Source organism: Phaenicophaeus curvirostris, chromosome 1 (genome assembly GCF_032191515.1).
Source record: "Phaenicophaeus curvirostris isolate KB17595 chromosome 1, BPBGC_Pcur_1.0, whole genome shotgun sequence".
NCBI classification, from domain to species: Eukaryota; Metazoa; Chordata; class Aves; order Cuculiformes; family Cuculidae; genus Phaenicophaeus; species Phaenicophaeus curvirostris.
In genome coordinates this window covers 201531501-201592448 of record NC_091392.1, presented here as the reverse complement: position 1 = coordinate 201592448, position 60948 = coordinate 201531501, and the positions used below count along the sequence as shown (strand labels likewise).

The 60948-nt window shown below is 43.9% G+C and overlaps 1 protein-coding gene across 1 annotated transcript; it reads right to left on the bottom strand.

Annotated features, from left to right (window-relative positions):
• Positions 1–2565: 2565 nt before the first annotated feature.
• Positions 2566–52745, bottom strand: LATS2 (large tumor suppressor kinase 2). The gene is made up of 8 exons (XM_069883469.1): positions 52589–52745; positions 47543–48118; positions 15252–15384; positions 11320–12851; positions 8100–8682; positions 7296–7478; positions 5938–6044; positions 2566–5205 (listed from the first exon to the last, which is right to left on the bottom strand). The coding sequence occupies exons 2-8, from the start codon at positions 47879–47881 to the stop codon at positions 4711–4713; spliced, it is 3372 nt and encodes a 1123-aa protein (XP_069739570.1). The 5' UTR covers positions 47882–48118; positions 52589–52745; the 3' UTR covers positions 2566–4710.
• Positions 52746–60948: the final 8203 nt, after the last annotated feature.

Genomic DNA, 60948 nt, shown 5'->3' with positions numbered 1-60948 from the left:
TTTAAAAGTCAAACACTTTTCTCCCTCATTTAGCTTTCATGATATTCAAGCTAGGGACCCAGTTATAACATCTACTGGTAGCTCTTTTGCATCCCGCTAGGAATAATTTTCTTACCAAGTGTCGTTTCTGCTTCTTGGCAAATCTGACTGCAACTGAAGAGTTCAGGTATGAAAGGTTGCAGCGAGATTCCTGTTCGTGTGCCGCTGGCGCTGTTGTTTCCATTCTGGAAACAGGAATTTTCAGGGCCAGGATAAGGCTTTGAGCAACCTGATCTAGGAGAAGGTGTCCCTGTCCACGGCAGGGAGGTTGGAAGTGGATGACCTTTAAGGTCCCTTCTGACTGACGCCATTCTATGATTCTGTGGATTAACTACAGTTTTTTGAGGCAGTTACTTAGGCTTTTGTACACGCAGTAAGTGGTGTTACTGTGACTATGTGCTTCTGCTGAAACCCAGGAAGGAAACTCCTGTCATGCTGAGCTCAGCAGCAGGTTCAACCTTGGATTATGTCTCTGTCACCTGTGGCCTTAACTAAGAATACTACTTCAGAATTAATAAATTCCTTACTTTCAGCCAGGAATCAATACATCTAGAGGATTTTTTTTTCATTGCTTGTGGTTGTTTTTTTTAAAGGAAGAGATTTTTTAAACGAACATTGAATTGATATAACGTTAAAAGAAGATACTAGATGCTTCTTGCAGGAAGCCCAGCAGACCCGACAATGCTTGCAGCCAGTGCCAATATAGAATCATAGAATCATAGAATCATAGAATAGTTTGGGATGGAAGGGACCTTAAAGGTCATCCAGTTCCAGCCCCCCTGCGATGGGCAGGGACACCTCCCACTAGCTCAGGCTGCCCAAGGCCCCATCCAACCTGGCCTTGAACACCTCCAGGGATGGGGCAGCCACAGCTTCCCTGGGCAACCTGTGCCAGTGCCTCACCACCCTCATGGTGAAGAAATTCTTCCTAATGTCTAGCCTAAATTTGCCCCTCTCTGGTTTCTCTCAGCCTGTCCTCGTATGGAGGTGCTCCAGCCCTCTGATCATCTCCTCTGGACCCGTTCCAACAGCTCCATGTCCTTCTTAGGTTGAGGATTCCAGAACTGGACACAATGCTCCAGATGAGGTCTCGCAGGAGAGGAATAGAGGGGCTGATTATTTCTTTGTGCAAATTTCATAAAATTTACTCCAAGCTTCTCTTTACCTCTGAAATGTCTGCAAAGGACACCAGCCTTCTAGAGACAGTGCCTGATACACCGGAAAGATTGGTTTTTCAAAGGAGTTCCTCTTTAGGTGAACTGGGAGTTGGCTTCTGTTCCCTGCAGCTTAGATTTGAAATGAGTAATAAATTCATTGTGGAAGCACCTGCTTCCTTCTGCGCTAGGTTCTCTTGTTTGGCTTAGTTGCAAAGATGCTGTATTTGCCGATGAATCATAGAATTAGACTGGTTTGGGTTGGAAGGGACCTTAAAGCCCATCCAGTTCCAACCCCCCTGCCATGGGCAGGGACACCTCCCCCCAGCCCAGGCTGCCCAAGGCCCCATCCAACCTGGCCTTGAGCACCTCCAGGGATGGGGCATTTTATTTAGGGTTTTGGAATACGTGAGGGGAAACAGTCAGAGGGGGAAAGTGCACTGGTTGTGGTTGCCGTGGCAGAGCCAGCACTACAAAGAAAGTGACTGTGTGGAATTTTATTCCACCGACTGACCTGGTCACACCAAAGCAGGTTTTGCCCAGGGAATCTTGCCCCTTGTTCTCAGGGGCCACAGGGACAGAAGGCAGCGTGCACGCCAGCATGTGCCCAGGTGGCCAAAAAAGGTCAACAGCATCTGGCTTGTAGTAGTGTGGCCGGCAGGAGCAGGGGGGTGATAGTGCCCCTCTACTCAGCCCTTGTGAGGCGGCACCTCGCATGCTGTGCTCAGCTTTGGGCCTCTCGCTGCACGAAAGGCATAAAGGTGCTGGAGCGCGCCCAGAGAAGGGCAACAAAACTGTTGAACAAGTCTTCCGAGGAGCGGCTGAGGGAACTGGAGCTGTTTAACCTACAGAAGAGGAGGCTGAGGGGAGGCCTTATCGCTTTCTACAACAACCTGAAAGGAGGTTGTAGCGAGGCGGGTGTTGGTCTTATCTCCCAAGTAGAAGTGACAGGATGAGAGGAAATGGCCTCAAGTTGCACCACGGGAGGTTCACATGGGATATTAGAAAAAAGTTCTTTACCAAAAGAGTGGTGAAGCATTGGAACAGGCTGCCCAGGGAAGTGATGGAGTCTCCATCCCTGGAGGTGTTAAAAAAAGGTGTAGGTGTGGTACTTCAGGACATGTTTTGGTAGGCACGGTGGTGTTGGGCAAGATGATCTCAGAAGTCTTTTCCAAACTTAAATGATTCTATGACTCTAGTTGTCTTACAGCACCCAGAGATGCCACATCAAAAGCTGCAGGAGAGAGGTGAGACTTGGATCTCCTGTTGGTAACTCAAACCCATCACTAGCATTACAAACCCAATCCAATTAAAAATTCTGCCTTGAAGTAGGCAGGAATTACCCTTTTCAAGAACACGTAACACACTGTAGATTTTGATTCAGATTTTTAATAAATTGTGCCAGTAGAAGCTTTCAAAGGCAATGATATATCAATAAATAACAGTTAAATTGAGTTCCTGAGAAAGAACCTACCACATGAAAGAATGTCAGATAGATGTAAATAACAAAAAAATGGCATTACTATATAAAAAAGCAGTAATACTGAATCTTACATGAACTGTCACAACACAAGCACTGCATACCTCAGAACATTCCTTTCATACAAATGTAAACAAATACACAATCATTTTTGTTTAGTTTAGGCTGATGAATTTATATGTTGTTGCTTAGATATCTAAACAATGGATAGGATAGGATATGCTAAAACATTAAGGAATAATATGTGGAATAATATATGGAAAAAATAATGAAGCTCCAGATTTTAAAATAAAATAAAGCAAAAAAACATCAAAGGAGCATTTTCCTCAAGTGTTATTATGTCAATCACTTTAAATAGGACTGTTACACTAATCTGAATTAAGGATTTTTGTGTGTGTTTACTTATTTAGTTATATATAATAGATATGCAAATATGTATGGCTTAATTACCTTTAGTATTCTGATATCACCTTGAATAAGTCTCACATATATATAAGAAAATGCATATTTTAACATAGTTAACAATCGATATTTCAAAGTATGCCTATAATTTGACAGAAACCCAGGGCTACTGTGCTCCATCACAGCAACATTTTTATCTATAAATAACAGGACAGGGTGGCCTATGAACAATGTCAACATTTTCAGATGTCAGTGCCTAAAACATCAAGATCCTAAACGAGTACACAGCCAGTCACGTGTAGGGAACTGATTTCTGGAAAAGCCACGTACCTCCAGGTTCCGTCGATGGCCGTGGAGCTGCACACACTCGACATCAGCCTCATCGCACTTAGGATCTCGATGTGTTAGGGAAGCACAGTGCTAGACATTCTGTTTTGAAGACGTTGAGCTACGTGAATTAGCCCTGGTGCTCTGCATTCCTGCAAGTTTTACACAACGGACACTGTGCTGCATGCTATGTGAATAAGCCCGATCTAGACTGTTACCACAAATCAGCTCTGTAATAACGGTCTTGCTATTTATCCTTTGTGGGGAAATGTGTGTGCCGATGATACGTGTTTACTAAAATGATCTATTACGTCAGACCACAAAATCACTATTCAGTTACAACCTTTGCAATCTGTTTTACAAAATTAATATTGGATACAATCATAAGAGGAAACCACCCACACAATACATTATCAACACACGGTTTAAAATGGTCTAATTTTAGACCCTTAGTAAAAATGGATCCACAGGACCTGCCTGTGAATGGCAAGAAAAGGCCATTTCAAATAGAAAAACACTGCTCATGCAACACTTTTCACACACTAGACAATGAAATCACACCCAAATTGTCACTTGCTCACACTTTCTATTACACTCCAATAAGCAGAAGGAAATAAAGCAGCTTTAAGGTTATGTCACAAGTTTGAAATGTGGAAAATACATACAATAAAAAAAAATAATCACGGTGCGAATACAATGGCATCAGTAAATTTAGAAAATTAGAGAGCAGAGTTTTTTTTTTCTTCTTCTATTTTCTTTCTTACATTATTGCACAGAGACCTTTCATCACATATTCTTCAGCTTTATGCATCTTCCTTAATGTGAAGTAAGTGCTATGGAGAAAATAAACATGTAGAAAAGAAGAACAGCAGCATGATTTGTCAAAGTTAATCCCTATAATTTAGTAGGAAAAAAAACCCCTGCTATAAACAAAATATAAGTGCTCTTTATTCATTTAAAAAATAACGCTGACAGTTGCAGAAGTCTGTAAATGTTAATCTGAGTAGGGGGTGCTGACCTCAAATAAAAGTAGGCCTAGAAATGATAAGACTGCTGGCCTCGCAGATTTTGATGAAGACCAGGATTTCAAGTGTCATTATCAACAAAGTTATTTACAGTAAAACTGACCTGAACTTTCGAGAGTGCCATTTTCAGGACCTGGCCCTGCAAGCTTCTGACTCCCCAGGATGACTCCAGCCTCAGCTGGTTACACCTCAACAAGCACTGCAGGATCAGCTCCTAAAGGATCAGTTAAAGGCCCTACTGGATTAGAAATCAGTCTATATCTGGAGTACTCTATACAATACTTTACACATATACAGGCTGACAAGCTCCAGTCTGATCCACCCCACCTTTGTCTTCTACATCAGAATTCTCAGACTGGCCAACTTCCATTCCAGAAGGTTTGGGATACCTGAACGGATAGCCATTGTCATCGAAGAACCTTCGGAAAGTAAACTCATAAAAAGCATGTTCTGTGTGTTTACTATTGGAAGAGGCTAGTGGGTCCCATGTCCTGGTGCTGTCACCGCTAGTGTCGTTCCAAGGACTTTCTTCTTCAACTGGATCAAAATTTGAAGTGTCCATTGGATGGCTGATCTTTGGAACATACGGAGCTGGCTGCCTACGGATGTCGGTAGAGAAGTCCATAGAGTGAAAGAAAGAATGGGCCTTAATATCATCTGCTCCATTTCTTCCAAGCCTGTCCTCAGCAGCACAGCAGAGCTTTGTGATGAGATCAGTTGCCTCAGGGCTTAGCTTGATCTGTGAGGGGATGTGCAGTGTGCTTTCCCAATTTATCACCTGGAGGTAAGAAAGGTATTAAACAGCTTCTAATCCTGGAAGCAAAACCCTCACAACTGTCAACCGTACAGGAGTACACACGCAACTAGTCAGTTTACAGGCCGCGTAGTTATCTTAGAGGTTCAAGAATGCAATGATTAGATTGCATCGGCTGTTAATAATTACTTTAATGAGTCAAGAAGCATTGTTGGACAGCAGTTAAAAGGTGCAATTTCATTTAAAGAAAAGGCAAATTCCTTTGTGAAGGCTCTCATAGTGCGATTTGAGAACATACTCTGTTTACACACGACTTCATCGAATGACTTCCAGGAATTACTTAATTTTGTCTCCAAAATATAAACTAGGAAAAGTGGACATAAGGTACATCCTTTCTAGTAAAAAACTACTCACGGCTTGACTCTGAAACATTTACATTGCCAACTGTAACTACCACTGGTCTATCAGTTTACTCTGATCCGACAGGCACTTTAAGGAATTTAAATGGATGAACTTGTGCTGAGAAGGATCATAAAACTAGTATCTATGCAGCTGGACAAGTCAGTTCTAGCCCTATACTCACTGTCTTCATTGACTGGGAAAGGATTTCTACCTGCATAGAACTATTTGAAATTCAGACTTTTGTAATCACTGCTCCCCTCTCTAGTAAAATAAGAGAGGATCAGTCTGTGCATGGAGCGGAAGGGAAAAGGTTAAAGTTTTACTACCACAAACTGGAATATTGTTTCAACTTACCTTCAGTTGTGTTTCTGTGGGTGTAGGAGCCAAAAAAGGAGGCTGTCCCACTAACATCTCAAAGAGGATCACACCAACACTCCACCAGTCACAGAGCTGAGTGTATCCTGAAAGGCAAGACAAAATCTTGTCCTCTTGTATATAGAGCTACTTGCAATTAGATTTCAAAACATACAGAACAGATTTCTGTCTTTTCTCAGACAATTTGTGACCTAAAACCAAAGGACTCCTGGTCCACCTTCATCACGAAGGTGCTTCTGCTTGCTGCTGTGTTGAGTAAAGATTTAATCCTGTTGTCTGGGAATCTTTCTGGATAAATTTAATTCTCAACTAAAATGAGTGGTGAAACCATGTAACTAGAAAGAAAGAAGGTTTTTTTTGCATTCCCTATCCCATGACTACGTCCCTACACAGCACAAACTGGACCTCAAATAATAACAAAAAAAGTTTAGTGACTAATGTCCCCCCTAGGTTTAGTGGAGGTGGCAACCTGAGTTTGAAGAGTTGATGGAAGATACAACCTGGCTCTAGAGACAGAAGAAAGTCACAGATGACTTTTTGAGCAAGTTCCAAGCAGTAGAACAATTTCAATCACTTAATTGCTATGACAAGACAAATAAGGTATGTGTTTGAGATCTCTGAAAATAGAATGGAGAATTTAAACACTGATTTCAATGGAGTTGTGTGTCATCAAATGATGCAGGGTCCAATGTGAAATCTCTCACCTTGAAAAAGATCAGACTTAGGATCTGACTCGTAGGCAACTTTGAACATCTTACTACAGTGACCACATCTGTTCTGCACAGTTAGACACCAACAACTGTCTGAATTCCTCAAGCTGAGCTTTTGAGTGCAGGGTGTCCATTGTAAATTGTGGAAGACTTTTTGTTGGGTTTCCCCAAGATTCTGGCTGGGAATCTGGAGGACATGTTCCCACAAGTTCACATCATCCATATTTAAGTGGCCTGTCTGAATTAAGTGATTCAGAACCATTCAGAACGGCTACTCACTAGTCAATGTAAACTTGCTAGTGGTCATAGTTGCACTCCATGAGTACAGTCTATGTTATACTTGAAAAATATCACTGCCAACATCATCTGACACATTTATTAGCAGTCTCATCCACAGACCTCAGAGTGCAGCTATACACAGACACACAAAGTATGAACACCATCAGTGTTAGCAATGTGACGTTAATCAGCAGAGAACATAGAAAAATATGTTCTTAATCTGAGCTAAGTGTTCGTGGTCTTCAGAATGACAATATTCTAAAGCAGCAAGCTTCTTTAAGGCAAAAAAAAGAAGTATTTCAAGGCATCAGCGTTCACTTAAAGAGGAGAAAAATACAGGTTATCTACCTTTACGAAGCAGGACTTCAGGAGCAATATAATTTGGGGTTCCAACTAATGAGTGGGCTAGACATCTCTGATGCTGCTTCTTAGCTCTTTGTTCCAATGTCTTCAGCCTATCTCCACATCTACAATTGGACACATCATCCCAAAGATCACTGGGCTCCATGCTGTCTTGCCTGATATGGCTCCCTTTCAAATGGAAGAGAAAGTTTACAGTCATGGTCATAAAAAACAACACACAAAGAGAAAAGTATTTATCTAGGTGTAGTTGTGCCGTCCTCTACTCTCACTGAAGAACAGCATTTAAACTTTAAACCCAAGGCATTTCCTTCTGACCTCCCCTTCACAACTGCTTTTCCATAACCAGTGAAATGTCTTTCTCATGCTGCCACGTGGGAGATACAGAATGATAGAGAATATTTAGATTAGCTATACCAGTTGCTTATGACCTTTTTGCCAACAGGCATCAATACTCCTCCATAGCACACACAGGAGGTGCATGGACTGGTTTAAACCTGCGATCAAATTACGTCACCAACAGGACAGACCCTCCAAACAAGTATAAAATGAAAAACAACTGCTACTGCAGGGGTCAGTCAGATTATGGATAGGGACTTAAAACAGTATTCGAAACAAAAGAACTGGAAACAAATTAATTGACTGAATTAGTGAGAGACACATGCATCATTTTGTCCTCCACCCTTTGTCAGTGTACCTCTGTTTTCTAAGCTGGCACCTTTGCCAAGAGGTACCTGTTTGTTTCAAAATAAACAATGCAATGCCACCACAAATAAAGCTTAAAAACTTTACCTTTCTGATAGTATTTTGAATTATGAGTCCACCTGAATCCAGTACAGAGTCCAAAGTCAGTCAGTTTGATGTGCCCATCAAGGTCTATCAGAATGTTGTCAGGCTTGATGTCTCGATGAATAAATCCCATTTTGTGCACACTCTCTATAGCCAAAGTGAGCTCTGCAATATAAAATCTAGCCAGACGCTCTGGAAAAACCTCCATTCGAATCAGTAAACTCATCATATCCCCACCAGGGATGTAGTCCATCACAAAGTACAAGTTGTCTTTATCTTGGAAAGAATAATAGAGTTTAACCACCCACTCATTGTCTGCCTCAGCAAGTATGTCCCTCTCCGCTTTGACATGAGCCACCTGGTTCCTGTTCAGCACATCTTTCTTTCGCAGAGTCTTCATGGCATAGAGGGCATGTGTGTCCACTTTGCAGGCCAGGCATACTTCTCCAAATGCACCAATCCCCAGAGTCTTGATTTTCACAAACATAGATTTGTCCATCTTGGCCCTTTTAAGTCTGTTGTAGTTGGACTCCTTCTGGTAGAGAATCTTCCTCATTTGTTCCTGTTCTGCTTCACAAAGTCCAGCCTTTACAAGGGAAAGGAAATCACAAGAGCTAGTACTGTTACATTCATATCACGAGAACAATAAACTGATTCCTAAAATGCATTTCTCAGAAAAATTAAAAAAGAAACAGTAAAGACATATTTCAGAAATACACTCTCTTATCTGTCTGTTGAGATGACTCTGAAACACTGGCAAATTCACTGTGCCCTAACTTGTTACCCAGATTTGTATTTCAGCTTGCTCTGCCTTTCTCTCAGAGAGTCATGGAACAATACTGTCAGGGAGGGGAATACAGCATCACAAACCTGATCATGGGATTTGGTTTACACCTTTCAAATAGGCACTTTGCTACTGCACTCCACTACGTGTATGCGCACAGCAGTGCACCTGAACCAAAACTGCAATTTAAACCTAGATTGCAGCACTCCACTTCGTTCATGAGTGGTTCTTCAGGGCAGCTCACATTAACATTTCTAACCTTGAGTGCCATTTGACTGTTGGGTTTTGTGTTGCAATTAAGAAGCTGGCTTTCACCTATGCATTTGCAAGTGTCCTGGGAACCTTCTTTAGAAACCGTTTTTCTTCCTCGGCCATGCACATAGCCCTCAGCTCTGGCCTCTCCCCAGCCACTGAAGCACAGATCCTGGTGCTATTTCCCCTCTAAATGTATTATTTCCTTCTGGTACCAAAGCTGTAAAAAAGGTGGCTTGTCTACCTCCTGTTCCCAGAAAGCCTCCAAGTAACATGTCACACAGCTGGGAAGAGACTTCATCAGAAAGAAAGAAGCAGCAGTATCCAACCAGACATTCCTCACTCTCCAAGGCAGAGCCTGCACACTGCCAACTCTACCATTTCGATGCCTGTCCCTCTCCTGAGAGCCACTGGTGGCCTCCACCAGCAGAAACCCCTGGGCTGAAGCTCAGGATCCCCTGAGAGCTCATCCTCTGCAGCACACTTCTTCCTTTCTGCATACCCCATTTCCAGAATCCTGAATTAACTGGCATCAACTGAAGCACTTTGAAAGGAATTTTAGTGCCTGGTGGGAAGAGTGGAAGGAATTGAAACTGACTGATTAGCAGCAGAGACACCCAAGCATACGCCCACAGGGCTGCTGCTTAGGTTGATTTAATTTCACATCTGTAGTTTGTGTCTTTAAAGATGAGTGTGTGCAGACAGACTACACAGGGAGATCCTCATGGTATAAAAATGACATCTGTATGAATAAAGGATGGAGGAGGTCTGCAGAAACTTGCAGAACAGGTGGGATGAACTCTCAGACTGAAGGCAACAGCCAAATCAAAACAAGTAATACAGTTTTTAAACTGTAAGGCAAGTACAGAAATCTGCAACAAAGGAAGTGTTTATTGTTTTAAGGTAAAATAATTAGTGTTGTGTTCTGGGTTAATTCAAGAATAATGTGATATTGAGATAGCCAAAATGTACTGAGTTCATACTGTATTATTCCAGCCAGTGATGAGGTTGCTAGGGAAAGGAGTTGTTTTTGTTTATAGCTGAATTACCTCTGAGTTATGAAGTGAGGGAAAACTGAACAGTCACGAGTGAACTAACACAATTAGCTGCTCTCTTACTTCTCTAGAGATCATTGTCCACTTCAGTTTAAGGAAAATATTCGCTATATCCAAGCAATGCAACACAATCTGTACTTGCAGTGAGGACAAACTGTTAACTGTCAGTAAAATGCCAGGCTTTCAAGGGATTTAATTTTAACCTCAACAAATAAATCACTGAATTTTCTGGAGCAATGCGAGCAACAAATTCATTGACTCTGGAAATTGTGCTAGCAATGACCAAGAGTTAATTATTATCTGTTGTGGGTTAATAATAGCTTTCCTTAGATTTTATCCTTCAATGCAGAAGTAGGCAAGTCATATTCTAGTCACGCCTGGGGAAAAGAAAACCAACTCTTTCACATTTAAAAATTAAAAGCAAAACTGCCAGAGCTACTATCAGAACTTGGCAGCTTTGTTTTAAGCAGCCCTATCAGTGACTCAGCTTAGGTTTGAGAGCTGCAATTGGGCATGAGAGAAGCGCTCTCTCTCATGAATTGCACCTCCCCAAGACCCGCTGCTAAAACAAGTTCCAGCAAGGGTCCCAAGATCAGTTCAAGCTGGCCAAGATATAATTATTTGCATGATATTATCACTTACATGTGTTCAACATGCAACTTTCAGTCAAGCATTACAGATTCATCTGAAAATACGGCACAGTGAATACACTGCCAAGCTGAACCACGGTTTGGTGAGTGAGTGGCTACCATGGAAGTGGGAGGAGGAACTGGAGCAAAGAGAAAACCTTTTTCAGTTTTGCAAAAGCTGCCAAAATACTGTCAGAGTTATCTCAGCCTCAAAACTGGCTGCTGAGTTCTTGTCTAAGCAAACCTAGCACTTTCCTACTATGAAGGGTTTTGCTTCATTCAACTTTTCTGGTATGAAGATCTATTATTTCAGATCTCGGGTTTTTCAAACAGCCTCCCAGATCTGCATCCAGGCTTCTGAGTGAAAACAATATGGCATAGGGAGGTGTTGGGTACCTTCTACTTCCAGTGGAGTCTGCCTTTATAAACTTTTTGACTGATTAAAATAGTAATAATCACTTTGACCCCATTAGCTTTTGTTTTAAGGAAACAATGAGAATTACTTTAGCCATTTCTTGCTCCAATTGTAATCTTCTGTTAATTTTCTGCTGGTAGGTCTTTATGACATTTTCTACATGTTGCTCCATGTAGAACTTGAAGGCAAAAGGTGAGTAGCTCTTTATTCGGGATTCTCGCTTTTCCTCATCTTTGCCATTTTTTCGCACAGGCACCGGAGATGTCTGAATCTGCTTTTTATCCTTGCTTGGCTTTTCAGCTTTAGTGTTCTTGCTGGTTTTGTCATTTCGTTCACTGTTCTCCTCAGCCTTATTGCCCGCCGAATTGGGGACTACACGCAGGGTCTGCTCTACACCCATGCATAAGCAGTTGATATCAAACTGCTCAGAGCTACCAGGAAGCAACAAATGCTTGGGATACGGTGGTGGTGGACACCGGAGCTCCTGGTTACCATAATCCACATCTAGCTGATAGGCATTAGCTGCTCCAACGGGTGACACGTGCTGCTCAATCATCTCCAAGCCATCCACAGCTGGTGCCTGTGCAGGTAACCAACCAGGATGGGAAGGTCCCACTGCAGTCTGAGGCTCAGGTCTCATCACTCGCATGCTCTTCACTGGCTGGAGAATATGAGCAGATGTGACTGCTGTGATTGTATTTGGAGACGTAATTGAAGGATCGGGTTTTCCTGGAGGAACTTGTCTCATAGACACTGTCACTTGTTGCTGGTGGTTGTTAAAGGAGTTTGTTCTGCTCGGCACTGTGGCATCGGGTCTGAAGGATACGTGTTGCCGTGGAGATGTTTCTATTCCTGGATTTTGTAAAGAATCTCGGCGTGACGATGTTGCTCCCTGCCACTGCTGAACTTGAGGATTATTCATGTCATAAATGTCCATGTTTAAACTATTTCTAGATGGAGTTAATAGATTTTGTGGTGGACTGTCTGAAAAATCATTAGCAAAGGCTGGACCTCTAGATATCACATGCATTTGGTGAGAAGAAGGACTTGTCTGTTTGTGATGAGAATGTGATATATACAGGCTTGCTGGTGCCTGCTGAAATGCATGACCAGAATTATTCTGAACAACTGCTCCTTTATTTGGGAGACTGGTGTATCCTCCCTCCTGCTGCATCTTGTTTTGGAAGGACGGACTCCGCTGAACACCATACCCCATAGGTTCCCCCTGCATCATCATGTGCTGCCTACTGTAATGTTGGCTGTTGGAGCCATGGGACGCCTGCAGCTGCAAAGCTTGACTGCTGTGATTAGCCACCGGGTAATTAATCACAGAAGATTCCATATTTGCAGGGTATGTTTTCTGCTGATGGCCTGTTGCTGTGCTGTGAGTGCCTACTCCAGACGGTCTCTGTACAGGAGCATTCATAGCTGTAGACTGTGAAGTAGAAATTAAATAGTCCATGTATGGCCTCGGAACGTCAGTGAGCATGTTTGCACTCTCTGCTCCAAAGCCTGTCCCTTCATAGGCTGCGTTACCGATCTGATGGTAGGACGGAAAAGATTCATTTGATCCTTCGAAGCTTGGCCTGCGGGTTACATTATTTGGCACAATACCCTTTCCTTTATAAAAAGAACATAGAAGAATGTTAGGAAACAATTCAGGTGAACAAATTACTTTGCATTACTCATTAATCTACACATACAGACACACACACACGCACACATGCACACTGCGTAGGGAGTATGTGTTATAAAAACACCTTCCAAAATCTAAATTAAGCACCCTGAACATTTAAAGTTGTAGGTGCCAAGTATTACTACTGATAACGAGCTACCGGCCCACAACACCGCTCATGCCAAGAATCATCAGGGAGTTCTACCAAACCATGAAAATAAAAGCACAAATTCCTTAACTATGAAATCATTCGATTACTCTGCAGCCTGGTTTTTAAAGCTGGACCAGTATTACCAGTCATTACTCAGGGGTTAGGCAGGGGGTTAAGTACAGCACCAACAGGAGTAAAATAACTAGAAAGACTGTCAATACAACTTAAAGTCAACATTACTGTAAACCACTAGGTCACCACACAGTCCACATCTTCTGTACAGTGAGCTCACTACTCATACCGGGGATCTGTTTACATCTCTCTGTTCCATCGTTCTCCCCAAAAATCCTCGTTTCCCTCTCCTTCATTTGCAACAAAGGCATCATACAATTTGTCCTGTATTCTTTCCACTGTGTTGGACACAGAGCATCCCCTTGTATTACTTATCTTCCATCTGTTTGGAAGGGAAATCTTTTGGAGTGTCAACATGTTAATTTTATCTTGAAGAATGTGCAGTGACAAGATAGCACCGTTCCAGTACTGGAAGCATCAATGGCACTTTTCATCAGTTCTTTGATCTGAGGACAGATTATAGGTGTCTGAAGCACCAACTATGCTAAAAAGACAAGGGGAGACTGTGCTATTTTTTTGTTCCCCTCCTCTGCCGGTTCTTTAAGCTTTCACAAATCACAGGAGTTGGTCTGTATATTCCTGAAGAATTTCCTTTGAAAATCTTGACTTCACAGGTTGCACGAGAAGAGTTGTATTGCCCTAACAAGCTTCAACAGTGGATTACAAGCTTTTCCGATTATTTGTATTCTAAGAAGTCAATGGTTGGGCCAGATACAATGTACTTGAGCATAGCTGTTGGCTCCTCATCTGCATACACACAAGCCCTGCTATACACAGACGCATAATGATGTTCATGTTATTAAGGCAGGTCTGTGCACCATCTCTGTACACTGAAGAGGCTGCTCCCATACTAAACTACACATTCATTGACATCTGTAACAGGCAGCTCTTTTCCTATGATAACACAAGGCCACGCTCACCATGGTGGCTTTACTAAAGACCTCTTTCATGTCCATGGATTTCTCTCTGTAAACTGAATAGTCTTTCTCTTCCTCAGCTTTCCTCATTTCTGGACATGCCTCTCTCCCAGCGACCCCAAATTTAACAGCCTTCCTGACACAGATTTTCAATTTGGTCAAGAGGTAAGAAGGAAGGTACTACTGAGGTGGCTAAGAAGAGAAATTTGTCATGTGGAAATCACTTGCACTCTGTAAACTCAACACATGACCACACTCAGAGGTCTGTACTAATGTAGATTGATTGAACGGACTTGTTAGATTCAAGCAGTCCAACACAGACAAGACCGTTTTAAGTGTAAATGTTACCACTAACGTAAGAGAAATTCCTTGTCCAACAAAAGGCCCCTATCAACAGCTCTCCGATCCACTCAACCCCTCATCCTCCAGCCCCTCTGCTGCATGTAACACTGTTTGATTACACAGGTTCAGCCAGTCAGAGGAAGGTTACTTGCCTGCTTGGCCAATTTTTGAAACTGAAAGAAGATAGAAGTAACAAACTACCCAAACCAGAGTGCATTAAAAGCATTCTGCAGTGCTGTAAGTGCTGATACCTGCATGGAAACAACTCTTGCAAGGCCTTTTGTCAGCTGTCTCCAATGTTTGCTGATGAGGCATTTGCAGGACCCAAATCCTCTCATTTCTTAATTTATATGAAACAGAACTGAAGCAGACTAGCATGGATGAATGGAAAAGCACCTGCTACCTTTGTCCAAGTTATTTCTGCAGTGTGTTTTCAAGAATGTTCACATGAACAAACTCTGGGGAAGTGAACTAGCGCACAACTCCATAGCTATTATTCCTCTGCAAGCTTTTACTTTGCAGTAAACTTGAGATGGTTGAGGTGATTTGCATGGAAGAATAAACAGCCTTGTGTTTAAGAAGGTGGGCTACAATTGTGATCTTGCAAAGCAATTGAGTTGTGTTCAGCTTCCAGCCCAGCTCACCTTGCAGAGCCATTTTCACATCACTCTCTCCCACAAGAGTACCACTATATACTGCCAATCCACAACTTCTCATCAGCAATGACTCAACTTTTAAAAATATTTTATTACAAGAAAGAACACATTTTTTTTAAATTTTAAATTTTTAAAGTTCATGCTTACCTGGCGAGGTCTGCTTAATTACACGTACTATCTGTTCATTTCTAGGATCCAAGTAGCTCATCTTACTGATATATTCCAGAGCAGCTTCAATACTCCTGCTACCTGTCTGCTTCAGTGCTCGGACAGCCATCTCCTATGTAAAGCAAACAAGAATTGAATCACACCGAGACAAAACCCAAGCACTGTATGGCAGGCTAGAAGGCAGTAAGCACTCTTACATTAATAGAAACATTTTATAATTCACACCAGATCACAGCTGCCTGAAGCCAAATGGACTCATAATTTGAAAACACTTGCATCCCTTATACAACTCAAAAATTAAAAAGAAGGAAATAACAAAACCCATAACCTACCTACACTCTGGTGATTAAAAAAGCATCACATTGAAACACGTGCTTTAAGATTCTTTAAAATAACCTTCAGGCCCAGAAAAGGTAGCACAGTTTGATATAGGACGAAACAGAATTAAATATTTTGGGTTTGGTATTTGAGAGCATGTCCCTTAGTCGCAGCTGAACACAGTAAAAGCTTTACACTTTCACAGATGCCACAAGGAGCTGATTAGGCAGGGGCTGATTTCTGCTGAGCAAATCCTCACCCCACTAGAGTCAACAGAGAAGAAAGACAACTGGTTTTGGTACAGCTGGGTCATCATTCACTGGAAAGTGACTAGGCACTTCAAACTGCATGTCACGTTGTTAGTTGACTTTTTAGCTGTATTTTACTGGGCACACATCCATCACAGAGAAGTTAATGCGTGTGCCAAACACACAACCTGAAAACTAAAACTGGGGCAGATATGAATATTCTAAAATACTTCAACACAAGTGCGGTCAGTGTCCCCAGCTCTACAGCCAGCAAGTCACACTCCCCTGTTGTCTTTTTATACTTTTACTTAGGATAACAGAAACATAGAATGGTTTGGGTTGGAAGGGACCTCAAAGATCATCCAGTTCCAACGCCCCTGCCATGGGCAGGGACACCTCCCACCAGACCAGGTTGCTCAAGGCCCCATCCAACCTGGCCTTGAACACCTCCAGGAACGAGGCATCCACAGCTTTCCTGGGCAACCTGTGCCAGTGCCTCACCAGCTTCATCATGAAGAATTTCTTCCTAATGTCCAATCTAAATCTTACCCCTTCCAATTTAAAGCCATTGCCCCTAGTCATATCACTACAAGCCTTTGTAAAAAGTCCCTCCCCAGCTTTCTTGTAGGTTCCCTTCAGGTAGTGGAAGGCTGCTCTAAGGCTTCCTTGGAACCTTCGCCAGGCTGAACAACCCCAACTCTCTCAGCCTGACCTCATAGCAGAGGTGCTGCAGCCCTCTGATCATCTTTGTGTCCTCCTCTGGACCTATCCCAACAGTTTCATACCCTTCTTACGTTGGAGATTCCAGAACTGGACAAAATACTCCAGGTGGAGTATCACGAGAGTGGAGTTGAGGGGGAGAGTCACCTCCCTTGACCTCGACCCTACTTATAGCTCAGGTAAATGGAATACCTTTCAGGAATGACTCTAGCCTCTGGTTGCAAAGCAAAATTCACCAATCTTCACAAAGCTGCATGGCCTTTTCTGAAATGATGGAGAACCGGCACTCCAGAGCTTTAGCACTAAATTAAACTGAACTTCACTCATCAAAAAATTTTATGCTTAGTCAAAAGTAGTTGCTGACAACCTTTCTAGATTTACCTCCAAAAGACACTTGATAAAAAAGATATAACACGAAATCTACTGACCTTTGGTGACAGAAGATTAGAAGACTAATTTGAACTGGTCTCCTAACTCATAGAAGGCTGAAGTTGCATGAAATGAATGTCACCATCAAGGACATGCCTGTAAATCATTACCCTATTATCTTGTCATTTTACCACCACCAGTAAGTGGTGAATCAGAGGGGGTTTTGCCTTCTTGGCTTAACTTACTGACTGCAGCTGTGGTGACTGGGTTGGCAGAAGCGCACACATATCTGTCAGATGACATGGGAAAGGGGCATACGTGTGCACATGTTGCTCTTTGCTCCGCTGAACTGCAAGTACATAAGACACTCACTAATTGTTAACTGAGCAAGGGAGGATCATCACACATGACACTAATTCACCCATAGCACCGAGCCACACGCTGGCACTTGGCATTTTGCTTCGCTTACCTCAATCCTTTCCCACTCCCCCCCAAATGGCAGCATTTTCTCCATTACTCAGAGGTTCTGCTTGGGGAATAGCTATAGCAAGTTTGAATATTTTTCATTCAATTTATGACTCATAATTCATAGAAAGGCAGTAGTTGGTTTCACATTTCCTCTAGCTGAAATATTTCACTGGCATCAACAAATTACTAAGGGCAATTTTAAATCAAAAGAAAACTATTATGTATGAAGGAAAGAATTTCCCACAATGTTTTTTTTTCCCTTGCTTTCTTTTTTCTTCTTCTGGATACATTTCTAAAGTGTTAGCAAATTTGCATCCTAGAGCTCAGCATTCTCATCATCCAGGGACTTGTGGCTTTGCAGCCCTGGGCTGCTACCACATCTGCCCATTTACACCAGCTGGACTTAGCCTTACATCACAAGTCTTAAAAGTTTCCTAAATCAAATGTGCTCTATACCCACATTTGGGCTGGCTTGGATGTTGTTTTTATATTTGTTTTGTCTGCAACGGATTACCAAGAAAATAAATGCTTGGTAAACAATTATCTTAATGACTAATAAAACAGCCCCCATAATCCATCCCCCCCTCACAGCTGTGTTGGATGCACACAATTCAAAGGGGCTAAAATACATTAGGTTTTTTTATCACCAGCACAGTGATACGATCTCTGAAAACAATCCTTTCACCCACCTCCATGCTTTCTTCACTTTTACCATTGCCTATGCCAGAAAAGCAGAGCAAAAATGACACTGGGCTATTTGAAGCTGCATGTACTACCTTCAGCAGATATGTTACGGGATTCATATTTAAACTTCAGTGGCAATAATGGGAGCAGAAAAGCCCAATGCATTTCACTATGTACAATAACCTAAGAGGGCCAGAAAGAACTTGGGAGTGACGGATGTGTGGCTGCTAACTTCACCCCCACAAGCCCCCAGTGCAGCCGCAGCCCCGCGCTCCAGCTCACCGACTCTCATCTTTCATTAGGTCAGCTCCCACCCTCCAAAGGGTTTCCTCATTACATACCCTGTTTGCTTAGCATCTACATTACTGCTGGAAAGAGTGAAGTAAGTCTGTGGTTCAAAGGAACACCTGCAATTCTCCTGCACACCACCCCAGAGCTTTGGCCTTTTCCCACGCAGCTCTCATGAGACACAAACAGCCCCAGTTTCTGATGCTGGTTCATCTCCAAGCAAATGGAGAGCAACCAACACAACCTAAACGTTCCACATACAAAAGGAAAGGGTTTTTCTCATAGGCAGATCACATAATCGTAATTCTCCATCCAGGAGACAAGCCCCTCTGGTGGCAGGAGAAACTCCAGGAGAGCCAAGGGCAACAAGAAGCTCCAGCACTGTTATAGCTGGTCTTTGCCCTCCTTTCCATTGTTTATCCCATCACCATCCTTCATGCCCACAGTTCTCTCCAGTAGCCATATGAAGAGGGCTCCACTCATTCCAGCACCTTTTCACTGGGGATGGGGAACAAGACTAGACATAAGGAAGAATCTCTTCATGCTGAGGCTGGTGAGGCACTGGCACAGGCTGCCCAGGAGAGTTGTGGCTGCCCCATCCCTGGAGGTGTTCAAGGCCAGCTCGGATGGGGCGTTGCGCAGCCTGATTTAGTGGGAGGTGTCCGTGCCCACAGCGGGGTTGGAAATACGTGATCTTTGAGGTCCCATCCAACCCAAACTGTTCTATGATTCTAAGATGATGCATGGCTGGGGCTGATGGAGGGTGTGCTCTGTGCCCAAGGCAGCCGCTGGCTCATGGGGCACGGTGGCTGCCTCCTTCCTAAACCCAACACAGCGATAACTTCTGCGAGCGCAGCTGGGAGGAGGGAGCGAAGGGCTGGACTCCCGGAGCCTGCTGAAGGGGAAGCTGGCTCCGTGCTGGCGGCAGGGGCCACAGCGTGCGTTTCCTGGAAATGGATATAAGGACTGTTTGGAAGGAAAAAGGGCAGAAGATGGATTAAGCTGTGTCAGTAATTACACTTGTTGGAGAGCACAGGCTTAAGTGAGATGGAGGGTGTTTGTGAGAACGAGCAGAATGGCTCAAGAAGGATAGAAATTAGTGCCAAAATCTTGCAAGCTGATACTGTAGAGAGTAGAAGGGCTGAGGAAACAAGAGGACAAATACCAAGCAAGGATAAAAGTGCACAGCTACACTGACACAGATAGAGCTGTCTTGATTTTATGCTACTCTAAGGTAAGTATGCGTTAGAAAGAGAATGGAAAACACACCAGAAATGAGACACAAAAAAAAAAAGTCCACTTGGAGCCATATCCAACGCCAAAACATTCAAGTAGGCACAGGATCAAATCCAGCTCCCACTGAGGTCGACAAAGATTTCCATTAACTGCAAGGTCTGCTGCATCAGGCCCTCCGCTCTGGATCATTTCCTTTTCACCAGGCCAAAAGCTGTCAGCCGCTGTATGGTTTGAGAAACCTGGCTGTGTCCTGCTAACCCCACAGCCAGCTGTCAGGCTGCAAGGAGAAACACAAGCCACTGGCAGCGCGCACATAAACCACAAGGGAACGGAGCAGTCCCAGCCCTAACTCATTCTTTGCATTCTGTGTATTCCTTTTGAAGGACTCAAACATCTCTCCACGCAGGGCTTTTATGCACTTTTTTGCTTCCAGACATCACCAGCTGTTGGTGAAAAAGTACACCAGAAAAAGTAAAGGTGAAAAGCTATCAGAGGAAAATGTGCTTTCACAATTAACTCTAATAATTTTGTAATTAATGTTACAGTTGCAGTATTAAAATGAGGTTTCGGTGGTCAGCTGTGGTTCTGGACAGATCTAATGGAAAACCAAAGTCAGGCCATGCAGACTGAGGCAATTCTTCAGGATTCCAGATTTGTGGGTTCACAGAGAAACATGGGGAGGGGTGTGTTCCTACAGTGGGCTACCCAAACGAGACAGCTGCAGGGTCAACATGCTCTCCATCATTTCCCCAGCCTCGTGCTGGTAGAAGGCAGCTTTCCAGGAGATTTCAAGATTTTGCTAGAAGGAAGGCCACCTTTGAGCTCAGATGCTCAACAGGGAAAACCCTTGTTTGACAGTAAACAGATATTTGGATGTGTGCACATACAGATTTCATCTCGCTCTGTGCTCTGCAGGCAATGTGAAAAGCTTTCCCCGTTTTACCCTCCCATCTGGCTGTACTCCACCAGCATTGGCAGAGGTTTGCGTTCTTGCTGAACTACAAGGTTGTCCAGCAACATTCTTCATTCAGAAAGCTCCTAGTTGCCAAGATGTATTTATCATCCAAGTGAAGATTGCACAAGAGGTTACAATAAGTAAGACTTTTTCCCAAGAACATTGTGTCTGAAGGAGACAATAGGTCCTCCAAGATTTGGCAAGGGTAATCAATTGCTAACAACGACAAAAATTAATTACTTGCTTTCCATTCACAAAGAAGGATGGGCGACAGATGCAGGAAACAGATACAGGTTCCCTGCGGAAGGGAGAAAAAATTAAAGCTCAGGCCAGAAGATATGATCCACAATTGATTAGGAACCTTTCTGCAACAGCCCACCATTGTAGGAATTTTCATTCATGATTTTAAACTTGCAAAGCCTAAGAAATCCAGGAAACAATGTGTACAATAAGCTATGTCTGTATTGCTGCAGCCCTAGGAACAGAGAAACTTATTTAGTAATGTTCTCCATCTGCAATTATTCTCTAGTTGCATGCTTCAACTAATTTTGTATTCTATTTTTATTTTGCCTGTCTTCAGGTTGCTAACACCAGGGGCTCAATCTTGCCCACAAATTGCCATGCATAACTACAACCCTGATTAAAATATCCTAGCCATGTAATTAAGAAGCTATCCCGAGAATCATTAGCTCTTTTCAGTTTCAGTGTATCAAAAAAGCAGGAGGAAATCAGCACTGACAGAGACCTACTGAGCACCCACCTGTTTGCCACAGGATCACTTAATCTGTTCAGGAACCACATAACCCATTCAGAAACTAATGGAGAACTACGTCATGGCTAGTCCAAATTTTCTGCCCCTACTGCTCCTGTTAGAAAGGTCCTTCAAAGCTAAACTGCTTTGGCTCTGATAAACCTTCCTCTTACTTTCAGCCTAAATTATGCAGGATCTGTTTATTCCCCCTGCCTTTAGTTTCTGTTGTCTTTTGACTTCAGCAGCTCTGTTGTTGCCCCCTTCATCCTAAGGGATGCTTGCAGCTTGGCCTCCTGGGCGAAACAAACCACATTCTTTTAGTCTTCTCTTGTAAAACAGGTTCTTCATTCTCTTTATCGCTGGAGCAGCCCATCTCTGTATCAAGAAAGATCAGGCTGGGACATGGTTTTGGTAACAGCTGTAAGTGTAGTTCCTCATGATGTGCAAACAGTGGTGGAAAAGTTATCCTCGTGGAAAAGCCATTCCTTTTCTTTCTTGATTTCAGCAGACCAAGTTTGAGTTTTTCAACCTTTAAACCCGGCTTTTAGTCCTTGCTGGCAGCATTCCTACCCTTTGTGCTCCTGAATTTATTTTCATTTCAGGTGCCACTCCAGCCCTTACTGTCACCCATTATTTTAGACGGATGCTTCAGTCCTGCAGCTCGTTCCCCAGCTCCAGCCCTGACTCTGCGTTCCCACTTCATACCGTCAGCATGCTTCCTTTTTTATTACAGACTTATTAATGGAAAAAGTATGCAGAAGGGACTCCCTGTAGAACATAAAGTTGGGGCAGACAGAAAAAGAATATGGATAGGTGATGAAACGTAAGACTCGCTAAGTTAAACCCCATCAACATATGAAAAAAATAACTGAACTGTAAATTAGGAATGTGGAATTACAGGTAAGGAACCACTTTAAGCAGAAGTTTCTTATACAACGATTTGAAGGGATATTTGAAGAACTAAGAAAGGGAGTAAAAGATAGAGGGAGTGTTTTGAAAATGATGCAATGCTCTGGTAAATGTCAGAAGAAAAATTAAAAAACCCCACTTAACATGACATTCACTGCTACATCACCACTCATTCTGCTTGCCTTCAAACTCTTTTAGCCTTGATTCAATCAGCTCCAGAAGGTAAGCATCTACTATCCTGTGTTTGTGCAGCATCCAGTACAACGGGGTCCAGCTATCGTGTCTGTGGCAGTATGACAACTTATTATTAAAGGAAAGTAATTAAGTCCAGCCTAAAATACTCAATTTGTAGTAGTAGGCAAAAAGAGATGGAGGGCAAAAGTGTTAATTCTCCTAGGTCCCAGCGTAGAAACCTTCATATCACTACCACTACAAACCAACACTGAAATAAGGATTACCTTAATCCTCTAAGCCACAGGACAAGGCACATTTCCCGCTGCTGTGGAAGGAATGAGGCAAAATAAAACAAAAGTAACTAGAGACTGAGAAGCATCTTTTGATGTTGAAGATTACAGCAGTTCAAAATGTTTCCAGCATCTTTTCAGATTTAAAACAGCTCTGGAGGATTAAGAAGTAAACAATGAAACAGACAAATGAAACCAACATTTCAAATTTATCACGTTATTTTTTTGCATTTTGCCAGCCCTAGAGCTAATACAAAGTTCTTTCACAAGTATCACAAAAAAAAAACCCAAAATAAAAGGGCCATCGTGACACTTCTCTACTGCTTTTTCCCAGCTGCTTTTCCTTAAGTTCATGACTAATCAAAGCTATTTAAGATCTTCCAAGGGAAAAATAAATACTCTATAGATTTAGCAGCAGGGTACTTATAAAGAACAACCACCGTAACACCTTCAACAGCTTGGAAAGAGCAAGAGAGAAAAAAGCAAGAGCTGAGAACAGTAACTGGAAATACGACACAGCTCCTTGGCAGGCAAAAAGGCACCAGTTACATCAAAATGCTTTTTTAACACTATGCAATTCGTATCAAGTAGCAGCACATAATTCCTTTTCTGGTTTGGGTTTTTTGTTGTTGCTGTTCTTTTAACTGAACTCATGTAGTACCTTGCCTCACCTCATCTCCTTGTAAGATTGTGTTTGGCCATGGGTGTTTCACACAGGACAGCTGCTATTTTACACGACATTCCTCGTGTCCCATGTGTTGTTCAAATATGGTTCTTTGCATGAAAAGGAGAGATATGAATTTCAGGCCATCAGCCAATCCAAGGTCCCAAAGTTAAGACACTTGGAAATAAACCAAGCCTGGCTGCTCAACCTATTTCCAAATAAACGCTTGTAAAATGGAGTATTTATAATGAGGCATCTCCAGACAAAGAAATCACAGAAATCATAGAATAACCAGGTTGGAAGAGACCCACCAGATCATCGAGTCCAACCATTCCTATCAAACACTAAACCATGTCCCTCAGCACCTCATCCACCCATCCTTTAAACACCTCCAGGGAAGCTGAATCAACCACCTCCCTGGGCAGCCTGTTCCAGTGCCCAATGACCCTTTCCGTGAAAAATTTTTTCCTAATGTTCAGCCTAAATCTCCCCTGGTGCAGCTTGAGGCCATTCCCTCTTGTCCTGTCCCCTGCCACTTGGTAGAAGAGGCCAGCACCCTCCTCTCCACAACCTCCTTTCAGGTAGTTGTAGAGAGCAATGAGGTCTCCCCTCAGCCTCCTCTTCTCCAGGCTAAACACCCCCAGCTCTCTCAGCTGTTCCTCATAAGGCCTGTTCTCCAGCCCCCTCACCAGCTTTGTTGCTCTTCTCTGGACTCGCTCCAGAGCCTCAACATCCTTCTTGTGGTGAGGGGCCCAGAACTGAACACAGGATTCGAGGAGCGGTCTCACCAGTGCCGAGTACGGAGGGAGAATAACCTCCCTGCACCTGCTGGTCACGCCGTTTCTGATCCAAGCCAAGATGCCATTGGCCTTCTTGGCCACCTGGGCCACTGCTGGCTCATGTTCAGTCGCTGTCAACCAACACCCCCAGGTCCCTCTCCTCCAGGCAGCTTTCTAGACAGACTTCTCCTAGTCTGTAGCACTGCACAGGGTTGTTGTGCCCCAAGTGCAGGACCCCGCACTTGACCTTGTTAAACCTCATTCTGGAAAACACACACCTTGCTTTAGATCCTACATGAGAAGAGAGGTATAAGGAGTGACTATGCAGAGAGTCCAGTTTTGAGCGTTCAGTTGAGTACTCCAAGATTATCTACACACCACAATTCACAGGCCAAGTTTCCATTAAGGGTAAAATAAAGCAGAAGGGAAGACATGTATTTGTATGTCTTCATTGCTCAACTTATCTCCTAGCTGTACAAAATCCTTTCTAGTGTGATGGCACCTGAACCTTTCTGCATCACATGGAGCCCTACGCAAACACAAGAGAAGAATCCTATTCTAAAAAGGATTTCTAATTTAAAACAGAACAAATAACTTTATATATAGCCATAACTGCTACTCATTACTCTTTAAGCCTGTTCCCTGAAGAGCTATTTAAACTATATAGTTCAGTCTAACCAAATAACTCATGGTGGGTGCATAAACAGACAAAAAGTCATACAAATCTCCCAGTCTTTCCTCGGCATTGGAGCAGAGGGAACTCAAACCAGGAGCACTATTAAGTGCTAATTCAGAAATCTTATACTGAAGTCAAATCATGTTATATAAACAGCATTTATAAAGTACTGCATTGGCAGGTTTATGTCACAGAGCAGCATGGAAAAGCTTTTCTTATTTCATGCATGTGTCAATCCACATGCACACACATACAAGTGTGGATACATCCTTTCCGAAGATGCTATTTTACTTTCCTGGTTACACAGATGGAGAACTTCCCAGCTTCTGCACACAGCCCATAGCAGGTTCAGCCTTAGCTCCAGCTGACTCCTGTCCCTCCTGCCTTGCAGCCACTGAGGAGACCTGTACTCTTGTCACACAGTGCCTCAGCCACATCTTGCATTTACCTGTAAGGCTCAAGAGTTTCTCCTGTTCCCACAAGCCAAGCCACAGCACTATTCAGCCATGCTTCTAATATTACAAAGGTAACACGACATCCTACAATAGCTTTTGAACTCTGAAGAAGAGGAAACAGAGAGCAATTGATAGGAATTGATAGGAATGGTTGGACTCGATGATCCTGTGGGTCTTTTCAAACCTGGTGATTCTATGATTCAATTTGAAAACAAACTCCAGTACAAGCAAATGAGTTATCCCAAAGCAAGAAGTGTCATCTTCCTGTAATGTTCACTGAAAACCCTTTCCACATCCCTGTTCACACATTTTATTAACCAGAGATGTTACTGAAAAGGTACTCCCCTTCCCACACCAAGCCCAACACTGCAAGAGCTCCGAGGTTTACGACTGTAACTCAAAGAAAAAGAGTTGCCGATCTGGTACTCCCAATCAAATCCTTCACACAGGGCAGAGAAGTCTAAGCCAGAAGAGAGATTTTACCAAGCCTCTGTGGTTTGATTCAAGTTCCTGAAGTTTTGAATGCAACACCTCCCATCTCCCTGTCTTCCACCTTCTTTATCCTACCAGTAAAGCAGTCAAGCTGATAAAAGAGTGGTGAATCCTTTCAGCAGCAGCACGGAGTAGCAGTTTGCCAAAAGCTATGATCAAACGCTATTATATGTTACAGCCTTTCTAAGCAGGAGGAAAATAGGCATGGGGCAAGAACCTTCAAACACTCATTCACCATTTGGTTAGAAACCTTCCTCTGGATTGGTATGATTTACATCCAGAAAGCGATAATGGATACAGAAACTCGATTTAAAGACAGAAGAACAGGAAGCATTTTCCTATCACTTCTTCATAAGGTGTATTGAAACCCTCAGGAAAGCAGGAGAGATGCTGTGCATTTCACCAATGCAATCAGAAAGTTCTCCCACTCAATGGGGCACTCAATAGGCAGACTTCATGAAGGCAGATTAATTCCTCCTTACTCCACTTCTGCCCCATCTGTCTCAGCTGGATCAAATACGCAAATGTGGGCAACAGTGCTGACATTAATACCAAAAAAAGTATTAAAAGGCCAATTTGAGTATATTAATAAACACTGCAGCACCCAGCAAAGACCAAATACACATGCAAGTTGCATCAAAAGAAGTGTGGCCAGCAGGTCGAGGGAGGTGATTCTGCCCCTCTATCCCTCTCTTGTGAGACCTCATCTGGAGTATTGTGTCCAGTTCTGGAATCCTCAACATAAGAAGGATATGGACTTGTTGGAACAGGTCCAGAGAAGGGCTACAAAGATGATCAGAGAGCAGGAGCCCCTCCCATATGAGGACAGGCTGAGAGAGTTCGGGTTCTTCAGCCTGGAGAAGGGAAGGCTCCGAGGAGATCTTATAGCAACCTTCCAGTACCTGAAAGGGGCTACAAGAAAGCTGGAGAGGGACTGTTCACAAAGACTTGTAGTGATAGGACTAGGGGCAATGGGTATAAATTGGAGAGGGGCAGATTTAGACTAGACATAAGGAGGAATTTCTTCACTCTGAGAGTGATGAGGCACTGGCACAGGTTTCCCAGGGAAGCTGTGGCTGCTCCATCCCTGGAGGTGTTCAAGGCCAGGTTGGATGGGACCTTGGGCAGCCTGGTCTGGTGGGAGGTGTCCCTGCCCATGGCAGGGGGGTTGGAACTGGATGATCTTTGAGGTCCCTTCCAACCCAAACTATTCTATGATTCTATTGACTTCACTGAAATCTCACAAACTCACACAAAGATAATACCGGAAAAAACCCTTGAACAGAAGCTATCTCCTAAGTTGAGGTAGAATTGGAGCCAACTTCGAGAGAAGGGTGCACCACACTGCAGAACACGTCTGTTCTTTTGAGAAAGGCCCTCCAGTAGAGCTTCAAAATTTCCAGTTGTGAACTGGGATCCTCACGCATTAAATCCATCCATGAATTAAAAATGGCATTTGCTACTCTGTACTCTGGGGAATGTCCCTACGCTGAAGGTGTGCAGTCTTAAAAAAAAAACCCCAAAACCACCCACTCCCAACATAACGCATCGTAAATGACTAAATATATTATAAGATGGCAGTTTCAGGGAAAACACCACCTTGCTGTGTGTGCAAAGGCCAGCTGCCACTTAAAAAGCACAATGTAAACTCTTTTAAGCGATCTCTTGGAATGAGATTCCTCCAAGTTCTTTCTCTCAGGTGGGATGTTTTGCTGTCATAGTATTTTACACTTACTAGTAACCAGGGCACATTTTTGCATGAGCAGCAGGCCATCCCTGCTCTCTAATAGACCCACTTCTGACACACTGGGCTGTCAGAACGATTGTGTGACTCCTTCCCACCAGACCCAACCCTCTTTTTTTTTGAGGCTGCTGTTTCTTACACTATCAGGGCAAGCAAATCAAGCTGGATAGACTAGCAGCTCAGTGAAGGTTTCATGATGAGCTTATTCCTCTTCATTAGCAGCAAGTGATGTGTTTGCTAATTTTATTGCTCACGCATTAGCCAAAAATGTGTTTGGCTAGCATTACCTCTACAATAACACTATTTGTGTATCTAAGCATTTCTTTTCAGTGGCCACAGACACTAAAATGAGTGCTTCCCACTGCTCTTCCTCCTACTATAAAGATACATACATACTGAGTTACGTAGAAAAGAAAATTTTCACAAACATTCACAGAGCTTGCAAATTATTTCTTAGCCAAATTGGATACAAGGGACTTGTAAACCATGTATTCAAACTCAGCAAGATGAGTTATGAGGTTTGTTGTCCAGGAATAAAGCCCCAAAGCACAGGAAAAAATTGTGTCAAAGACTGGAAGAGCTTTTTGCGCTGCCAAAGTCAGCTGCTCCCCAGAAAGTCACACAGTGCTGCAAATTTAAAATGTTTTGGAACAGTTTTTTTTCATTTCTCTATACTGAACTCTACAAACTGGATTTTGCACGTACCTTTGTTATCTCTCTCATTTTTACTGAGTGCATACAAGTTTTCTTGTATTTCATAAGATTTCAACACTTAAAAGAGCGATACTCCTCCCCCCTCCTATTCTTGTAAATTTATATGGGGTTTTTTTCCCAGCTTTTAAGCCACTAGAACTTTCAAGTATTGTTTTAAAACCTTTCCTCCACGGCAAGAAAAAATCAAGTAAAGACAGTAAAATTAAGTCACTTATTCATATTTCCAAACACAGTTCAAGCATATTCCTGGTATGGCATTCAGAAGTTTAGGAGAGGTTTTTTTCACTTTAATTTTTCTTTGGGGAATGCTTTAATAGCACTATAAAACCTCCAGGATATCTGGTTGGTATGCATCACCACTGAACTGTTCTCTCCTTTGAGGATTTACACCACAACGGGACCCCAACTGACATCAAGCAGTAACGCACAATCAAGAAGAAAAAAAACCAAAATAATGAAGAAATATATCTCCATTGTGAGACAAATGAAGGCTACCTCTCTCTCAGCCTCTCAGTCCAATGCAGCATGTCTTATGTGACTGAAGAAACATCTGGGTTTTATCTTGAGATTCCTAATATTTCTCAGTACAGACACACACACACAGAATGCAAGTGTGCTGGGCAAGGCAACTCGTCGTATTTCTTGTTCAAAGAGTAGGAAGACACAGAACTTTTACATACAATATTATTTTAAAAAGATTTGTTGGCAGGTTTGAATTTTATTTATTGACTTTAATGTTATATTTTTAAAAAAATTCTCATTCAACAATATGGAAAAGGCATTCAGCTTTAAACATTTTACAGTCAGCATGCCCAACCTTGGCATACAATATACTCAAACTCTGCTGCACTGGGGATCTCATTAGACATTTTCCAGAAGTCTTCATGCAGTGTTTAGTTTCATTAACTCTATCAAATACACACGTATGACTATGAGTCCAAAAGCAGAAATTGCTAAACACCATGGACTGCTGCTTAGTGATTTTTAAGACTACAAAAGTACCCTGTTGTACTAAATGCTCTATATGACTGCTGCTCACTGCAGCCTTTTGCAGTTGCAAGATAAAACTCTCAACTCTACCAGTGCTACAGGCAAAAAAGAAATAGAGAAAGGAAAAAAAAAAAAAACCAGCTGGATAAAATATCTTAAGGTCAGGCTTTTTACATGTAAAGCAGCCGCAGCAGAATTATTCACATTCTTAGCACATAGCTGACCGGGACAAGATTCCATGGAGAGGCAAACAATTCCCCCAAGAGAGCAGCTGCATCTTCCTCAGCTCAGGAGCTTCTAGGGGGAGGGAGGAATGCCCACCAGGGTCCCCAAAACTGAACAACAGCAGAAAGAAAATTAAAAGACTGCTTCTGCTCCGTGGTAATGCTTCACACAACTGCTCCTTTTCTGTGCTCAGTGAGAAAAGAGACGTGTAAAAATAAAGAAATTAAAAAAAAAAGATAGTTGGTAGCACACACTTTGATCAACGTCCTAGAGGAACCTTGTAAGCAGACACTCAAGGCCAGTTAAACATAATAGAGTATGGGGTGAAGTATTAGATAATATTGAACTGAACACCTGAAAGGAATATAGTGCAGTCACTCAGCTTTGTTTTTATTGCATAGTTCTTTTCAGAAGCATCTTTTCAACACATAAAATCATTTCTTTCTAAGTTTCCACAGTATGTCCTGGTTTTATCTGGTATTTCTTTAGCAGTACCTTTATTCAGTTCACCTCAATGTTATTTCTGTTGGCTGCTGCCCAAGCGGCACACTTTAATAGTCAAGACACACAGTACTGAAGAATCATCTTTGTTGCTCTGCTCCATTTACGTGCCAAGGCTGTGATAGATATTGTAAGAAAAGAAATCCTCCTCAATGCCATCCCCTTAGCATTAGTATCTCCTCACAACCTTGTCGTTAGCCATCAATGAAATCAGCTGCAGCAACATGAAATCATTACTTTTGGTATTCGTAACTTATTTTTCATATATGATCTTCCAGCTTCAAGTGTGTCAGTAGAAAACTACTCCCACCTTGCCCCTGGCTGCCCATCACTGCTCCCCGTGCCCAAGGTACCACCTGCTTCCCTCTTCCCTGACCACGCTGCAGTCTCCTGGCTGCCAGGGACAGCTGGGTTAGCACAGCCCTAGGACTCAGCTGTTGAAGCTACCTCAGCTCATTTTGACCCAAGTGAGGTGGGGTTAACTCCAGCAGCAGCTCAGCTGGGACAGTAAGACCTGGGTGAGAGGAGGAGTAAGAAGAGACAGCACTGAGCAGATGGCCATCTCTGGAGCACAGCTGGAAGGAGGAGAGCGTGTGAGCACAGGCTGAGCTTTCTCTCGGCATTTCCTCTGACGGTGTTTGGCAGCCAAGGCAGCTGCCACCGCTCTCAACTTCTCTGCTCCTTTCTGTTCCCCCTGCTGCACCCCTCAATTGTGCTTGTGTCCCTCCCAGCATCCCCCAAGAAGTTATTTTTAACCTGGATCAGCTCCCTGATCAGTCACTGCTCAGCTCCACAAACACGGTGCTGGCACAGTTTGCAGGAATGAACGGGAAGATGGGCAGCTCTGGCAGCACGACAGAAAGCTGCTCTCCTGGAGCTCTAGCCCAAGAGTCTCCTCTCCTTCCTCCCCACCAACCTACAAACTTCCCAGATGAATGGAGTCTGCTTGTGATATCTCAGACCATAAGATTTTTTCTTTATTTTTTTCCTCTATCCTGCCATAAGAAAGTTTTTAATTGCAGTACTAGTGTGTTGGTGTTGTAATAGGTTTAACAAGCTAATCCCTCCTTTACTTGTGCAGTTAGCACCTAATAGTTCAAGACAACAAGAAGATATTATTCAGAAATACATTTGATCATCTTAAAAAGATACAGCCAAGGGGAAACAGTCTTACATGACAGGCTGTAAATCAACATGCTAGACAAGTAATTTTAAACCGCAGGAGGAAGAAAAAAAAATATCTCACTGTATCAAGCCAATAAAAACCCTGTAACACTGATTCTAGAAGATATTAGACCTATTCCACAACAACTATATTTCTTGGGAAAACACAGTATTTTGAATTCTAAAGAAGCCTGAATTTTATTAGACTGAAACAAAGGAGAGGGAGGGAGGACATGATTCCCCTCATCCATCCCCCACTGCTGAAGTCTGAGGAGGAAGCTTGAAAAGGCTCAAGTAGATAAACCATTCATAGAATCATAGAATGGTTTGAGTTGGAATCATCAAATCACTCAGTTGGAAAAGACCTTTGAGACCATCGAGGGACCATGAACGTCATCTAGTCCAGCCCCTCTGCGGTGAGCAGGGACATCTTCAACGAGATCATTCCCCTAACCAAGTCATTAAGTGCTGACATATTTGCTTCCCAGTTCCCAATAATTCTGGCAGTGGATCAACATTCCTCACCTCCCTCCTTCAAGCCTTTACTCAAGCTTTTAAGGGACTGTTGTTTTCCAAACCTCTCAACCCATGTCACTTGACAGGAGAACAAACGGCAATTGTTTTTCAAGCTTCACCATTATTATTATTGTTCTTATTATTATTACAGCACATGCTCAATTGCATGAATGCCACTGAGAGACAGCAATGCCTCTTCTGAGTTCTTAAAGGGTGCCAAATATTAAGAAAGCACTAAGAGACAAGTAAATCACTTCCTTGTAAAACATATTCTTAAAAGTGAGGCCTACAGCAAAATCACACTGGGCAAAACTCTTCTTGAACACCTCAAATGCAGAATGAAACCTGGCCAGTGCTTTGATGAGATAACACTAGCAGTAACAAGCACGATGCTACATGGCCTGGAAGGGAGGCTTCATAATACAGCATCCCAGAAATGAAAGCTCAACAATCACAGAATCACCAGGTTGGAAAAGACTCACCGGACCATCAATGTGCAGCAATGCGCTGGTGAATGTCTCCGTTTCAGGATGGAGTAAAAATAATAAAAATTTCTATGCACCTGTTCTACAAAGCTGCCAAAGGTGAGGAGAGATGTCTGGTTAGGCAGTCAACTTCCAAGGTGCTAATTTTCCCAGGTGAGAAGTGGGTAGACACAGTAGTATTGGTTTCTAACCTGTGTGCGTGTTGCCAGGTACTGTTAAACAGCTGCCATGGCATCAAACCACGCTGCGGGTTCCTGAGAAGATGTGTTCACACTCTTTAAGCATGCCAAGCCCAAAACAAAGGTAAGCCTCCATGGTAATGATACTTGGAGACTGTCTCTGTGTTTTGACGATCCAGTTCACGCTATGCCAGTGAGCTTCATGAGGTTGTCTCAGAGTAATTTCTATAGCTCCAGAGAAACATTCTTTTCTCACTGCTACTGTGTGTGCGTCTTCCTTGGGCTCCTGTCTGTACATACACTGCCTTGGATAACGCTGGAGACACAGGCAATGATTCCTGAACAGCAGCGTTCAAGAAGACACTCTGCTTCCAAGGTCAACATTCACTTCCTGCAACAAGCACTGTAACTGTCTGCTCCTTTTCTCCAAGGCATCCATCAGCTCTTAAAATTGTCAACATTATGATTAATTATTTTAAATCAAGCTTTTCAGTATCTGCCACCTCTTTCGCAGACTAACCACATAGGCCAATAATAAGTAAACTTAGAAGTATGTGTATATATATACACGTATAGAAGTATGTGCAAAAACCTTACTTCAGGCAATTTTTCTCCACAACTGAAAGTTGTAGGATTTATGTTCCAGAACATGCCATATCCAAGACGTTGGAACTCCCTGGAACACTGCCATGCAAAGAAAACAGTAACACAGGCACAGAAGGTCAACATGCAGTCCATTATTTGAATGACTATGATGATTCTTGTATATCAATTTTGATAGTCAGTTTTCAACTTTCAGCTTGTCTCTGCAAAAGTGTAGAGCTAAGACCTAAGTGATCTACCTGCCAAGCAGCTTCTGCATTCTTCTTAACCTGAAGCGTATGGGGTGGGCATCTACTGCTGCTCTAAACATTTACCCACCTTTTCAATACAATCTCAAGCTCTCCTCTCAAGGAACAGTAAGCAGACAGTAAGAATGATAGATACCTATGCGAACAATAAAAACACTAAATATCATCATCCTTTCATCTTCTCTGTGCTGCAAGCCTTCCTACATCCCTACCCCAGGAAGATCAATTCAGGTTGTAGTGTCTTCCGGGTAGAGAACTCATTTTTTTGCAACAATGGTGCACCATGCGGCTTTACTGCAATGCCAATATAACAGAGGCTTTGTGTTTGATTATTGCTGTGATGGAGCAGTGCAAACGTGAAACTCAAGGTGAACAGAGGAGCTCTTGTTAGCAATTAACACTGGTAACACGATCCATACCACACCAAGCTTTTCCCAATTTCTAACATGCAGGTCACAGATCAAAGATCCTGTTTTGCCAGGAAAGGAGCCATCATGTTTTCTTATCTCATCATTACAAATGCTTGGATAACTATGTGGACACCAGCATCATAATGCAGAGAAGAAGAAAAGGAAAATACCAGGTACACTTCAAATTACTGGGTTTAACCATCCATGTAATGTGAAATCTAAGCTACCGATATTAAATGGATTTGAATAGATTTCCATTTAAGGCCAAAGTCTGTGACAAAACCTAAGTCTAAGTAAATGAACTTAGCATGTGTGTGTACAGGAGGGCTCTTTTACTGCTCAAAACAAGCAGCAAAGCTCTGGGCTGATGAAATCAACAGGAATTTTACTGCTTGATTTCAACGAGGACAGAATTTCAGCTCAAAAATCTTCATCTTCCAGTACGGTGAGGTTGGGGATATGGACCCAGGCTAGATATGCACTGCTGATCTGCATTCCCAAAACCACCACTCTTCCCAACTTTCCCATCTCACTGCACTCTGCACAGCAGTGCTCAGAGAACAGAGCCAAGTTCTAGCAGAAAATCAGATTGTACAGGGTCTCTGCATTTTGTCTTCTGACCCAAGCATCCAAGGGACCCTCTGTTGTTGCAGGTGGGGTCTGAGGAAGGAGGACACTGCTACTCAGTAGCTGATGAAATGAAAAGGCTTACCCACCCCCCAGCACTTCCTGCAATGCTCCATACACTAAAGTCATATACCACTAGAAGCTGGATTGCAGCTCAGTGCATTCCACTGCACTTTGTCACGCTTCCCTGACCAATACTATGCCAAAAATGACTAGCTTTAAGAGTTCTCTGGTGAATAAAAGAGCTTTTGCAACTCTGAAACAGAGCTGAGTTTTTAATTCATGTTAAATCTGCTTTTCTGTTCTGAAGGAACATTTTTAATGCTGCCTGTAATTCCCCTTCTGTGCTTTTTTTTTACTTCTGTAGTGACTTCTGTGAAGATAAAGGGAGAATTTAAGCAGACTAATTTTTAAAAGTTTTAAAGATACCTCTAAATATGCCTGAAGGAAGCAAAAATATGAATTAACAAAATACAAAGATGAAAAAGATCCACATCATGTTCATATAAATCTAGAAATACAGGGCAGTGAGCCAGAAGACTCACAAGACAGCTACCATAGGGAACAAAATCCAAAGTACAGCTGGACTGTCTAAACAGCTATAGACCAACATTATCCAAGACTGCACATTTACTGTTTATTTACCCAGTACCCAACTGAGCACAATCTTGTGCAATAATGGGGACTGCAAACATCCCTTCTACTCAGATACTCTAAGCACTTGTAGTTACAGATTATGCCCTAAGAACCCTTCCTTTGTAATCTTTTATTAAAAACCCATGCCTCCAATTACCAAAAGAACATGATTTTGAGAAAACTGTAAAATTAACACAAGTACTTAACGGAGTAAAGCACTCATTATGTCAATGCCTGGCTCCCCTCCACAGCAGAAGAATATCAGCATGTTGCATGTGCACCCAAAAAACGGATTCTACTTCTCCCCAAGCCAGTTAGCTTCGCTCAGCACATCAAGAACTGTTGCTGGTTCCAGTCCATGTTTAGAACAGAGGGTTTCACTATCCAACTCCATGTCCAGGCTGACCTGGAAATATGCCTGCCCTGATCACTGCTTGCGTATGGAAATGATAAAGCTATTTTCACATGGAAAGTAAATCTTTTATTTTCCCAAAAAGCAGGACCAGCCATCGCAACAAACACAGGAGCCAGTTAGAATTGAGGAGGTGTTACCTAAAAGTACAAAAAGCAATTAAGTCCTGTGAGTAGAGCATGTGGGCAGGATGAGGGGTTAAGCACGCCTTTAGACAGCAAGCATACAAAAAAACACAGAAGGGAGGAAAGTGGAGAGGAGGAAAGCAAATCTGTAGCCTTTAAATTCAATAGGCTGGGAAGGTGGGGAAGACGCCTTTCCTCCTCTGCAGTGCCTGCCAGCTACAGCAAGCAGCAGGCACTCACTGTTGGGGGGCACTGCTGGGAACCCCGCGCTCCTTTCCCTGGTGCGCAGGGAGCAGTTCTGGCTCTGGTTGCTGTTTCTTCCACATTACAGAGCTCAAGAAAAGGATTTTCCTAACACCCAAGAACGAGCCTTTGCTGAACACGTGCTGGTTTCAGTCATCCAGGAGGCTAAGGGGCTCAGAGACCAAAACAGCACTTCAGTGTGCATGATCAGGATTCTCAGTCTCAAAAACTACATCCAGTTTTCAAGGCATAAACTTCTTTAGCAATGATGTTCCTCTGGTTCAACCAACCACTTTGCTACTAAAGGCTGAACTCAGCACTATCAATTTCCCAAGCTGGTGTGAAAGGAGGGTTGATGGTGCCCTGCCAGTTTGATTCAAGGATTTTTTCTTTTGCTGGACAATGGTCCTATTTCAAGGTAACGGGAAAGAGGAAGAGAAGGAACTTTTATCCACAGCTTGGCTGAAAGTAAGATAACTGGCCTCCCCTAGATGCGGTGTTAATGCTACAGCTCCTGTTGTTTAGCCCATGTAGGGCAGGGTGATGCTCCAGTAAGACACTGGTGAGCTTGGGATAACAAACCCTCCTCCACGATGCAAGAGGAAGAAAATAGCTCTTTGCAAAAAAAAAAAAACCAAAACAACAAAGAATCCTGTTAAACGTGTAGTGCTCTTTGCCCAAAATAGTGTTCCTGGAGATGCTGAACACATAGCAGGACGTTCTGACCCTCCTAGGAATCTGGGAGAAGGCAGTTCTGCCTCCAGCACCCAAGCTCTGCCACAAACCATGCTGCAGCTCAGACTCTCCTTTGATTCCTAAGCAGAGATGTTCCAGGCTCAGGAAGTATGTCAGTAAATCTGAACACCCATTTTTGTGGTAGAGCCGGGCTTGCAACAGCAAGTTCTCAACCTTCAGCAGTTTCTAATGCTTATGAACCATGGGGAAGTTCCTGGAAAAGTGGAACTGCAGAAAGTTTGATGGCACCATAGTAGTACAGAAAAATACTTTTTCTAGGTTACTTTCATGTGGCTAAAAACCCCAAAGGTTCACTTCTCAGTAAACAGAGAGATGGGGGGCGAGGGGAGGCATACCAACACAAATGAAAATTCTTGTGGCTTGCTTCTGAATTTGCTGGCACTTCCCAGTGAGGTCCTGCTTTTGTAGCATGGGGAGCTGGCTCACACCATGTGCTCTGGCAGAGACTGATGACTTTTGCCCGCTTGTAAACTCACAAGTCTTTGATTTGCGCTGTTGAGCACTGCATCAACATTTTCTCTTCGTCATCTGCATGACCACAACACCACACGTGTTTCACAGGCTCTTCCTAACACACCTTCAGGAAAGCACTGAATGAGCTTAGTGCTTGCATTACAGAACACAAGAAAAATATTTTCAGAATGGGAGGGATGGCCAAGCTGCAAGAAGTGATCACAGGACAGAGATGGAAGTGAGTTTCCAGCACAGCAACTGCTGGAGCACTGGAAAGAAAAGAGGAATTCCATCCTGCTCCAGAGAACAGCCAGCAGGTCACTACCACGCCTGGGCAGCACACATCACACTGGCCAGCGGGGAATCATCTAAAAGCACACTCAAGAAACTGTGCTGGACAATCAGAAGAAACAGGCTCCAGCACGATGGAATGCACATCTCCGGAAAAAACTATCCAGCACTCATTTGGAGCCAGGACAAAAATAGCCCAATATGGAGTAGATTTGTCTTGATTCAAAGATCTCTGTCATATGGCAGCAACTTTTTATATTTTTAATTGGGACAGCCAGAGCGGGGGGGTGCGTTTTGTTTTGTTTTTTTTAACCAGCATACCCTGCACATATTAGCATCTCCAAGGTTTCAGTTACACTGATTAGATTTTATGCACCTGTATCAGGCTGACATCTGGCAGGAAGGTGGAGCGAACACAGTGACTGGCAAAGCTGGAAGAAAAGCACAAATGGGACAGGTATCTGGTTTAAGCACAGACTATGGAGTCCTGACATTAAGTGGAAGAAAACATGCAGAAGTGAAAAGATACGGGTTGTGCTGTCAAAGTCACATTACAGATGCATCTATAATTCCTCAGGATGTCACATCAAATCTAAAAAATAAGGTTGAAGTCTATAGAAGAGTTCTTTCTTAATAGTTTGCAATGGTATAAAAAATAATTAATTTAGGGTATTCAGGAGCACATGGAAAAGCACGTAGGAGGTGTTGAGTATTAGTCATTCAAACCAATGAAGCAGAAAAAAGAATGCAACAGGATGACAGGTAAAGCAAAGTCTAGATTTGAATAGCCTTGAAGATAGTACTGAGTTGATGCAGTGGAAGAACAAAATGAACAGGGAGAGACGGAAGCTGCAGAGCAACAACAATGAACTCTGAGTCTGTGCTGACATCTTCTTCTGTTCTGAAATAGCCCACATCCACCGGATTCATAAATGGCAGATAAAATCCAAACCTAACCATATAAAGACTTACACAGGAGTAATTTTACACTGCTAGCTGTCCTACAGAAGTCAATCTCTTCAAAGGGTAAGAACTTAACTATTTTATCACCCAGCAGCAGCACTCTTCTTTCTACTATTTTATACGTAAGGAGTAATATACTGCATCTTTGCACACTTCAGCTGAAGTGACAAATTTACAAATCATGTACGAGAGTTATGATGGATATAAAAAACAGTGGCAAATGGCTTGGTCATTCAAGCCATCTGCATTTAAATCTCAAGATTTTTTCCATTTAAACCGTGTCTATATTTCTCAAAATGCATAGAAGACAACATGTGTTGCAGTAATAGTTTCATGTACACACACATACACACAATTAAAGACAAAGCAGCACAGAGCGCAATTATTTTCACAGGCTGTCTCTGCCAAAGCTGTTACCTGATTTGCAAAGTTACAGGTACACAGTGTTCTTTGGCTTCAGCCTTCTGAAAATTCACTGACCTAGAAATATATATTTTTGAAGTATTTTCATATCCTTTCTATTCTCTTCATCCTTCGCCTCCCTGGGGAAATATTTTTAATTGCTTGGATTCAGTTAAAATGAAGAGGACAAGTCTCTCATCAGGAGAAAAACAACTCTTAGACTGCAGGGAAGCAGAACACAGCCTCAAATATTAGAATCTTGTTTACTTAGACTGAAAAAGAAATCACCAATGAACTACCAAATCCTACGGATTAAGTTCTTCAGAAGGAGCTGGTACCATGCAATCATTGTGGTTTTCATAATATATATATGCACATATGCATCTCTTGGGTGAAACCTAATTTCTATATGTCGGTTTGTATAAGAGAGATTTCTTGTGGACTCTCAGTGACAGCCCAGATGGCAGAACAAGACTATTAGAACAAAACCAGTTTTGCTGTGCTGCAGCCATTGCTGGGTGACCCATCAAGACCAGAGCTGACAGGACCACCTCAGCAGAAGCCACGTGGTATCAGGGAAAACACATCAGCTGCCAAATAACATGACGTCGAAAATATTCCAGCAGCAACAGTATTGTGGGTGACCAGCAGCAGATGTGTAGAGCAGGCAGACAGCAAGAGCTTGACTGGTTCACTTTCACCACGCATTTACTTAAGCATCTTCTGAAAGTGGGAAATTGGGATCCCTCTCAAGCCCGGAGCCTGCCACTACTGTTGTAGGGCAACACCAAAGACCATAATACCACAGCAGCTTCAGCCTCTAGTGTGGTAATCAGTGGCATTTTTAAATTGAATTTTATTTTTTTTTCCAAAAAAAAGGAATGATGAAAACCTAGAAACACGGAACAGCATTTTCCACTCTAAGCCTCAGCTCCAAGCAACATAAAAATGTCAGTTCTAAGCTACACTCGCAATTAGGTTATGAACATAAACAGAAAGAGTGAAAAAAGTGGAATGTATTTCACATGCTGCACATGATTTATGTAAAGATAAGACTGAAAGGAAAACAAACATCTGTAGCATTAAGCAAACAGACAGGGTGTCTGTCCATCACAGATTTTACCAGCACAAACTGTTTGTTCCAGCAGTACTTGATTGTAAAATATCCATCCTAGTGTAGCTATATTGATAGTAAGGCAGCTTGCAATCCAGTCAGAATTCTTTCCTAAGTCAAATAAAAGCAAATCTGGGCCTTCTCAGCTGTTCGTTAAAAGATAAAGGAAAAAAAAAAAAAAGGTGGAGAATTAATGGACGTACCCAACAAAAGAGAAAAACAGCAGCTTGCATCCCCAAGAAAACTCAACTTGAAAGTCTCTTCCATGTTCCTCCTTGCCTATTTCAGACAGCATTGCCTACATGCATCTGCACACCTCTCGCAGAGACAGCCAATACACAAATACACAAGGAATGAGAATATACGTACTGGAGCCTGATTTATGGCAGGTGTGGGGGATACGCAGACAACACACATGGGACAGGGATGCTATATAGGAGTCACCACCACCACAGGCAGCTGCTGAGTGTGATTTGAACACTGTGCCCAAGGGAGCACCGACAAGCCGTGGTCTGCTCAAGAGTGACACGACCAACCCCACAACCAAAAACCACTTCTACATTTTGTAAGACATAAGCATTTACCTTCAGAACAACAGCAGCGTGATCCTCAGTCCCTACCTCCTGGGCATGACCGTGCTGGTCACTGTTTCTCGCCCCAATGTCAGGCTGGTAAGAATTCAGCCAGCATCTTCAGTATTTCCAGAAAACAGACACACGTGGTAATACTACCACGCATTCAGAAAATGTAGTCACAGTAACTTCATTCTGCCCTTGGGCAAATAGGACAATATTTGACAATGATGTTTTATAAATAAACCAGAAGAAGAAGTACTTCAGTTCCCTTTAGTTTAGCAGGTTATATTATGCAATGAATGCCTGGCTACACCCTTGTAATTTAAATTACTGTATGCTCGTGTATCTCATTTTTGCACAGGGTACAGTTGAGATTCCCTATTTTATTCTTCCAGTCAACTTAGCTTCAGTTCTACTGATCAACTAATTTCAAAGTGCCTGGAAAATATTTTTTCCTGTGGGCACAGCACAAAAAAAAAAAAATGAAGAAAAACAAAAGTGAGAAAAACTGTAAGTTACTCTGTATATTTGGCCATGCTTTAGGAAAAAAACACAAGTATGGCACATACCTGTGTACCACATGAGAAGTAGTCATGGATTTTTATTTGCATTCTACTGCTACTCAATTAGCAGCTTTCACATAAGCTTTTATTTAGTTTAGCAACTATCGGAAAAGCATTCCTAGGCTGAATTAAATGAGTTCCAAATGCACATCTTGGATTATCTCTAAGGACCGCAGCCATGTGAAAACCTTGCATCTAGTCCTTCTAGTGAAATATCTAAGTTTTAAAGTGTTATTCCATTTTTTTGAGAAAGGAAAAAAAGAACTCACAAACGCAACCAAACAAAACGCGCCTCACTCTCCTCATACAGAGATGCTGGTTTTTGGTCTCACCATAAAATTACACTGGTTCCTCTCAGATACGAGGTGAAAAGAATGGCAGAGGTTTACGCTGAGAATAACAAAAAAAATGCAAAAGGAACAGTTACACCCTACTACTATTGTGATATCAACTTCCTGTTTTAAAAATGGCAATTTGGTCACAAGGGCTATTTTATTCAGAGGCTGAAGTTAATGCTTATGCAGAATTTTTAGTGGCTGTGATGAAGCCATTTCCTTTTTTACAGAAAAAAATCCATAATCTCCTGGAGATTAAATTTTAATAAATACAATTTAAGCATCCAATGCAAGTTACTTTTACACCCTGACACAGCAATATATAATTTTAGGCTTTTATATTATCTCGCAAGCTTCTAGAATGATTATCTGAGATGAGGAACAGGGAAACATTAGTTTAACAGAACTCAAGATTCACACTTACTCACAGCTGAAGCCTGGCATCTGATTCTTGTTCTGTCATTTCAAACATAATCCTACTACCAAGCTGTAATTTATTCTATAGTTTGCCACAGAAAAAAAGGAGACTAACAAGAACAAAGGGCAGAGTTTAAACATACTGCAGCCTTGCTCAATGCCCAGCTGCCAAGAAGCCACATCTTGTCATATGAAGGAGCACACGCAATCACCTACTACTGCCAACAAATAATTCCACTACTGCGAAAATGCAAGAGAACAGGCAAAATCCTTTTTCGCCCTTCTGCAGCACAGCACAAGAACATACTCTAAGCCACACGCAAATAGAACAAAGCCAAAGGGCTTTACTGAATGTATTCCAGGACACAGAGGATTGAAGTATATTTACTAACACAGCAACAGCAACATAGCAAGACTGGAGATAAGAGAAACAGGATAGAAGAGAAAGGTGTCAGCAGGTATCAGCTCAAGAACAGCCCTCATCTCTTGCTTTCAGCCCCTGGAAATATATGACTTACTTTTTTTCTGAAGCAGCTAAAACCAAAATTGACTTAAAGGCTAACATGAGGCAAGTTGGTGGGAAAACACATTCCCTTGCATGCTTTGATGGAAGAACACTGGGTGATACTGGAAACTGGTCAGAAATGAGAAAAAGGTTAAAACCAAAAGGGGATGTTAGAAAGAAAAAGTATGGTCTCCTGGTTGGCATCAATAGAAGCGCGGCCAGCAGGTCAAGGGAAGGGATTCTCCCCCTTTATTCTGTTCTTGTGAGACCCCACCTGGAGTCTCCTGTCCAGTTCTGGAATCCCCAATATAAAAAGGATATGGAGCTGTTAGAACGGGTCCAGAGGAGGGCCATGAAGATCATCAGAGGGCTGGAGCACAGGCTGAGAGAGCTGGGGTTGTTCAGCATGGAGAACAGAAGGCTCCGAGGAGACCTTATAGCGACCTTTCAATACCTGAAGGGGCTAGAGGAAAGCTGGGGAAGGACTTGGAGGGCATGTAGTGATAGGATGAGGGGAAATGGCTTTAAATTGGAAGGGGGAAGATGAAGATTTAGATTAGACATTAGGAAGAAATTCTTCATGATGAGGGTGGTGAGGCAGTGGCACAGGTTGCCCAGAGAAGCTGTGGCTGCCCCATCCCTGGAGGTGTTCAAGGCCAGGCTGGATGGGGCCTTGGGCAGCCTGGGCTGGTGGGAGGTGTCCCTGCCCATGGCAGGGGGTTGGAACTGGATGATCTCTAAAGTCCCTTCCGACCCAAACTATTCTGTGATTCTGTTATTCTGTGGTTCTATGAAAAGGTCATGAAACAAGCTCTCAACACCACTAGCAAAGAGAAGACAGAGTGCACAACTTACCTTCAAATGAGGGAAGCAAATGAACACGCTAGAGACTGTTGGCCTGAATTATGGAATCTACTTCAGTTGCTAAAATAAAATCCTTCTGCATTCAGCAGTGAGTGCCCTCATTTGAAGGCCCCTTTTTTCTCCTTGTAACCCAAGAATACTTACTTACTTCTGACCTGAAACATAACTTGTATCCTGCCACCTCTAGGACATGTTCCACAGACTAACCTAGGCAATCCTGTAACAGCTCACTCCTCAGTCATTCTCCATTAACAAAACAACCTAAACCCAAAACACCCAGAAGATGACTAAGATGTTCACCCTGGAGGTTTTGGTAAATAGCTGGGTAAACACAACTCTTAATACAGGTGAAGTTTACTGAAGGAGAAGAAAAAATTTTGTTATGGGACAGGCCAATGTTATGATTACAATTCCCCTGGTTGCTCAGAGATATTACAAAATTTGCTGCCCTTCGCGTTGAAGGCAAGCTGTCTTTTTAGTCTTGTCCTCTTAACAAATACATCACAACAGGTATTTCACTACAGCAAAACTCCTGTCGTGCATTCTCTGTTACTAAAACAAAACCTTGCATTGTGTCTCCTTCTCTCATCACTCCTATAGGATGAAAAGTCATACTGCTCAGTAACACACACTGTCAGGTGGAACATCAATTCTACATGAACAAGCAGGACCTAAAAACCTTCATAGATTAGAAAAAACACAATACTAATTGCAAACCTGAAACATAAAAAGGAATTCCTGCCCAAGCTCCACTTGGCATGGCAGAATTTTCCTCAGAGTAGTGTAAATACTCCTTCAAATTGAGATAAACATTGCATTCCCTATCTCAAAGTTTCCCAATTTCAAGCAGTACTTCCCAAATCAGAACAGAATCTTTGCCAAATGGTTTAAAAATAATGTAATCCATGACGAAGAAATTAAAAGAATCCTTGTATATGAGAAGAAGGAATTAAGGCACGGGTGGACGAGGTGCTAAGGGGCATGGTTTAGTGTTTGATAGGAATGGTTGGACTCGATGATTCGGTGGGTCTCTTCCAACCTGGTTATTCTATGATTCTATGAAAAAAACAGAAAAACAAACCACCTCACTTCTACAAAGTAAATTCCAGGAACCTGGTGCAATACAGATGACTACGTGGTCAGCTTGATATTCTTAGACACATTACAGTAGCCACAAACACCATTCCACTTCCTTGGAAGACACTATAAGTAGTATCAGACACTAATTAAGGACTGATCTTCCCCTTCAGAATGTTCTGATATTGTCACAGGTGGGGTGTATGTTTTATTACAGAGATATTTATAAAAATCTCTGGAAAAAATGAAGCATAAGGATTTCCCCGCTGCACACATTCACATAATTATCCACTGTATAAGTACAAAATGCACATTAACTTTTTTTTTTTCTTAAAAATAGCTGCCCAATCAAGCTGTGTCTTGAAATCTTCACCCAGAAAAGGCACCCTTGCTCAAAGAAAAGAAGTTTGCTTGGGGGGAAAGTGACAAGCATGTAACGTTTCACAGTTCATCTAGAACTGCTGCAGCCCACTCTAAATTACAATGTCAGAGGCTGTTTATGCTCTAAGGAAGTACAGTAAGTACAGTACAGCCCATTCAGGTTGCTGGAATATCACTGATCATATGCTCAATTGCATCTATTCATTAGAAAAATTCAATCCACAACAGCAGCTGCATTTACCACCACACCCCAAAAGCCATCCAGTTGCCCCAGGTGATTCCAGCGGTTTACCAGCAGGCAGGACAGATGCTCCACGCTCTTGCCCCTCTGCAGTGACTGCAAGTTACACTTCCAAGCCCAAGGAGTTGTATTTACTCAATAATGGTGTGTTAGCAGTGCTTTTAGCTTCAAGCTTTTGCAATAAAAAAGGTCCAGCCCTTTGCAGTCATGTTGTACAAGTCTCAAAACTACTTGTGCTGCACTAATTATTTTTGATTGAAGCTTGCTAAATAATTACTGTTGAAAAGATGACTTAAGCAAACAACAGACAAGTTACTCCACTCGTCTGAGAAGAACTATGAGTAATTATGTGTGTAATTGTATCTCTTAAAAAACAAAAGTGTGTAGTCCTGGCTTCTTTCAGGTCAACAGCAAAGTCCCCATTAAGTTTTTGGGGCCAGATTCTACTATAAAATCATAAGCTACACAATGGTTGAAAAGAAACCTTTGTGAAAAGAACATGGGTCATTTGAAAGGACACTGGTAACTTCCTAATAATTGAAAAAAATATCTGCTTTCACATGTAGCACCCATGAAGCTGTAACTTCAAGACAGAAGAATTTTGTATTTACTTCATGAATTACACTGCATTTTATATACTCGTTAAGTTTACCAACCAGCTCATAACCAATTTCCTGTCTGTGTGGGTCTTTCATGGAGCTTCCTTTTTGTTTAATTAAAGCAATTTCAGTTTAATCTTAAAACTTAAGAGTCATACTGGCAGAACAGGGAGCTACAAACCCTACCTTCATGTTACCTAGCAAGGAACATCTCTTGTAGTGTGTTAGATGGTTGTTAAAATCTAACCATGCTACAGATACGTTACATGCATGAAGCTAGTAAGAGTAAAGAATAGAAGTATCTTTTCCACAGCATCTAAAACTTAGACTCCTTCCTTCTTAACCACCACTACTCCCCTCCACCCTCCTAAAAATACTTATTGTGGCTCAGTAAACTGAAGGAGAATCCCAGTCCTTGCTTGGTGTCCACCAGAGCAGATTATCCACAAGGTAAGGATTACTTTCCAGTGTTCCATCTAGAACACCAAAAAGCATCAGCCCAAATCCAGCTTGAAAATGGAATTCACATAAGATCAAACTGAATGATGTTATAGCCATCCAGTCATTCTTTGCAACTTCCTAGAACACCCATGATTGTCACAAGAAGCTCTAAACTGCCAACTTCAGGACCCTAGCAGCCACCGAACAGGTGATCAGTGTGCCATGAAGCGAGATCAGGAGGTCTAAGTTCTTGTACTCTGCACACTTGCTGCAGAAGGTTCAAGTAGACCATCAGCTTATTCATGCATTGAGATCTTTAACCTCTAAACATTTTTTTCCTGGGATTTGAGGATAGAGGGGCCTTCAATGCCCATTTACCCACCTCACACTAGCACTCTGTCCAGAGGTAAATAAAAGAAACTGAAGCTGACTTCATCTCTCTTTTAAATCAGAGATCTGTTAAAGGCCTGCAGGACTACATAAGATGCCCACACTGTAGGTATTTAAAGGCTTTGACTCACAAGCAGGGACAGGGTAGCTCGGGATGGCTGATGTACTACACATCATGCTCTGAAACACTTCAGTATTTGATCGAAAACAGCTCAGGCACCAGGAAGAAAGTAAGAATCTAGAGGTACTAATCAAGTCTGGCACCCTACACCATGCCATTCCCAGGGCCAGAGACCACTCACACCATCTCAAGAAGCTCCATTCATTCACAAGTCCAGAAGAGCCAGTCTTCATATGACCCAGAACCACATTAGGAAACCCAGCACTACTAACCTCAAGACTCCAGTTTTGGAACCTTTATCTGGACTCTCGACCAAATCGAACCTGTTTATTTTAGGTTTCAATGTCAAACACACCTAAGGGGTAGGCCCAATAACGATGTCTCCAAGCAACAAGTCACATATAGGAAGAAAAGCCAAATGCGAGGATGGGAGGATCACAGCCAGTGGGGGCGGAAGCCCAACCAAAAATGTAGAGCCAAATTTAAGGAGGTTTCAAAAATCTCCAAGTCAGCATCAGAACTGGGCTCATTCTCACTGCTGTTTGAGAAGCAATACCATTAGAGGAATGTTGAAGGCAGAATAGCTAAAGATATTAAAAACTTTTACATATATAATGCATTACACTGCCTTTAATACCACGACATTTTAACAGGTGCTCAGGTATTTCTGTTTTATACATTGGCTTAACATTTTTGTGCTGCAGTATGCTCAAAGTACTTTCCAATATTTCAGTCCAACAAGCCTGTTCTGTGTGTGAACGATTCATCCATGTAACCTACCAAATGCACATTTCCAATCCAGAATCCAGCTGTGCTCATTGAACCTTGGCTCATATGCACAGGCAGTGTTCTCATCCTGAACAGCTAGGGAAACTTAGAGGGTAGAGTTCTAAAAAAATAATGTTTTCATGCCATGCTCAACATCAGAGACAATCCTTGGTTCCTCCAGTTAAATGATTCAGTACAGCGTCTTGATTCCCTGGATTAGGAAGTGTTTAGTTGTACTGCAGCACTTCTCAAAGGATCTGCAACCTATTCTAGCTCTGATTATCTCACACAGCAAGTGAACTTCTTCAAAGACTGTATACTGTCTCTGTCATTGCTTCTAGTTGCTTATGACAGTGAACTGATCCCAGATATGACAGTCAAAATTCCATCCTAATACTCATAGCTAAGGCTTTTTTCCAGTATTGAGGGCAAAAAAAGAAGACAAAGACAAGCTACTGTGTTCAGCCTTATACATCAACTGGAGAAATCATAAGTTCACCAGGTCAATCTTTAACATGAATTTACCCCATACTAGGCATGTCTCTCAACAGCAAGTCCACCTACTCTAACAGCCATACAGCAACATGAATGCCAGAAGAATCGGCGCATTTTGTCAACCAGTAAGCCTGGGACCTTCCATCAAAAACCTTTTCTCAGTTTCAAGCATAAACTTGTTCTGCAGGCAGTGATAATCTCCCCTCCAAACCCATACATACCTGATCGCAACCTGCATTCACCAGTTCCTGGAGCATCTGCCTATTTACTTCAACAACTGCTGCGCTGCTCGACTCGTTAGCAAAAGGCAGCAATGAATATCTAATTTCTCGCAGAGCTTTCTGATACGGTCCAAACTTCGGTGTTTGTCTCATCTGCTGCTGCCTTGCAGCATCCTTCCCCATTAAAATCTTAGGGTCCAGAGAAGTTTCACTGCCTGGTCCAATAGGTAGTCCCTGACCTGAAGATTTGGATGGCTGCTTTAAACCTTCTCGAATCTCTTGTAACCTTTGTCTGCTGTTCCCAGAATACGTTGTTGCAGGAAAAGTCTTTGGCCTCATTGTTAATCCAGTTTTCTCTGAGCATAAATACAGCTTTATTCTTACAGTTATTTTAAATTACTTTATTTTGGAACGGTGTCACTTGATGGTATCAATTTCTTGTAAACATAATCCTTCAAAGAGCAAAGGCAAGATTCTCAAGAAATGTCTGCCAAAGTTTTACTTCAGCTCACGATCTTCATGTTTCCTGCAGAAAATGAAAATCCTTGGAATCATCATTTTGCAGACTGACAGTGTCTGAAACAAAAGAAAATAGAAAGTACAAGCAATTAAGCTGATATTGTAAATGCCTCTGAAGGGACAGCATGACAATTAATCAAGTGCAAGTGAATCAGTTTAACCTATTAAGCTGTCACAGCTGGATTCCTTTTAATGATTTTCACTTTATCTGTTTTCAAGAACAGGATTCCAAAAGGCTTTCTCAACGTAGGCAATAAATAATCTATTTTCTTTTACGTTCCATTTTCAAAACACATGAAAAGCAAACCCTTAAAAACTACAATGCTTAAGAATTTTACAGCACCTAACTGTGGCACATTTCCCACCCAATTGCATAACCAAATCCTGGACAAGCCTATCCTATTTCATAATTAGGGAAGAGTATGTTCATGAAATGTTTTTCCCCCACTTAAGGTTTTGCTTGTTTTACACTAGCTGAGCTCAGTTTCAGAAGTTTATGAAAAAGATTTATAATGGAAATATTGATGACTCTAACCATAGCAACTTCTAGGATTTCAATAACAAAGTGAATAACAGAAAGACAAGATATTTTGCCTTTCCACATGACTATCTCAGCAAAGCCTGCAGGTAAGAATTCTCCCCAGAACTGGAAGGAGGAGGGAGGAAAAAAAAAAGGGGGGGGGTGGTCATACAATATTTCATTAGCTGTGCCTTATAAGGAAGAAAGGGAAAAGAGGTAGATGGAGCTACTCAGTAACTGCAGAAGAGGCAGAACCAGCTCCATCAGCAGCCCAATACAAAAAAAAGTAAAGACTTTGAGACAGCTCTTCTGCACCTCTTCTGACATGCAGCAGAGAACAACTATGCAGCACAGCTAAGCCAGTGCAACTTGCCATCTCTGTGCAGCACGATGTTACAACAAGAATCCTACCTTAACTAAGTCTTCGTGGCATCACTGTAACAGAAACATTAAATAATGGCACATTTGGAAGTGGATTAAGAAGGTGGCTTAATCAGAAATATCATTTTACTCAAGTTTGCTTCCGCTGTTGACGTTAGCCCTTGCAAAGTGACTCCTGAATGGTGCTCAAGCCACTTTGTTGGGAAGGTTAGAATTTTGTTGTTTTCACAAATATAGAGAGAATCTGGACACATTCACCTCTGAAGCCCATCACCACTTCCTCATTAGTAGAGAGTCCATTTCAAGCTTTCCTCTATAACCAAGGACTCAAATTCAACAGTGAAGTGAGAGCCCAGGCTCTTTTATGATGGTTAATCAGTCTGAAATGCAGGTGCACAGACTAATCATTTGACATATGGTCTATGTGTTATGTTCTTACAACACCTGCCATATATTGATCTAATGGGAAATTTCTGTACAGCCTAACATTCCAGACCCACGCCTTAGCTGAAAGGTAGGATTACGTTTACACCGAAAGCTCTAGGATCAAACTACTTGAGAATGCACAATGACAGGGGTAGATGTCAACCTCTTTTGCTAAGATTTAAATGTTCAGTTAACTAAACAACACTTATAACACTCTTGAGCTCTTCCACAAACAACTAATCAGCTATTAGTCAATAACAGATCAGGTTTTCATTGTTCTGAAAGTGACTGAAGGATCTCAGGAATAGACTTCTACCTACCTAGAACACAGCAAAAAAACCCCAAAACACATAACCATTTTTAAAAACATAATAATATTGCAGCCTTTTTAGGATTACATCATAACTAGCTAGTGCTTAAAAGATACAAAGCAATTAATTGGTCTCTAATGGTCTGTCTTCTCCTCACAGCAGCAGGCCCCATATGGCTGTGTTTAGGAATCCAGCTTCTTCTTCCTTTTCAGTCCCCGTGCCAATCCTCAGGCCTGGGACATGCCGGAAAAGCCTGCGCACACACCCACCGCACCACCACGGTTTTGCAGCAGAGGACTGCTCTCCCACTTACACACATGCTTCACGTACAGGACTTGCGACCTTTAGCCTGAGCTGGAGTCTAATAATGCTGGGTCAAAGAGGCTGGCAACTTCCTCAGCTTCCATTTACAATACTGCTAAACCAGAAAAAAATGTTGATTGTTTAGACAGTACGAATGGGAACAGCAACAACAGTAAATACCGGAGCTAACTGCAGACCTGTTTCACATTCTGCAGAGAGGTTTTTTACATGAATATGTAAGATAAGCCAGGAAATCGGAACATTAAGTATTACAGATGATTTACAAAGAAAGACAAGCTGCCTGCTTTTTAAAATCCTCCTGTGATTTCTGTCTTTAGCAAAAAACGTTTGTATGCTTTAAAGGATGTGTAGTATGCCTAATTCTGTCTAGGCATTTCTGACTGTACATCTGGATTTAGATAACTCCAAATACTTCTAATCTGCACCTTGCCTACAGCATGAATGTATCAATAGCCCTCCTGCCATCATGAGACATCATTTGTCAGAATCAGTTTTGAGCTTCGAGCCAATCTGACTAAACAGTCCTAAGGGTTGGTTTTTTTCCAAAATGGATGTTCTGTGCTAATTAAAAGGTTCTCCATTATCCTGAAGATAGAGTATATCAAATAAGCACAGCATCACTCTAATTGCATTAAGCTACAACAATTTTTGAATAGCAGATTACAATTCTTCATTTGAGAAATACCAATAGCTGCTCTGGCACCAACTACGTTGAAATTATAAGCTGATGTTTGTTGGCCCAGCAGCACTAGCTGTTCACTCTCCTGTTTCTTCATTCACCAACAGGTTGTATGTTCTCGTGGCTCTGTGGAGCTGGGACACAGGCAAGAGCGAGTCCAGAGAAGAGCAACAAAGCTGGTGAGGGGGCTGGAGAACAAGTCTTACGAGGAGCGGCTGAGAGAGCTGGGGTTGTTTAGCCTGGAGAAGAGGAGGCTGAGGGGAGACCTCATTGGGTCATTGGGCACTGGAGCAGGCTGCCCAGGGAGGTGGTTGAGTCACCTTCCCTGGAGGTGTTTAAGGCACGGGTGGACGAGGTGCTGAGGGGCATGGTTTAGTGTTTGATAGGAATGGTTGGACTTGATGATCCGGTGGGTCTCTTCCAACCTGGTTATTCTATTCTATTCTATTCTATTCTATTCTATTCTATTCTATTCTATTCTATTCTATTCTATGAAAGTAAAGCTCAGCTGTGTTTCAAGAACTAAGACCCAAACGCCACGCTGGAGAGCTGTTTCTCTGCCTATAACCATGAAGCAAGCTGAACTAGTGATCACAGCACAAGAAAGGAGTAAAATTTTAAGAAACTGCTCCAGCTGCCTTCCTTCTCTTAATCTATAGTTATTGCTTCGGGTTTTTTGGATCACAAATTCATGGAAGCAGGAACTGTGCACTTTGTGCTGTAGGTCTAAGATTGTTGGGGGCAGGAGAGCCTTTCAGGAATTTCATTATTATACAAACCGTGCTCCCCTTTTCTCATCAGGCACGTGGATCTCCCCCAAATCGTTGCTCCTCTCCTTCCTCCTGCTAACAAAACTGCTCAAAAGCAACTCCGTGCCCGCGTCCCACCGCCAACCATACGCACTGGCCGGATCCTGCGCCGCGGGGAACCGCTCACCGGCTGCATCCACAGCTGCCCAGCAGCAAAAATGACCCGAGTGCTCCAAATAAACTTGATTTTTTTGCGTCATTTGTGCACAGCGCCTTTTGCTGGGGAAGGGGAGGGCAGTGGGGTATATTCCAACACTCACACCGCTCAGGAGGCAGGAGAGAGAGGGTGGCGAAGCGCTGGATTTTGGCAGTGACCTTCAGCTGCCTGGGAGCAGCGGGGGCCCCGCTGCAGCCAGCTGGGACCTGGCAGGGGCTGGACCCCCCTGTTCCCCCCCAGCGGGGTCTGCTCCGGGCTCATCCCCCGCACCCACGGGGAAGGCGGCTGCCCCAGCCCCTTCTCCCCTAGCCCTAAACCCGCAGAAAGGTCCCGAAATAACCTCAGGCCTGAGGAACCGGCCCCTGAGGTGGTGGAGGGGGGGAAGCAGTCCGGCCTGGGGGCTGCGGACAAGCGGGACCCCTCTCCTCTAGCCCCAGCCCCGTCCTCCCTCTTTCCCCCCACAGCCCCGTCCCGTCCCGTCTCTCTCCTGTCCAGTCCCCCTTCTCCTTCCCCCACAGTCCCATCCTGTCCTGCCCCGTCCCAGCCCCCCTTCTCCTCCCTCCTGTCCCCGGCCCTGTCCCCCTTCTCCTCCCCACATCCCCGTCCCCTCCTGTCCCCCCTCTCCTCCCCCCCAACCCCAGCCCTGTCCCAGTCCTGTCCCCTGCTGACCCTGTCCCCTCTTTCCCCCCCCCGTCCCCATCCCTGTCCCCCCCTCCTGTCCCGTCCCGTCCCCGTCCCAGCGCTGTCACACGGTGCCTCGGGACACACACCGGGACACTCTCTCCTTCCCTGAGGATCGATCTCTCCCCCCCCCCGCCCCGCCCCCGGCCCCGCCACGCACTCAGCGCCCGGCGGTGGGAAAACGGCTCCTACCCCCCCGGGATGGCAGCGAAGCGCGGCTCTCTCCGTCCCGCTCTCACCTCCCCGGGGGCTCCCGGCGCCGTCACGGAGCGGCCGAGCGGCGGCGGCCCCGGCGGGGGGGTGCGAGCTCCATCCCTCCGCGCCGGCCCCCCCGGTCCCTCCGAGCGGAGCGCGGGGCGCGCGGCGCCGGGACATTCGCTACATTGTTGGCATTCCAGCGGCGTCACGTGACCGCGGCGTCACCCCGGCCCCCCCCGCCCCGCGCATTCCGGAGGGGAGGGGGGGGGGGAACGAGGGGAGAGAAGGGCGGGGGGGCGGGGGCAGCGCCCCGCGACCCCCGGCAGGGCCCCCGCCAGCCCCTAGCCCCCCCAGCCCCCCGCACACACCCCCCTGCACCCCGATCTCCCTACAACCCACCCCCCCTGCACCTACCCCTCTCAGCACCCCAATCTCCTTGCGCCCCAACCCCCCTGCACCCACCCCTCTCGGCACCCCCCAGAACCTCAATCACCCCTAGCAAACTAATGCCCCCTGCACCCCGAGCCCCTGCACCCACGCTCTCAGCACCACCAGCACCCCAATCCCCCTGCACCCACCCCTCTCAGCACCCTAATCCCCCTGCACCCACCCTTCTCAGCACCCTCCAGCACCCTGCACCCACTCCCCAGCACTTCCAGCACCCCAATCCCTCTGCACTCATACCCCCTGCACCCCAATCCCCCTGCACCCACCCCTCTCAGCACCCCAATCCCCCTGCACCCACCCCTCTCAGCACCCCAACCCCTGCACCCAACCTTCTCACCACTCCCAGCACCCCAACCCCCCTGCATCCACCCCTCTCAGCACTCTCCAGCACCCTGCAGCCACTCCCCAGCACCCCCAGCACCCCAATCCCCTCTGCACTCACTACCCCAGCACTCCAATCCCCTTGCACCCACCCTCTCCAGCACTCCCAGCACCCCAATCCCCCTGCACCCACCCCTCTCAACACCCCAATCCCCCTGCACCCACCCTCTCAGCACTACCAACACCCCAATCCCCCTGCACCCACCCCTCTCAGCACCCTCCAGCACCCTGCACCCACACCCCAGCACCCCAATCCCCTGTGCACCCACTCCCCTAGCACTCCAATCCCCTTGCACCCACCTTCTCCAGCACTCCCAGCACCCCAATCCCCCTGCACCCACCCCTCTCAACACCCCAATCCCCCTGCACCCACCCCTCTCAGCACCCTCCTGCACCCACACCCCAGCACCCCAATCCCCTGTGCACCCACTCCCCCAGCACTCCAATCCCCTTGTACCCACCCCTCTCAGCACCCCAACCCCTGCACCCACCCTCTCAGCACCCTCCAGTACCCTGCACCCACCCACTCCAGCACTCCCAGCACCCCAATCCCGTCTGCACTCATCCCCCCTGCACCCCAATCCCCCTGCACCCACCCCTCTCACCAACCCCACCACCCCAACCCCCCCTGCACCCACCCCTCTCAGCACCCTACAGCACCCTGCACTCACTCCCCAGCACTCCCAGCACTCCCAGCACCCCAATGCCCTCTGCACCCATCCCCCCTGCACCCTAATCACCCTGCACCCACACCCCAGCACCCTCAGCACCCCCAGCACCCCAATCCCATCTGCAACCACTCCCCCAGCACTCCAATCCCCTTGCATCCACCCCCCTCAGCACCCCCAGCCCCCCAATCCTGTCTGCACCCCCCCAGCACCCCAGTCCCCCTGCATCCATCCTCCAACTCCCCCCAGCACCCCAGTCCCTCTGCACCCACCCCTCTCAGCACCCCAGCACCCCAACCCCCCTGCACCCACCCCTCTCAGCATCCCAATCCCCCTGCGCCCACCCCTCTCAGCACCTCCAGCACCCCAATCACTCTGCACATGACCCCCCTCCTGCATCACTCTGACCCCCCTCAATTCCCACCCTGCACCCCATATCACCCCAGGCTCTCCACCTTGACCCCCCACTCTGCACCCCTTGTCATCCTCACCCCCACCCCACATCCCCCCAAATCCTCACCCCACATCACCCTGACGTCCCCCTCACACCCCACAGCCCACTGTCCCCTGCTCCCACCCCCAGCACCCACCCTGTATGAGTCCCCTGGGTGACATGGATGGTGGCCACCAGGCTCTCGGGGCGCTCCAAGTCGGGGCAGGCGCCCCCCAACTAGACCTGCCCTCCCACCTCCAGTCCCTCAGGGTTCCCTTCCCTCTGCTCACAGGCAGCTTGTGACAGTTGTCCCTTCACAACACACACACAGGTGTGGCTTTCCACACAGTGTGGAATGCCACTGCCTCCACTTCTTGAGGTGAAAAAGGACGCCTTGGAGTTGCCCATCCTCTTGCTGGATGCTACAAACCTGTTTGATGTGAGAGTTTTAGAATCATAGGATGGATTGGGTTGGAAGGGACCCTAAAGATCGTGAAGTTTCAACCTCCCTGGCCATAGGCAGAGACACCTTCCACCGGGTCAGGTTCCTCAAAGCCTCATCCAGCTTCGCCTTGAACACCACCGAAGATGGGGCATCCATGACTTCTCTCAGCAAACTGTTCTAGTGCCTCTCCGCCCTCACAGGAAAAAATTCTTCCTAGTATCTCATTTAAATCTCACCTCTTTTGGCTTAAAACTGTTCCCCTTCATCCTACCCCTGCACAGCCTGATAAAGAGCTTTCCTGTAGGCCCCTTCAGGTACTGGAAGGCTGCTTAGAAGGTCTTTTCTCTAGCCTTCTCTTCTCTTGGCTGAACAACCTCAACTCTCTCAGCCCGCCCTCTTACGGGAGGTGCTCCAGCCCTCTGATCATCTTCATTGCCTTCCTCTGAACTCACTCTAAAAGATTCATGTCTTTCCACAACATCCTCCTCTCTAAATTGGAGAGATATGAAGTTGATGAGTGGATGGTACGGTGGATAAGAAACTGGTTGGAGGGTCATATTCGAAGAGTAGTGGTCAGTGGCTCAATGTCCTGATGGAGATCCATGACAAGTGGTGTCCCTCAGGGGTCCATACTGGGATTCAATATATCAGTGATATTGACAGTAAGATCAAGTACACCCTCAGCAAGTTTGCAGATGACACCAAGCTGAGTGGTGTAGGTGCCGCATCGGAAGGACGGGATGTCATTCAGGGGGACCTGGATGAGTGGTGAGTCACTGGAACAGGTTGCCAAGGGAAGTTGTGGATGCCCCGTCCCTGGAGGTGTTCAAGGCCAGCCTGGATGGAGCCTTGGGCAGCCTAATCTACTGGGATGTCCTTGCCCATGGCAGGGGGCTTGGAACTAGACGATCTTTAAGGTCCCTTCCAACCCAAACTATTCTATGATTCTATGATTCCTGTGCTGAGGATTCCGATACTGAACACGATACTCCAGGTGAGATCTTATGAGAGCAGAGTAGAGGGCGAGAATCACCTCCTTTGACCTGTTGGTCACACTTCTTCTGATGCAGCCCAGGACACATTTGGATTTCTGGGCTGTAAGCACATACCACCGCATTTTATTATCGTTATTCCTTTCATGCTGAGCTAAAACCACATAGACAAAAAGTGGCAGGACTCTGCCTATTTGGGCTTTGCTTTTGGTTTCTGGTTTGCTTTTTTTTTTTTTTTGAGGGGTTTTACTTGTTTTTGGAATCCTAGAATCGTTAAGGTTGGAGAAGACCCCAAGACCATCAAGTTGAACCATCAACACACCATTTTGCCTACTAAACCATGTCCCAAAAGCACCACATCTACATGTTGTTTGAACACCTCCAGGGATGGTGACTCCATCATTTCCCTGGGCAGCCTGTTCCAATGCTTCACCACTCTTTCAGTAAAGAATTTTTCCTAATATCCAATCTCAACTTATCCTGGTGCAACTTGAGGTCATTTTCATGTATTTTTGTATTTCATGTATTCATGTCAGGGGCGCTATGAGTGCCGGAGGAGGACAACCAGGGAAATCACATTTGGATCCAAAATGCAGACCAAACCAAAGGGTTTTTTTAATGTAAAGCTCGTGTTTGACCTATTTATGGACAGAGCTGCCTGGATTTGAGCCTGGTTTTTAAGATTTTAGTTTTTTTCCTGGTTTTCTGATTTCAGATACTTCTTTGATAAAGACAGCTATCAACGAGAAATAACGCAGCAATATTTCTATCTGGGAGGCTGGCTCTCAGCCCTCAGCATGACAGACAGACACACACACACACATATATATACACATGCATATATCTAGATCAGTAACACAGATGAAGCCTGCAGTCCTGAAATAAAATTTCAAAGTTCTTGAAGTCCCATTGCGAAGCTGGGAGTTGCTCGTAATAGAGGTGCTCTGTTTGGCTGGGAAAGGTTTTCGGTGGCACGCAGGGAGCACGTCAGACCTGCAAACACTTAAAACACGTGGTTATCTTTAATCATGCAGCCAGCCCCAGTGTCTTGAACGGGACTCAGAGCACGTATAAAGAGAAGTCTACACACAACGGTCTTTCCAGGATGGGAGCTTTATTTACAGCCTTTTCCAAGCCATGAGGACTATTTTTGTAAGCAATATTACTCACAGACAGTCCTATCTAAGGATATTTCTGTGGGCTTGTTTATCATATTTTTTTTTAAATGCCTTTCATGCAAACTGTCATTAGTGCTTATAAACGAAGCTGGTTTGGGAGGAGAAGTGACTACCAATAGAGTGCTACATTTCATGAGAAAAACACAGCCTGGTGCACAGAAATTGTTTAGTGTCTCATCAGAGGACAGCCAGTTACTGTATACAAATCAGTGTTGGAATTTCAATAGTGCCATTGGCTGGAATATGTTGTGAGTGGCCAGGAGGAAACCTACCACTCTGGGGAGCTAAAGAAACCCATCAGGTTCAGAGCAGATTCGAACATTGGCAGAATCTTGCACTTTAACATGATTCATTTTGCAATCTTCAAATACCTGCAAAACTGAAGAAAATTTTAAATGATATGGCAGATGCAGCATGGCTTCATTTTCTGTATTGCTGCTGTGCTTAACCAATGAAGCATAGCAACATGATTTTCCAAACCAGAGATTGCTCAATGGCTTGAGACCTTTTCCCAACAAAGTTCAGGCTGGTTTAAAGGAACAGCTTCGAGATAGAAATTGCTTACTCTGTGCTTCTACGCTCTTTCATAAGATTGGTTGTCATCCACATTCTTAAGCCTAGGTAAAAGAGATGTTTTCATTTATTTTTCTCCTTTGGAACTGTTTGTTTTCCTTTTGCATTGCAATCCATCTGGGAATGAAACTCAGCTACACTATTTCACCTCCTGGTTCTAGCTAGCTGCACGTTCTGAATTTCATGCACTTGCTCAAAGTTGCTGAGTACAAATTCCCACCAGCAGAGTAGCAGGTAGAGGAGAGAGAGGTTGGATCCATTCTCTAGAAAGTACCTGTATTTGGCTGGTCCACCACAGATGAGGAGACTTAGACTATTACTGCTTTTAGCCTTTGGAAACTCAAAATATTAGAAATAATGTTCCTCAAAAAGACTAAGGAAATGGAATTAGGTTGTAGCATGATAAAACTCAGTTAAAACACAATTTGATCTCTGTGAGTTTTGGGATACCACCGTGTATCAGTCAAGTCTTTCCTCCCAACTATCTTCTACACAGTGATGTATCTCCAGAAGGAAAGATGCTCCATTAAAAGAAAAAAAAAAAAAGCACAATGCAATTTGTCTGTATGAGCAAACCTGTTCACAGGCATGAGATCATAATCTGCCATGAGTAAAGGGTCAGTGTGTTTATTTATGGCTCTCTTTCAGTGAGTGACTCTGTGCTCACCTCCTGACTTGCCCAAGCAGCTGTCTGCCCTGCTGTGTGGATGCAGTGGGAGGGAACACGGCTCCACCATTTCACATTCTTTTTCCTTCCACCCACCTGAGATGGTGAGGGAAGCAGTGCAGCTCCATCCCCTCGTATCTAATGTTGTTGGTTGCCTTGTCGCCTCCCTGCATTCTTGTTTCGCCATTAGCTGGGCCACAGTGTGACTCTTTCTAGACTATTGTATTTGGAACCAATTACCAAATCGTGCTGCTAAAAATACTCCTAGCAACCATGTTATTGTGATGTGGGTGGAGGAACTTTTTCTTTACACACTGCTGGTAGCCAATAAAACCTTGAACCCATTCAGAAAGCTTGAACCCATTCAGAAAGCAAGAATATCATCAGCAATGTCTAGTTCTCTGGTAGTCTTCTTTTCACCAGGAACACACACACACATACACGAAAGGATTGTGAACATGCAAACATAGTGTGTATGAGCAGGCAGACACAAAGAATTTGCTGACAGTGACGTCCTTCACTAGGACAACATGTCTAGAACAAACCACTGTGACACAGGGTGAATGATGTTCAAGGAAAAAAGACGTAGGTAAGCATCACTGAAATGTTCTTGTTTTGATGTATCAATTTTCTTTGCAGAATGATACTGGGAATCCTTCTTCCCAAATCAGCAATACAAACCCAGTTAGAAACAGGAGTTCTGAGCCCTCCAGCACAGTAAAGACAATGCAACCTATCTGTGAATATAAAGCATACATTTAACAGCGATGCAAAATTACATTTGTGGCAGTCAAAGTTAGGCTCACTGCTGCAATAACTGAGTGGGTGAAAAAATAAACTCTAATCAAATTCTAATTATGGTTTAGATACGCTTTTGCTTTGTCGAGACTTTGTTTGAGATCTATCACCGCATTCTTTTTGAGCAGCAAAGATGTAGCAGACATTATGAACTAGGATTTCAGAAATACATTTTATTTCAGAACAAAGTGGGTGAAATAGGAAAAATCTGACTGGGAATCCGCATCAGCTTTGCAGAGGAAACATGAACCCAGGCTCACGTTAACTGGGTAAGGCATGCTGGGCGCTCAGACTGCCTTTATGGCCCTCACACAGAAGGTTCAAAACTCTGAATTTCACAAGGACCCATGTTCTTCTGTACTCTGCCCCTAGGCTCAGCTTTCATATCAATCATTGACTGCAGCTGGAGCCCAGAGAGGACTGCAGGAATGTCGGGACTTTTGTGTGGAATTTCACCAGCGCGAGCCAGTTGTGCTTTCTGTTTGGGAATGAATCAGCCGGATTTTTAAGTCCCTGCACTCAGCTTGATGGCATCGCTTTGTTCAGATGCAATGTGGACGGATGGCTTTTGAACACCACAGTCAACCAAATCAAAAATTCTAGGAAAAGTTTGTAGGCATCTGTAGGTAGTGCCCTTCTGATACTGGAGAAAAGGAGAAGGGGGTAATGCAGGACACATGGAGTCCTGCCATCTGGTGAGGGCATTCAGCAACCATCAATTTTCTTTTCATCAAAGGCCTGGAACAGTAGCTATGAGCATCTCCCAGCATTACAATACCCATCACAGCTCTGCCTTTCCTGCCACAGACCCCCTGAACAATTCACCTTCTAGACAGAGCAAAAAGGTGTGGGAGGAACATATGCACATTCAAAGCCCTTGGCTTGGTGCAGAAAATGAAGGATTCTGGAACTGGAAAGGACAAGGGTAGCTTCCCAAAATCACGGAATCATAGAATGATTTGGATTGGAAGGGACCATGAAGATCATCCAGTCCAACCCCCCTGCTGTGAGTAGGGACATCTTCAACAAGATCAGGTTGCTTAGAGCCTCATCCAACATGACCTTGAATATTTCCAGGGATGGGGCATTGACCATCTCTCTGGGAAACCTGTGCCAGCATTTCACCACCCTCTGTGAAAAAAATTGCTTCCTGATATCTAGTCTAAACTTCTCTTTTACTTTAAAACCATTACTCCTTGTCCTTTTGCTACAGGCTCTGATAAAAAGTTTTTCCCCATCTTTCTCATAAGCCTCCTTTAAGTATTGAAGGGCCACAAAAAGATCTCCTCAGAGTCTTCTCTGAGCAACTCCAACTCTCTCAGCCTTTTGTCCCAGCAGAGGTGTTCCAGGCCTTTGATAATTTTTGTGGCTTTCCTCTGGACCAACTCCAACAGGTCCATGTCTTTCCAGTGCTGAAGATTCCAGAGCTGGACACAATATTCTAAGTATGCTCTACCAGGGCAGAACAGGGGGGCAGAATCACCTCATTCTACCTGCTGGTAACACTTCTTTTGAGGCAGCACAGAATAAAGCTGTGTGAAGAGGAAAAAAAATCGAGGAAGCTGTGAGGAACCCCTACTCCGAAGGAACAAATGAGGTGCTTTTCTTCTCCAGTGCTCTGCAGAAGAAAATACTAAGGACTTCCCAGAGCCACTGGTATGGAAGTGAGGGAGCACGCAGGGAGGAACGAGACACATGTAGCCTACTAACTGCCCCCTGCCCCGTGCACAGACATACACACAGCAGTGCTAGGGTGTTTTTTCAACCTTAGGAGATGATCCAAGACTTCAGAAGGGTCATTTTCTACTGAAACATTTCA

Excerpts from the sequence above, each read along its gene's own strand:
- LATS2 (XM_069883469.1), bottom strand. The coding sequence starts at position 47,881 with ATGAGGCCAAAGACTTTTCCTGCAACAACGTATTCTGGGAACAGCAGA. Across the intron at positions 7,479-8,099 it reads TTCAAAATACTATCAGAAAG|GGAGCCATATCAGGCAAGAC; the intron begins GTAAAGTTTTTA and ends TCCATTTGAAAG. Across the intron at positions 6,045-7,295 it reads TGAAGTCCTGCTTCGTAAAG|GATACACTCAGCTCTGTGAC; the intron begins GTAGATAACCTG and ends CTTGCCTTTCAG.